The following is a 59,010-nucleotide window of genomic DNA, read 5'->3' as shown; positions in this document are numbered from 1 at the left end:
GGCATGCGCCACCACGCCTGGCATCGTTTTATTTTTTGAGGCGGGTCTTACAAAGTTTCTTAGGGTCTCACTAAGTTGCTAAAGCTGGTCTTGAACTTGTGATCTTCTCACTTCTCATATTGGCCTCCTGAGTCATTGAGATTGCAGGTGCCCACCTCCACCTTCCCCTCTTGCTAGTCCTCACATTTTCACTTTCTTGGACAGTCTGATAAGAGGGAACAGGGAGAGTTGGTAGTAGGAGTGCGGGTGCATCCATTATCTCCTTGCTCTCCGAATGCAATGACCCAAACTCTCTTCTATCTAGAGGGTCTTGAATTGAAATCCCCCAAAGAGAAAGAATGAGCTGGAAAGGTATAGGTTTAAGCCTCTCCTTCCATCCTTTAGTACAAAGGGAGCTCTGTCCAGAAACCTGAGTGCAGAAACAGAAGCAGGGCTCTGGATTTACAAAATAAAGTGTTTGTTTATTATGAAATTAGAGATGGAGGCCCCTCCCCTTCCTCCTTCTTTCCCCTTCCCCAGCTGCCTCCTCCTTTACTCCCCCTCTCCCTGGGGCCTGGAAAGCACACAAGACAATGCCCAGAGCTGGGATGCCCAGGGCAGGCTGACAGCTGGGCAGAGCTCCAGGGAGGCGGCCACGAGGGGGCTGGAGCTCTCCCCCTGGGAGGCAGGCTGGCTCCCTCCTTCTGCTGGAGGCCAGTGGAGCCAGGATGAGGCCATGAGTGATGGATGGAACCATGCGGGCAGGTCTGTTAGGACAGGAGCAGCAGTGAGAGGCAGAAATTAGGGAAGGGCTTCTATCCACCCCTGGCCAAGCTGTCTAGAGACACTGACCTGGGGCAGAGCATCCCCTGCAGGAGGGTGGGCAGCAGTGGCTGGAAGTTTCTCTTGCTTTTGGGATGGACGACAGAAAACCAAAACCAAAACCAAAAAAAGCCAGTCACAGGGACTCAGAGAGGGGGGAAGTGTGGGTGGGAGACAGACACAGAGCATATTTGTGGGCAAGAGAGACAGTATGTGAGAGCTTTAGAATCACAGAGACAAAACAGTCACAGAGAAAGCGGAATCACAGTGAGAGAACAGAGGTTCAGGGTCAGAGCCATAAAACCCAGACCAGGACAAAGGGAAAGTGGCACTGACAGAGATCCCTGGAGAGAGATCCTCCAAGTGGGAGGTAAGGGCAAGGGAGCCCCAGGGAAGGAAGGAGGGACACAGGGACGGGAGGAAGCCTGAGGCCTCTGGCTGCTGCGGCCTGCCTGGACCCTGTGGGGCTCACTCAGAGGACCTGTACTGGCTGCCCCACCGCGGCGGGCAGGGCCAGGGCCGGCGCTCAGGGGGCTGGGGGCTCTTTGGCCCCATATAGCTCCGCCAGGGTGCGGAAGAGCGGACCCCAGTCGTCCACGGGCTCCGCGGGGCCAGGGGTGCCACCGGCCTCGCTGCCAGAGCCCAGGGAGCTGAGGGAGCCGCAGGAGGAGCCCCGGCCCTCATAGCCATACACCTGCACCGAGTCGTAGGGGGGCACACTGGGGTCCTCGTCCGCCTCACGCAGCCGCAATGCAAGCAGTTGGGCCACGTCAGCAGGACCCGGTGGTCGGGGCTGGCGCGCAGCCCGGGCCCGGGGCAGCACGTCGCGACGCACTGGTGGCCCAGGAACTGGTGGGGCAGCCCCATCAGGGTTCTGCAGAGCCGTGATGTCAAAGGCTTCCGTGTCTTCCTCGCCGCCCCCCTCGTCATCATAGGTGATGATGTTCTCGCGGACATCCTCCTCCTCAAGTACCATTAGTGCTTCTTGCTTCTGCCGCCGCAGGGCCACGAAGAGCACCACTAGGGCTGCAGGAGAGTGCACACAGGCCTCTGAGCCAACAGCAGGAACAGAGCAGCGTTTCCATGCTAAACACAGATAGGTCAGGTGGAAGAGAAGGCACAGTGGCCTAGGGATCGCAAATCCTAGGTTTGACATCTGATGATCTTTGCTTTGAATCCTGACTTCACTTCTCACTTGCAGTGTGACCATGGGAAGTCACTTAACTCTTCTGAATCTCTTTGACCCTTGGTTTACTTATGTGGAAAACAGAAAACTGCCAGGTATGGTGGTGCATGTCTGTAATCCCAGCTACTCTGGAGGCTGAAGCAGAAGGATTTTAAGTTAGAAGTCTGCCTCAGCAACTTAGTGAGACCCTCAGGAATTTAGTGAGACCCTGTCTCAAAAATAAAAAAATAAAAGGACTGAGGATGTAGCTCAATGGAATACTACCCTGGGTTTAATCCCCAGCACCAAGAAATAAATGAACAAACAAAAACACCAGAAAATCTATTTACCTTTTAGGGTTATTGAAAAGATAAAAATTAAGTATCACTAGTGATGTGCCCAGCACCACACTTGGCACAGAGTAAGAGCTCAGTAAATAATTCTTATGGTTTGTTACTGTCATTATGGATTGGCAGATCAGGGACATGAAGATCGAACTTTTCTCTTGGATACATTAGGTAGTGGGAAAATCCTGGCATTAGGGGTCAATTAAAGCCCTATGTCCAGGGAGCTGTTTCTTCTCCATTCCCCTTCAGGCCAGGATCTATGGCCCACAGTGGCCTGACTCACCAAGCAGGGTGCCCACACAGGTGACGATGGCAAGCAGGGCGCCAGTGCTGAGCCCAGTAGGTGAGAGCTGAGCCTCAGGCCGGCAGGATGCCACGGAGCCATCAGGCCGGCAGCGGCACACACTGACAGTCACCGTGGCAGTGCTGCTCAGTGCTGGCTGCCCCCAATCCCGCAGTTCTATGGGAACCAGGTAGGGGGCCTGGCGGGGTGGAGCAGGGCGGGAGGGCAGCAGCAGGCTGGCGGAGCCATCTGTGGGAAAGGGAAGGTGTTGGGGCACCTTGTGGACATCTTCTTGGTAGGATTAGTCCAGCCCTTAAAGCCAGCTTCCCATGGGAAGGTTTGCAAAGAGCAAATGAGTATAAACCTACCTTCTGTTGGGTGGAAGGCCTGACAGGGGCAGGGGTCAGGCAGGCTGGGCTGGGTGGTAGAGGAGGAGAGGAGGGAGAGTCAGGCATGGGCATGATTATGGCTGCAGGAGGCCACCCACCTCGGTTGTCCTGGACAGTAAAGTTGGCATCAGGGCCCAGAGGACCTTGAAGGGAGACTCGGCTACTGTTGCCGACTTCATCTCTGTCCAGGGCCCGGATAACCTGAATCAACTGGGAGGAAGAAAAACGGCCTTGAATGGAGTGCTGCTTGAGAGACGCCTTGAGAGTCCAACCCACCTGCCTCAGCTGCTCACCTGGCCAGGGGCTGCAGAATCACAAACAAAGGTGTCATAGGGCTCAGCCAGCTGGGGAGCATTGTCATTCTCATCCAGGGTCTGGATGGCCACTTGTACACGGGAGGCCTGTGCGGAGCTATCTGAAGCCAGAACACCAACACATACACACCACATATGCACACATAACAAAGTTTACACATAAACATACATGGTGTGTGGTCATGGATGTCATGTGCAACACACAGCATGCACATTTAATACATGAAATAAGCATGTAATAACGAAGTAGCAGCAAACCACATTGTGAAGCAAGTGGAACAACATTGCCAAGTACATAGAATATTGATATAGTACCCGAGATAGTTGCAGTACATAAGATATATGTGGTAGAATATAGTACCCATGATATATGTACACAATAACCCACATGCAGGACACATAGAGCATATGAAAAGTAAGTAGAGGGTACATACAGGTTATATGCAGACAAGGGTCATGAAATACACAAACACATTCATAACACATATTCAAAATGAGTGTTAAAAAACAAATACAACATACATGAAGCAGATGTTTGATATACACAGTACATGCAGTGCCACCCCCGTTCACATACCTAGGGCCCAAAGAAAGCATTTTCACGTACAGTGATCACGCATAGCACCAGTGAATGGACACACACACACACACACACACATTCCATCAGAGATCTAGGAGGCTATAGTGTAGCAATAAGTATTACTTAGATTTGACCTTGGGGAAGAAGAAGCTTCATGGTCTACAAAGTGCAAAGCCAGGATGGCCTGGCCATTATGGCCAGACTCAGGCCCCCTATTCATCCATCCCCTTCATTTAGTGGCTCCCCGCCATTACTCTACCTTGTTTTCCACTGCTAATGCCATCCAGGAGAGAATGCAGAGGTGCACCTGTCATCTCTCCTAGGCTGAGTCTCCCAATTCCTTTAGTCTTTTCCCTAGGCAGGGGGAGAGCTGGCTGGCCCTGGCCAAAGGGGCTGAGGTCATAGCCTTGGCAGGGGAGGCTGAGTGGACTGCCTGGGATAGAGCCTGGAGACTGGATGGGGAACAGTCCACTCCTTCTCTGTAGGATGGGCCCAGGGATGCTAGCCAGTACTGGGTAGGGGTAGGAGCAGGAATGGCAGGAAAGTGAGAAGACAGCAAGGACACATACATACACAGCTACATATACAGGAAGGCAGGCACAGTCATATGATGTATGTCTACACACACACACACACACACACACACACACACACACATACACACAAGGCCATCCTTACAAGCACAGACATAGCACTGCCAGATAGCACACAGTTGTCTATACAGAAACACAAACTCAGACACATACACTTAAACACACATGAAAGCCAGTATGGTTGAAGAGATAACAGCTCAGACTATAGACCGACTGGGTCAGATGGCTCCACCACTTAATCTTTGAATGACCTTGGGAAGCTACTAAACTTCTCTGCCTGAGTTTCCTCATTTAAATATGGGGGAAAAAAATCATATCTCCCTTATAATGTGTGGTGATGATTAACTAAATTAATCCATTTTTGGTACTTAAAATAGTGCCTGATATACAATAAGTAACAAATCATTATTATCTCTCCACAAACACACGTACACAATACAGTATATACAAACAGCTACTTGCATATACAACTATATACATCCAATCACACATATGCAGAAATAATAGCAATAAAATTCTAGATACTCGATCACTAACACATTTCCAGTTATATATATATATATACTCACAAATTGTGTGTAGGTGTGTACATATATTTTTCACACATATGGATTTATAAACATATCTGAGTTCTACCCACATGTACACATACTTCACTGACATACACAAACATCTTCATATACAGTCCCAAACTTGATATAGAGTATGAAGACAGTAGAGGCACAAGAAGGAGGTAAGGGACTGTTCACAGAAGGGAGGGAGGATTCCCTGTCTCCCCAGGCCATACTGGGTACCTGAGGGAGAGGCACAAGAGCCTACTTATGATGCTGGCACTCCTCCCCTACCTTGAGGGCTTCCACCAGGCCTTCTCTGGGAGGCGCTGCTAGTACACTCCTCCTTAGCTGCCGAAGGAGGTGCCCAGCCCTTTTCTGGCCCCCAGCTCCAGCCTGAAGCCGAATGTACTGGGTAGACAGATGCATAGGGAAGGAAAGGTAGGGCTCACTGAAGCAAGACCCACTGGCTCTATGCTCTGAATTTGTGCAAGTCAGGTGAAAGGGAACATTTAGGGACAGAAGAATGCTCAGGGAGACCGACTGTGCCCAGCCCAGCCCAGCCCAGCCCAGCCCAGGAGACAGGAGGCCTGCTTGGAGGTGAGGATCCAGGCTAAGGACCCAGGAACTGGATACACTGGTGAAGGTGTGATGGCAGTCATTGCCCTTCCCCACCCACATGCTCAAGGTCAGCCCCTCTGCCAGCAGGATGCTGCCTCCTCAGGGGCCCAGGACTCCTCACCAAGCTCAGTGGCCAGCACAGTGAGGTTGTGCCAGACACGAGTCTCACGGTCCAGGGGTACTGCTGTTCGGATGGTACCATCTTCGGGCTCGATGGAGAAGCAATGCTCTGGATCCGAGTGGGGGAGGATGGAGTATCTGAGGAAGATGGGGCTATGTCGGTGGCTGTCCTCCCTCCCTTGATTTCCTCCCTCCTGGGCACCTTGTTGGACCTCCTGGCTCATCTGGGCAGAGGGCCCAAGATCCTTGACCAGAGCCTGCCCCCTGCACCCAGAGCCATAATTCATGTTGGAGTCTCCTTAAAAGGCAAATATTCCCAGGAGTTCACCTCCATTATACATCTGTCCTAAGTTTCAGGGGGACTCTATTTCGTGAAAGTGGAGAAAGAGATACAGAAAAAGATTAAAGTGGATTATACTACCCGTCTTTCAGATTTCTGGGCTCCATTGTGTGGACACAAAGACTTGTGTTTCAGCCCTGCTCTGCTTTGGACCAGGTGTGTGGCCTTGGGCAGACTGTCTCCTCCTTTTTTTTCTCTTCAGGTGCTGGAGATTGAACCCAGGGCCTTGTGCATGTGAGGCAAGCACTCTACCAACTGAGCTATATCCCCAGCAACTGAGCTATATTCCCCAGCTAGATTGTCTGACCTCTCTTTACTTAACTGCAAAATGGGAATAACACCAACATCTCCCTCCCAATGACAGAGATGCTGGCCATGCAGGTGTAAAGAATAGCTTGTTCTCAAGATAGATTAGAATCTTAGCCCTACCACTTATTGTTGGCAAATTGCTTAACCACTTACAGCTGGCCTCTAAAACAACTGGTGATGGTAACACCTACTTAATAGGGCTGATGTGAAAATTAAATGTTATCCAGTGGGTAAAATGTGAAGCACTTAGGGAGGGATCAATAGAAATCCACTTATCAAATGAGATTATACTTAGCAGGGTGTGGTAGTGCATACCATTTTCGGGCTTGATAGAGAAGCAATGCTCTGGATCCCAACTACTTGGGAGGCTGAGGCAGGAGGATTGCATGTTCCAGGCCAGCCTCAGCAACTTAGTGAAACACAGTCTCAAAATTAAAAAAAAAAAATTAAAAGGACTAGGAATGTGGCTCATTATAGACTACCCTTAGGGTCAATCCCTAGTACCACCAAAAAAAAAAAAAAAAAAAAAAGAAAAAGAAAATTACATTTGCCTGCACTACCACTGGGAGGTGCCACTATAACCTGCCCAGGGATGGGTAGTGGTTAGCCAGGCCCTTCAACCCTTCCCTGGGACTCAGGTCTGCAGATCAGCAAGGCAGGCCACAGGTGGGACAGTCTTGCTGGGAAGTATGACCTGTGGCAAGGTAAAAGGGGCATGTCCTTGGGTGGAAAGAACCCACCTCTGTGCTCCTCTCTGGAGGCGCTGTCCCTCCCCTAGCCCACATCCCAGCTCACCTGATTGGACTGGCTGGGGAGTCTAGGTCAGCTGCTGAGACCTGGCCCACCAGGATCCCTGGAGACTTGTTCTCCATCACTGTCAGGTGGTAGGCAGCCTGGGTGAAGGCAGGTGGCTCTGGAGCATCTTGCACAGTCACTCTCACTGAAGCCACATCCTTGAAGGGCCCTCGCCGCAGGTAGGCTGGGTCAATGAGTGTGTTGGTGGCCTCTACACGGAATGAGTAAGAGCGGCGGGTCTCAAAGTCTAGGGGCTATGGTGAGATAGAGAGTAAGTGAGGCACGTGGAAACCAGGGCAGGTCCAGTGTGAGCTGGAAGAAGGTGGAGTCCCTTCCCTATATGCACCAGGTGCTGACAGGGGGTGGTTCTAGGAGGGCTGTGGCCTAATGGTCAGCACATTACATAGTATTGTGACTCTAGGGCTTTCCCCAGATCCACTGAAGACTTATCAAACAATGTGAGTCAGTCATTTTCCCTTTCTAGGCCCCCGGGCCTCACCAGAAAGATGAGATGGCCATGATCTCTGTGCTCCAACATAAGGGTCCTGAGTATGTTCTTGGAGACCAGTTAGAAATGTGCCCAGTGGGTGAGGCAGGAGGAGATGTACTTGAGTCTGCAAGTGGTGCTGGGGATTGAACCCATGGCCTCACACAGGCTATGGTAAGTGCCCTAGCACTGAGCTACCCATCCAGCAGAGTCTGCATGTGTTAATAATCAGGAGGCTAACCTTGCGGACAGTGAGGAGCCCATCTCGACCCTGGGCATCTGTGCTGATGCTAAAGGCCTCTGACCCTTCCCCATCCAGGATGCTGTATGCCATGAGAGCATTATCCCCCAGATCTGGGTCCTGGGCCTGCAGCCGGCCCACCAAGGTGCCAGGCCCAGCTGTCTCCACCACGGAAAACTGGTACAGGCCTGGGGAGGATGGAGGGAGACACATTCTTAGAGTCAGCCCTCTTCCCTAACCCCAGCACTTCCTTCTCCCAGGGTGTGGGCTGGGGTCGGGGTGAGGATGGATGGTTTCTTTAGAGGCTGTAGGGGTGGGGTGGTCAAGGGTCAGCTCAAGCACAGTATTGCCCCCTTACTCTGAGGGAACTTGGGGGGGTTGTCGTTGACATCGCTGAGAGTGACCGTCACTGTAGTGCTGCCTGATAGCCCCCCCATGTGGCCGCCCATGTCCTTGGCCTGGATCACTACTAAGAACTCCTCCTGGGTCTCCCGGTCCATGTTGGGGATCGCTGTACGCACCACTCCTAGGGAGAGATACTAGGTCAGGGGGTGTCTATCCTGGGGACTGCCCACCAGGGTCCTGAGCTCCATCCTCACCAGTCTGGGGGTCCACAGAGAAGAAAGGCAGTCCATCTAGCACTGTGTATACCAGCTTGGCACTGTTCCCATAGCTGGGGTCATCAGCATCATGAGCAGTCACCTGGATCACTGATGTCCCTGTGGGGGATCCCAGTACCCCACTCAGCAGCAGTAGGGCCAGATGAGGGGTCCCAGATGTGAGGGAGGCTGAGTTAAAGGAGCTGAATTCTGGGGCAGACAGCAAAGGAGGAAGGAGAGGTGAATGGGCACCTATTGACTGCAAGTGGGGCATTCAGAGTGGGGGTGCTCACCAACATTGGACATCTCAGGTACTGTAGCATGGTAGGGCCCGAGAGGAAACACAGGTGGATTGTCATTGATGTCTTGCACTTTGATGATGAACTCTGATGGGGGCTCCAAGGGCCGATTGGAGGCTCGGTCCACAGCTTGAGCCAGTAGCACGTATTGTGCCTTCTCTTCCCGATCCAGGCTTTTGGTGACATGGATATTGCCTGTGGCCTCGTCAATCACAAATACAGTGCCTGCTCCCTCTCCAGTCAGCAGGTACTTGGTGCGGCCCTCACCCCTGTCAACATCTGAGTGCAGCTGTAGGAGTCAGGGAAAAATAGCAGAGGGCTCCCAGTGCAGGGAAAGAGGGTTAAGTCTAGGTTTGGGTGGAGGGCTGGGAATCCTGAAGGACCAAGGTCATTGCAGAAGTGATAAAGTTGCAGGGCGGGGCCTAAGGGCCTGACAGAGTAGTCAGAGTAGACATGGGAAGGGCTAATCCTTACCTTGCCAATAAGGACGGGCTCTGGACCGGCATATTCCTCAATGACAAAGAACTGGTTCCAGACCCAGCTCCTTCGGGTCCGCAGTAGTGCAGGCCCTGGGCGCCCCCGGGACCCTGCCCAGGCCCGAACTGGGGCTGCCAGACGCCCCATGCAGCCCCAGCCACCCAGCCAGGCCAGTAGGAGCCTCACCAGGCCCCACATTTTTGGATTCCAGCCAGGGCTCTGTTCACTGGCCGGGGGTGCTGAGGCTGGGCTGGGCCAGGTGGCCCATGAGCTGGCTGGGGTGGAGGGGCAGATGCAGTGGGGCTACCCCATGGATCCACACCTGTAGGACAGGTAGCTGCTCAGGGTCAAGGAAACCCTAAACCGTATTCCTCCCCAAAATTCTAAAGACCAGATCTCCAGAGAACCAAGACACCCCAATGCCCAGAACCCAGACTAAGGCAGAGAGCAGTTTGCTCCTTCCCTCCACCCAGGCTCTGCCTGTATTCACCTCAGCCTTGCAAACTGATAAATCTCTGACCAGTCAACTCTGAGTAGAAAAGCTGGGGAGGAAAACAGAAGAGGAGATGTTGGGATGGTTTGGAATCCCAAATCCTGCCCCATCCTCCCACCTCAGGCATGTAGCCAGGGGACTGGAGGAGGGGGGACTACCAGAGAAAGGGTTTAGAATTAAGGGGTTAGATTCAGAGGTGTGGCCTTAAAGTGTCTATAGGGTCAGGCAGAGAGATGACAAGGAGTGCAGTCTAAGACAGGTTGAGAGCCCATAAAAGTCCCTCCCCTATGGGAAGCCCCCACCTTTCCAGATCCCATCCCCAACCCACAATGCCAGCTGCAGTCCTTTGAAGGGGGATTGGTCTCATGAGGCAGAGTGGGGGCCAGAGCTAGAAGACAGGGGACAAGGTTTCAGGCCAAGCAAAGAGACAGGGGCCAGAGACAGTGTGATTGAGGGCTGGACCCAAGACTCAGGGGTTGTCCAGCAAAGACAGAGAGAAGATGAGAGAGACACAGAATGGCAGGTTGGTGGGGGAGAGGGAGAGATATGGAGAGATGATATCTGAAAAGCAGAGAGAAGTCATAGGTACCAGTCTTCTTGGGAGCTGGTTGGGGTGCAGAGGGGCTTTCAGCATGTGTGTATGGGGGGGAAAGCACTGGTGTTATATCAGGCCTTGGGAACTTCATTCCGGGAGAGGGAACAGACACGAACAGAAGAGGTAGGGAGAAGCTGCGGGAAGGGAGCTAGGGAGAGGACCCTTCCCACTGTTCTCTCTCTCCTCTCTCCTCCTGGGGGGCCTCCTCAGGTAGCTGTCGTTTCCGCCCTTCCTCCCCCAGAGCAGACACACACCTGACAGTCCGTTTGCTCCCGAGGGAAGACAGGCCAGAGGGAAGCTGGGGACCAGGGAAGGAGGCGGGACGAGAAAGAGAGAAGGAAGGGTATAGAGGAGTGGGAAATAGGATAGAGGGAAGGAAAGAGCGGAAAGGGAGTCAACAGGGGAGGGAAAGGAGAGCGGGAAAGGGAAAAGAGAAAGATAGGAAAGGGGAGAAAGGTGGAGGAAGGAAAAGGCAAAGAGATGGGAAAAGACAGGACAAGAGGGAGAGAAGATTGGGAGAGTGAACGGGAAGAGACGGCAAACAGGCAGAGAGAAGGAGGGTGAAGAGAAATAGAGAAAAGGAAAGAGGTGCGAGGGAAGCAAGGGAAGAGGCAGAGCGCGGGAGAAGGGAGCCGGCAGTGGGCTCGCAGCCACGGAGCGCACTGCTCTGAAGATACCCGCAGGCAGCTGGCCCCCTGCTGCTCCTCCAAGATTTCCGACCCCAGGCTCCCGGGCAGGCGCCCTTACCTGACACTACCGAGGGGCCCAGGACAGCGGGGAGCGCCCCCGCCCGTTCCCGTCGCCGGCTCCCGGGGGCGCAGCCCCAAGCAGATCCTAGCGGGCGCCGCGGCTCCGCTGCAGGTCTGAGCGGCCCCGGCGAGAACAAGGGAGCGAGACGGAGGGGGCGGGGGAAGGAGGCTCCGCCTGCGGAGGAGCGAGGCGGCTCCGCGCCGCGCGGGAGAGCCCAGCCTCCGACCCTCCCCGGCCAGCCGGGCCCGCGCGGCGGGGGCGGGGGCGGCGCCTCGCGCTCGCCCCCTCGGTGCTCCCAGGCGCATACAGATGCGGCGCCCCTCCGGGGCCTGGCCCGCAGCCTCCGGCAGGGCACTCGGGCAGGAGGACAACATCCAGGCCACAGCGCCAGGCCATTTCCGAAGATCCGTCAGGGAGGGTGAAACAGCGAGCGCCAGGCTGCACGTCGCCCGCAGCAGGGCAAAGAGCGAGCGCGCGGTGAGGCGGGGAATTAGGAGCCCACTGCGGAGACCAGGCTCCCCGCTCCCGGACCCGGCTTTTGGGACCGGTGTAGCTGCAGGACAGCATCTTGGGATGTTTGCACTTCAGAACATCGTAGCGCGTCGACTGGGGTGGCTCTGAAGGATGGCAGGAGGGTCCAGGAAGCCTACGAGCCGGGCCCAGGGAAGGGGTCAGGGATGCAGGCACGACATCGGCGGGAGGGCGGAGGTGGGCAGTGGAACCTTTTTGGGAAGCTCATTTGCAAGACCTACAGAGTGTGGGACTACCGCCCCCTGGTGGCAGTTGTAGAAAGCACCTCGAAGATGGTGAGCAGGTGACCAAATGCCCAATGCACAGGACTAGGAAGCGGGAAGCTGGCCATTCTAGGCCTGCTGCAATGGAAATGGGGTGTTTCATTCCCCTGGGGTTCCCCTTCCCCCAAAGTGAGCAAGACCCACAGCAAGAATGAAAAACTGTGGGAAGTTCCTGCTTCATGAAACAGGAGTTGGCTGGAGTGCATGTAGTCTCAGTCGTGACTGCTCCATGCAACAGCCATTCTCTTCAATTTGGCTTCTCACCCAATCCCTTTTCAACAAAAGCCACACACATACTTGTTAAAACTAAGTCAGATTTTTATTTTTTTCCATAGACCACATCATTTAATAATAAAAAAAATAAAAATAAAAATTGAACGAAAGGAAAAGGTGGATATAAAGTGGAACCAGTGGGCAAGAGGCAAAGGCTGCAGGACAGAAGAGACTGGGAACTGCAGGGGCCCGGGGACTCAGGAAGAGATGCTGATTCAGCTCATAGGTGACCCAGTCCTGGCCCCGGCTGTTCCCAAGAGGAGGCTGTGAGTACCCAAGGAAGGTGGTGAGTAGGACAGAGGGAAAAATCAAAGAGGTTTGGGGGACTTGGTTGTTTCCCACCTCTGGCCAACCACCTCCCTCCATAACCTGGCTCTTCCCTCTCACAGACTTAATGGAAAAATGAGAGGGAAGGGAGGGCTAAGCCCCAACAGAGAGGTTAAGGAGAGTGTATGAGGGGGAAAGATGGCCACTGCTCCATTTGGTTATGTGGGGACAGGTGGCAGTCATACTTCAGCACTGGGCAAATGGTGTGAAAAACCCTTGGTTACAGGGTGGTGGTGATTGTACCTATCCCTCTGTGGCCTTCAACCCCCTGGGGCAGAGTGGCTGGTACCTGCAGCTCTCTAGTGTTTTTCCAGCTAGCGACGCCCACCCCTGTCACGAACAGGTGTGCTGCGACTTCGGCTTCTGCTATGGCGCTTGGTGTCTCTGCGATCCCTCTCCCTGCCTCGTTCCCGGTCCCTTTCTCTATCTCGATCTCGGTCCCCCCTGTCCCTCTCCCTGTCCCTGTCTCTCTCCCTGTCCCTCTCCCGGCTATGCTCTCGACGTTTCTCCCTCTCCAGCTGTCGGTTCCGTTCCCGCTCAGCTTCCTTCTCACGCTCCTTCTGTTCTTCTTCTTCTTGTTCCTTTCGCCGCTTTTCCCGTTCCTTGGCCCGTTCAGCCCGCTCTGCCTCCTTCTGAACAATCTGTAGCCAGAAGGGTAGAGAAGAGGCATTGCAGCTCTGCTTGTCTTGGTCCTACTCTGTCCATGTTGCGTGGATCCCTCACTCTTATCTCAAGGTCACTGTAAGCTTTGCTAAGCAGGAAGGGGGGGGAAGGGACTTCACAATTGGACCAGTCTTTCTCAGGAGCCTCTTTTTCAACTTCTATATGCTGATAAGCATTGGTGATATCCATGCCCAACCTGTTATTTCCCTAGCTTCCATCACCCTAGATGTAAACAAATCTCTTTTCTCTTGAGTTTTAAGCCTGAAATTCTCAAAAGCATATTAAAAAGCATAATCACCTCCCTCCCAAAAAACAACAAAAAACCCCACAAAGAAATGGATGACTTTATAAAACAGATTTCTTAGCCAGGCCTGTAATCCCAGCTACAGTTCAAGGCCAGTTCTGGCAACTTGGTGAAGCCCTATCTCAAAATAAAAAGGGTTGGGAATATAGCTCAGTAGTACAATAATCCTGGGTTCAAGCCCCAGTTCTGCAAACAAATATAAGCCAGCTTCTCAGATGCCTACAAACCTCAGTTCCTGTTAGGAACAGGATCATCTTCACTCAGATTTGGTTTATGTATTTATCTGGCAGTGCTGGAGATGGAACCCAGGACTTCAAACAGTCTAAGCAAGCACTCTACCACTGTGCTGCATCTTCAGCCTTCAGGTTTGTTTCTTCTTTGGCATACTCATCCAATTGTTTCCTTTTTTTGTTTGCTTTGGGGAATAAGCCCAGGGGTGCTTTACTACTGAGCCACATCTCTAGTCCTTTTTATTTTTTGAGAAAGGGTCTTGCTAAGTTGATGAGGTTGGCTTTGAACTTGCAATCCTCCTGCCTCAGCCTCCTGAGTCACTGACTTCCCTTATTATCCTAAGCCAATATCTGGGCCTATTCACTTTCAGCCATGTGAATATCCTCTCCCACTGACCTCAAGTCTTGCAACTTTGAGCATGAAGCAGAGTACTCACCTGGCTGTCAGTAAGTGGGAGCCAATAGATGCAGGGAGCTGCCTTAGTCTTACGAAAAAGATCATCTAGCAGCTTGGCAGGTGGCTCCTCCTGGGCTTTCTCTGAGGTGTAAGAATATGAATCACATGATGCACATGACCCTGACCCATCTCCCCTTTGGGTCTCTGTCCCACCACCTAGGGGACACATATGCCCCCACAACTAAATACCTTTCTTCTCACTTTTCTTCTCTTTAGACTTTGCACGTTCCTTGCGGCGGCGATCACGGGAACGTGATCGGGAACGGGGACCTTCTCGAACTTTATCACGATCCCATTCCCGCTCTGATCGAGTTCGTTCTCGTCGCTCCATTTCCCGTTCCCGTTCTGCCCACTGTTCCCTCACTGCCCGTTCTTGCTCCCGCTGTTCTGCCCGTGGGTGCTGTGGTGGCTGGACTGGGGGTGGAGGCGGAGGGTGAAGAGGCCGGGGTACCCCCTGTTCCTCAGTCTTAGTTTCAGAGGGACGGTCCACCAAGAGGCCCCGGTGGTAGTCCAGCTGTGGGCAGAGGAGGAACAAGTACAGTCAGTTTGGAGACACTATCACTCCCATTACAGAGACCCAGGAGTACAGGCACTTTGAGGAGCTCTAGTTCAACTAAGGGAACTAAGTAGGCAGGGAGAAGAGAGATGAATAATCTCAGTGACTACAGATTTGGTCAGTGTCTCAGCTGGAATGTAGCAGAAAATGGTTTCCCCTGTCTCCCCTTCTTCCTCTCCTTAAGTTTCTTACCTCATCTTGTTCAGCGTAGTCAGCACAAAGGAATTTGGGATTGGACTGGGGCCATTTGACCCCATGCAGAGCTGTGCGGGTGGCAACTGCTTCCTCTACTGTTGAGTACTATAGAGGGAGAAGGCAGAGAGTCATGGTATAACTTCAATCTTCTCACTTGCCACAATGCCCTTAAGCCACACTGGTCACATAAGGAAATATACACCACAACCTATAGAATCATTTTCTTCCCCTCACCGTTACAAAGCAATGAGATTTGATCTTGTCAATCCAGAAGGCCTCTTCCACCAAGGTTCCTGTACGTCCCAACAATTCCTTCAGTTGGCCTAAAGTGAAGGGACGAACCTGCCAATGAAAATAGATTTTCAGGGCTGGGAATAAAGCTCAGTGGTTAAGCACTTGCCCCAAAATGCATGAGATCCTTGGATCAATCACCACTACTGCAAAAAAAAAAAAAAAAAAAAAAAAAAAAGAAAAGATTTTCAGGGTCTTGGAGAGGGCAAGAACATCCATATATCCAGTCTTAGAAAATGATTAAAAGTATTTATTCAAGGTCAGGAAATGAGTAACTGGCAAATCTTGGTGTTCAACCTCAGATGCACGAGCCCAAAGCTCAAACTCTTTTAACAACTAAAAGTCTGGAATGTGGGCCAGGTATGGTAGTACACATTTATAATCCTAACTTGGGAGGCTGAGGAAGACTGGAAGTTTGGAAGTTCAAGGCTAGCATTAGCAACTTGTCTCCAAAAAAATAAATAAAGAGAAGATTGGGGATTGTAGCTCAAAGGTTCAATCCCCATGTTCAATCCCAATGACTTACCAAATTGGAGATATGGACGATGTTACTGATTTTGCCCCGGGGTGGGGAGGGCACCTGGGCAGTTCGAACTGGGTCATCAATTGTAATGGAAACTCCAGACTTCTGCTGGCTAATGGACCGTCGAGTTAAAGTGTCTCCTAAAGTCACTATCAAAGAGAGCACAAGAATAGCTTTTAGTAGGGAACAATGTTGGCTTACCTCCTAAATATTGACTCAAACAGCCACTCTTCAATCTACATGTGCTGAGCATCCATAATGTACAAGGAACAATGCTAGGCTAAGATTCAAATATTAAACAGATTCTCGCCAAGCTCAAGTAGCTTTAATATCTAGAAGGAGATGACAAATATGGGGGGAAAAAAAAAAAAAAGGACTAAAAGGTAGAAAAAAACATCAAATGCCTATAGAGGTCCAAATGAAGTGCTTTGGGAATCAGTGAACTGCATTGTATTTCATTCACCTTTCTTTACTTCATGTTCCACAGGAGGTGGCAAGGCTACCTCTACTGACACTTGGGGAGGTACAGGGGGTTCTGCTTCAGGCTCCTTTTCTTCTTCCTCTTCTTCTCTCTGCCCATTTTCCTGGCCTTCTGCAGGTACTACCTATAAAGGTACAAGATAACAGAGGGTGTGTCTATCAAAACCATACTAGTACATTCTTTTCAGCCTCTAGTGCTCTGGTGAGACAGTAGTAGAACCAACCTAGAAGGTTCCTTCTGCTAAGGGGAGATTTTTATTTTCTCTTTTTTGCAGCACTGAGGATTGAACCTAGGAGCCCTCTACCACTGAGCTACATCCCTAGCCCTATAAGGTCTTGATAAGTTGACAAGGCTGGCCTTGAACTTGAGATTCTCCTACCTCAGCCTCCTTAGTAGTTGGGATTACAGGTCTGAGCAACCAAGCCCAGCTAAGGGGAGACTTTATTATTTAGTTAACTCCCACCAGATCCTGAGATTGTTACTACATCAACTTTGTCTTAAGAAAAACTAACACAGGTCAGGCATGGTGGCACATGCCTATAATCCCAGTGGCTTGGGAGGCTGAGGGAGGAGGATCATGAGCTCAAAGCCAGCCTCAGCAACTTAGCAAGACCCTGTCTCTAAAAGAAGAACTAATATAGAGGTAGGCAATTATTTATGGTTAAGGCAAGATAATAAAACATTTAGGCTTTGCAAGCCACATGGTATCTTGCAACTTCTTAACTCTGGTGAGGTTGTGTTCAATAAAAATTATTCACAGAAGGCAGCGGACTGGATTTGATACTCTGACCAATTAACCCAATACTTTAGAGTTCTTTTCCAAGATTTTACCTTAGCTCCTCACCTGCCTGTTCTGTGCCTACTACCCTTTCCCTGATGCTAGAGTGTAGAAGCCTTACCTGAGTGACTGTCCGGCATATTTTCAGCCCCTTGTCATGGGTCCCATCGTCACCATTACGCTCTGTCTCATCCTCAGAGATGCGGGAGTCATCAGCATGAAGATCCACAACAGCCTCCTGCCCCGCCAGGGGTTTGATGTCGGGGATGAGGCTCTGGGACACAGATACCCCCCTCCCCGTTACACTGGGCCCATGTCTACTCCCACCTTAACATGTCTTCTCCCACCTTAACATGTCTTGTCCTCCCTTTCCCTGGCTCTTCCCACCTCACCTTGAGTGATTCAGTGGTGATACTGATGGAGGGCTTCTTCTGTGTGGTGGCTGTGCTGGCTCCCCAACGACGTTTCCGACCAGGCTGGCCACCCTCTGTGTCACTGTTTCCAGCTGGTACCCCCTTGGTAGCTGCTGTCCCCAAGAAATAGGACCCAACAGTTAGATGGTCTCAGGCCCTCTGCTGGTTCACACCATAATACCCACAGGTTGCCTTCGACAGGAGTTTTAGTAAAAGGTTAACTTAAGAAATCATATTAAGGGGATGGGGAAACCACGGCTTCAGAGTGACCAATAAAAGGTCTGTCCCTTTCTGACAGACAAAAACTATAATCTATAAAAGCAAAAAGGGAGAGCTAACTAACTAGTTTGTTGAGCAGTTGTTATTTTGGCATTAGGGACTGAACCCACAGGTGCTCTACCACTAACCAACATCACCAATCCTTTTTATTTTAGGGCAGTGTCTAAGTTGCCCAGGCTGACCACAAACTTGTGATCCTCCTGCCTTAGCAGTTTAAGCTTTATTTATTTTTCATCAAATGACAGAGTTTCTCTTTTTTTTTTTTTTGTAATGGGGACTGAACCCAGGAACTCTACCACTGAGCCATACTGCCAGCTGTTTTTTTTTTTTTAATTTAGCTTTTAGTTGGACACAATATCTTTATTTTACATGTTTTTTTTTTTATTTGGTGCTAAGGATCAAACCCAGGGCCTCCTACGTGCTAGGCGAGCACTCTGCTGCTGAGCCACAACCCCACTCCCAGTCCCAGCCCCAGCTGTTTTTTATTTTATTTTTGGACTGGGTATTGAACCTGCAGTGAGCTACATCCCCAGTCCCTTTCATCTTTTGAGATAGGATCTTGCTAAATTGTTGAGGCTGCCTTGAACTCTAATTCTCCTTCCTTGACCTCCTGCCTTGGTGCAGTTTGAGCTTTTAAATGATAAGCAAAAACATCTGACGTGGCAGAGAAGACAGCCTAGGTATAGGAATGCATAAAAAACAAAGAGATGTTGAGCATGGTGGTGCATACCTGTAATCCCAGTGACTCAAGAGGCCGAGTCAAGAGGATTGCATGATTGAGACTAGCCTTAGCAACCTAGCAAGACCCTGTCTCAAAATAAAAAACAAAACAGGTTGGGAATGTAGCTTGGTGGTAGTGGTAAGGTTCCCCTGGGTTCAGTCCCTAAAACGGTGGTGGTGGCAGAGGGGGACCAAATGACCATGTCATGTTAAAAATCTAAGCAGAATTTAAAATTAAAATGTGATCTCATACTGTAATTCTCACACTACAGTTTGATATCTAAATTATAAACAAACAACTATTATACCTTTTTTTGAGGAGGGGGTTTAGCGAGGATTGAACCCAGAAGTACTCTACTACAGGGCTACATTCTCTGCCTTTTTAAAGATAGGGTTTTGCTAAATTATTCATACTGGCCTCAAACTTGCTATCCTTCTGCCTCAGCCTCTTGAGCAGCTGGTATTAGAGGGGTGCTCCATCACACCCAACTTATTATATAATATTTTTGTAATCTATAGAGTTCCACATTAGAAAACTGTTAAGAGCTGGGCATAAGGACAGGTGCCTATAATTCCAGCTACTTGGAAGGCTGAGATAGGAGTCCTGATTGTGAATCTGAGGACACACTAGGAAATATGGCAGACCTCATTACAAAAACAAAAAGGCCTCTAAAGCTAGGTGGGAAATGATCTGAGACACAGTGCATCTCATTAAAATATAACTGGAGAAACATGACAAGGACTATCTAAAATTTTAAATTTCAAAATGGAACCCCAAATATGTCAGGTACAGATTTGCTAGGTGAAGGGGCAGAGAAGGGATGACTAAGAATTTCACTGAGAGAGAATGGGACTCCATTTCTCTATGAACACTGATTTGACGGTATTCCTGGCTTTTATCAGGGATTCAGGGCTAGACTTACAGACAACGGAGATCTTCCTCTTGAATGATTTGGGCAGCGAGCTCTGTATAGAGAAGATAAAGGGGAGAAAGAGAAAGAGAGACACCCCACAGAGAGGGGGAAGGAGGTTAAATGGGGCAGTCTTAGCATAGGCTCCAAAGACACACAGAGACAGAGAAAGATAGAGACACAGAGACAGGGACAGAGACCAAAACAGAAGCGGCAAACGGCAAAAACGAAGCAGAATCAATGCAAGTTAGAGAAAAAAATAAAAACCAAACATCAGCAGGGAGAAGACATCTATTCCATACCAAACCTATGTATTAGCTTTACCAGAAATAAGCTGGAAGAGGAATCAGCAGCTTCCCATACCTTTATAGATGTTGGGCATGCCCTCTTCCACTATCTCTACAAGTTGAGGACACCAAGCCCAACAAACTGTGCCCAGAACTGGGTCATCTACTCTCCCAGGAACTTCCTTGCTAACCCAAGGAAACAAGGAAAATCAACTTTGGGATGGCAACTTCAGCAGGGCAGTCCTCCTTTTCTCAACCCCCAGCCTGACATCCACTAATAATGTCAGGCTTTGGAATGCTTGAGGGCAGGCGGTCAGGACTATCTAGGCCCCCACTACAGGAAAGGGGCCACATCAGACTCACTAGACATGAAAGGTGTCTCTAGTAAAAGGAAGTTTGTGCGAAGGACAGGCTGTCCCCCGATACATTATCATTCTTTCCAACCACAGCCTTGCAGAGCCTTACTGTTTTCTCTCCAATCAGGGCTCAAGCCTTAGGGGCTCTGCCAAGGACCAGAAGACAGTTTGGATGTTTCTCCCCTAAAACACTGAATGGAAGAAAGACTATGGACAGAACTAAGGGGGATGGGGAAGGGCAACAGAGATTTTAGGTGCTTATTTCTGGAAAAACTAAGACTACCCTACCACCCTTCTAAAGGGTAGGGCAGAACCCATTTGATGAAATCCCTTTTCCCTAACCACCCCCGGCCCCGTTTGTGTCGTCTAACCAAGTCTCCTTGGTCTCTGTTAAGGGCCAGCCTGACCCTTAGCCGGGCCGTTCTCGATGGGTAAGTTAGTGAGAAAAAAAAAGGTCTTAATTAAAACAGGAAAAACATGAACCAAATAAATAATCCAACAAAGAAATCAGAAAAATAAGGATAAAGAAAAAAATCAAAATAAAAAAGATTAAAAAAAAAAAAAGGAAAAGAAGAAGAAAATAAAGAAGAAAATAAACTAGGAATATGACAAATGTTCCAGGTACCATCTCACACCTGGGATCTTCAGTTCAGCCAATCGCACCTCACTGTGTACTGTATCTAGTCAACCGCCGGTCCAATCAGAATGAGCCCTCCCTGCTAGGCGCTGTGCAATTGGTGGGGGGTTGGGTTGGCAAAAAAGGTGGGCGCACGGCGTGGTAGTCAGCACGGCACTGCCAGAGTCCTCCCAGGGGCGCAGGGGGGGCGGGAGGGAAACGTGTGGGGGGACGCTGCCCAGTTTCCATGATGTCAAGACAGTTCACTGGCGGTGGCCAGGCTCAGCGAGGGGTAGAGGGGGGAAAGGGGCAGAGACATCAGTCCTGGCCCAGTAGGGGCATCATCTTGCAGTCCCTGATGAGATGGCCTGTGAGTAGCAGGAATGGTCCTTGCCTTTTATCATGAGAGCAAGCAGGACCCTATGTCCACCAGTGGCAAGCGGCAGCAATACCACCACCCAATACTTGGAATCCAGGTGATGACTCCAGAGTCCCTTTCTCCTCTGCCTGTAACTGGGGAAGGGGTCCTCTCATCGAGTGGGATCATGGAGCCTCTGATGAAGGTAGCCTGGGGTAGTAGGTGAATATCCCCAGGACCTGGTGCACATTCAGCAGCAAGGTCAGAATACTTTTCTTCTGAGTTGTGGGCAGCATCTCCTCAGGGACTCCAGCTGAGACAGTGGTTCCAGTCAGGTAGATGAATGAGCCCCTGCCTCCAGGGATGGAGGAGAAGTTGGAGCAATCAACATGCTGCCCTTCACCATGGACAACAGGGACCATAGGAAAGTCCATCTGATGAGCAAGTGGTGATACATGGGCTGGGCTGTCATCAGCATTAAATCCCTGGGGCACAAACCCTAGACTTCTCTGCAGGGTTCCTAGTCGTCACAGCTTAAGCCGAGGGCCCCACTCAGTGTTTTACAGCATGGCACTGTGATCACAAACATTGACTCTTTAGGTTGTCTTGGTGCCCTAGATGGGGATCCCAACAGTCTGTAGCAAACAAGGCAACCCACAATCCTTGATAGGGCAAGGGCATGTGGGCAGGCGCCCCAGCACTGGCACAAGCTCTTCTTGGGGTGTCCCAAGTAGGGAGATGATGCAAGTCCACCCCTTTCCAAATGCTTTTTCTCAATACAAGTCTCTCCAGAAACAGTGCTCTTCTTGGCCCCCTGATGTAAGCAAGACAGGGAGGCAAAAGGGGGCCCATCACAGGAGCCCACATACATGCCCCCCTCTGGCCAAGACACCTGGATAGCAGACTTGGCTCTGATTGGGCAGCTCAGTAGCAGCGGGTGGGTCCAGAGGAAGAGGCGGCATCAGCGATTGGCCAGTTGGGCAGGGTTATATTTTACGGGCGGATTACCGTACATGAGGTACTTGGACAAAGTTTTACGGGGAAGAAGGACCTTGTAATAAATAATATTCTGCACATCAAATCACTTTCACCGGCCCCCGCCCCCGCAACACACACCAGAGAAAGGCTACACACACAACAGTCCCTCCCACCCGTTATCCCACTCCCAAACCCAGCTAATTATATTATTGTAAGAGCCAAGAAGATTTCGCTGGCTCTGATGGGGGGAGCCCCCTGAATTGGGTGCAGGACACCAGAGAGTATATATGCCAAAAAGGGAGGCCAGGGGGTTATAGATACAAAGAAAGGGCCTTCTGGATCAGTCCAAGTGCTAGCTTCTAAGGAGCTACATATCTGTAATGAGACCACTGGGGGGCAGATGAAGAACAAAAATTCCTCAGCATGGCTCATCTGGTGAGAACCACCAAAGCCCACTAGATGGCGTTGACCTCCATCAGGCTTTTAAAAAGGAGGGAAAGCTCAAGGAGTTATCTAGAGCAGCTTGGGAAAATAGCAGGAAAAGCTGAGCCTGGGTCTTAGAAACTAAGATTCATTAACAGACTTCCAATTAGCTACAAACTTCCAGGAGTCTGGACTATACTACTTCCCCCACAGGGAAAGGATGAATAAACCCTGTTCCCATCACAAGGGTCTCCCTTGCTAAACCAGCGAATTCTCCCTTGGCCCTGTCTTGATCCAAGGACCTGCCTCATCCCCTCTTTAAATTATCCCATTTTGTAAGAGGGTTCACCAGAATGATCTACTCTTTCCCCTAGGATCACTTCAGCCCACCCACCCCAACAGGTGGCTTGGATATTTACCTCTTTCTTCTCCTCATCTTCAGCGCTGACTTCTGGGCGGTCATCGTTACTGATTTGGTCTGCAATAGGCATTGGAGGCTCTGGAACCTCATTTTCAGGTCTGTTTTCACTTGTGTCCATTGTCACTTCCTCCTTCTCCTCACTGATAGGATGGGGGGAGGTTTGGAGGGGAGAGCAGGAAAGAACCAAGGGGAAGAGAGAGCAAGATGTCAGATTTTGGATAATGAAACCCCCATGCCTCATCACTTGGGTAGAACTGGGATGGCCACTTTTCAGATCAGACTAGAAACCTTGCCACCATAGGAAAAGTGGGAAACTGGGGGGGGGGCATGGATTATAGCTACAGCACCACCCACTGCCTACATGGGTTATTGCTGTGGAGCTAGGACGCCACCTATTCTTAGATAATAACTCACCCAGAGCACTCTTACATGAAAGACTCTCTTGGCTGAAAATGGTCCCCCTAAAGTGACTGTGATTTGCCCACAACCCCGTGGCCTCCATATCCCCCTGACTACAGGCACCTTTACCTTGTATGAGAAAGTATGGGGACCTGATTCCTTAAAAACACAAGAAAGAATGGCCATGGCTGTGGCAAATGATCCTATCCTTGTGTTTAATCAATTGCTTAATAAGTAAAGGCCTGCTGACCCACTGGATCTGGAGGCACCAGAACAGTGAAAATGGTGGGGGTGGGGATTGCAGGGGGAATGTAGGGCTAGTTAAGGTTTGAGCTTCAACAAGATCTTTTCTCATTTAAAAGGAAAAACTAAAACTGCTGAAGAGTACAAAAGCTCAAAGAATCAGGCCACTTTTACCTGCTCAGAGGTGTAGGAACCTTTCTTATATTCATTTGACTTTTACCCAGTTTGTCCCCATTCCCTCATTCCAACTTCCTAGAGATAAAGAGAGCAGGCCTCCCAGTAAGGACACACCTCCCCCACAGCATGTAGCTCCCCCTACCAAACACTGAACCCATTCCCCCACTTTTAATCACACAAGTTGGCACCCACTTTAGGCAAAGAATCCCAGAGCTTCAGTTCAGATAAACTATCTTTCCATCTTTGTTTTTTGTCTTCATTTCTAACTTCTATCTTTAATTTTACTCCTTCTAGTACCCAAATATCAGGCCAAAAAAAATCCAATTTATATGATCAGGAGCCCAAGCGTCCCCAGGCCGATAACCACCACCAGAAAATTCAGCATTCCCAACAGACTGCTTGACACTCAGAGGTCAGTATAGCTTCCCAAGGGGAGTCAGAGAGGGATGCACAGATTAGGGGGAGGGGAAGTTGGGCCTGTGCCCCCAGCTAAGAGGCCCCCACAGAAACACGCGATTCAACTACTTGAATCTAGAAAAAGCTTATATATATATTAAAAAAAAAAAAAGGCCTATTTTCCACACAGTGAGGGCAAGTGGGGCCAATCACAATTCGGGCAGGAAGGACAAAGGGGGAAAGCAGAATGACTGAAAATAAACCAAAATGAAAGATGGAACGAAATCCATGAGGAAGAGAAGAAAGATGAGGTGAGCTAGAGAGGTGGGGAAAAGGGATACATGGAAATGTGAAGCTCTCACCCTTCTTTGCTTTCTGATAACATGATTTTTTTTCTCCCCCTGGAAGTGCTGTTTATCCCTTTCTGGAATGGAAGAAATAACAAAAACCAAACAAAAAATCCTAAAAAAAAAAAACCAAAAAACCACCTTCCTTGTTCCAAGATCCCACCACCTCCTCCCCAGCCACCCGATCCAGAGAGAGAAAATCAAGATGCAGCAACTGGGGATCCAAAAAATGGTAAATGGAAGGGGAGGTGGTGGTGGTGGTGGTGGTGTGGGGAGGCTAAAATAGATCTGGCTTTTAAGAGATAAGCGTTAAGTCCTCACGGCAAACCCCGAGTTCGGCTGGATTGGTCTCTCTGGAGGAGGAGGAGGAAGAGGGCCAGGCTGCTGGTAGTGGCTGGCTCTATTGTATTGGCGGAGCGGCAGCGATCAGCCGGAGACATGCAGGGGAGCCATCTTGCCACTTACCCAGCAGCCCGTGTGTGCGGATGGGGGAGGGCCCTGCTGCAGCAGGGGAGGGGAAAGAAAAGAGGGAGGGAGCTGAGTGAGCAAGGTTCTTATCCTCTGGCAGGCCACAGGGAGCCGACTGCTGGCTCAAGAGGCCTGGCCTTTTTCCTTCTTTTCTCAGATTACAACAGCTACTGAGGCCTAGACCCAAAGGGCCTGGGGGATAGGGGGAGGTGTGCTTTCCTAGTCTTCCCAGGGGCAAGGGAGGGGGCTGGGTGGAGAGGACATAAAGTTACAGCTCCTTGATTGGAAGAGAATAGAAGAAAGGGGAAACCAGCAGAGTTGGGAGTGAAAAAAAAAAACAAAACAAAACGATTAAAGAAGATAGATAACGAAAAAATGATTAAAGATAACCAAAGCCTCCATTCCTTCTACAAATGGAGGGACATGAGCAATATCTTTATGGGCCCACTACCCTCAACCCAGGAAGCAAGCATGGAAGACTAGTCATATGCTTAAGGTGGGGAGGTGGGAATAGAATTGTCACTATCCAATACTATAGTCACTATCCAATCACTGGCAGCTCACCCAGGCAATGACCACGTGTTACTATTCCATCCAGTCTGTTTCCTAGGATAAGGAGGGAGGGAGAGTTCCTTTTCAAAATACCAGTAGAAGGGAGGGTGGGTGTCTCTGAAGAGATGACAGACAACTTTGTTTCACAGAGTAATCTTTAATAAGGTCACTCTGCCCCAGGATTCCCTGGAGCCAGTTAGGAAAAGGATAACCGGGGCAATTGGACCTTGCATACCTGAAGCTTAAAGACTACTTTTTGGAGTAGACTAGACACTGGAAGTGAGAAAGCTGCTACTTGGGACAGGGGAAGGGAATATCAGCTGCGTAGAAAGTGATCAGAAACAAAACAAAAAATATTAATTGTGGGCATTTTCACCAGAGCACATGTTAAAGGGTAAAACAAACGATAAAGACTGAAAAAGCACTCAGCAGATACTCAAAATGCTTATTTGTTGATTGCAAAGGTGCTTTTTTTGTATTTTAAGGGCAGCAGAGGTTTAATACCAGGACAAGATTCTGTGAACTTAATCAAAAAGCTCAGGTTTTGTCTGTTTTTGTAGGTGTCCCCTACCACTGGGCATTTTTAACACCAGAGGTTTTAGCCAGGGGTGAAATTTCTTACTGCTGCTTAAAGTCCTAAACTACATGTTTTAAGTTAAGGATTTTTTTTTTCTTTTTTGGTGCCAGGGATAGAATCCACAGCCTTGTTCATGCTACATCCCCAGCACACCTCCCCCTATCCCCCAGGTCCTTTTGGTCTAGACCTCAGTCCTGTTTATAACTTTAGAAGTTCCCTTTCAGACAGGTTCAGTGCTGCATGCATGTTATCCCAGTTTACTCCTGAGGCTGAGGGTGGAGAATACCAAGTTCAAGGTCAGGCTTAGTGGCAGAGTACCCCAGGATTTAATCCCTAGTAGTGGGAAAAACAAATAAGCAAAAAGTATTCCCATTCACATATGGTCCTTGTCTGCTCAAAATATAAGAGAGAGAACTCTGGATTAGACTGGCTAGGACCTGGCACCATCTTCTTTCAAACTGTGATAATAGACAGTTTCTGATCCTGTGTATGTTTCTTAATCTGTATAGTGTGGTTAACAATACCTGTTTCATGGAACAGTGTAATAAATGTTAGCTCCAGTCTGGCCTGGACAACACCCCAAAGTGCAGAGGTGCACTACAACACATGTTTGCTATTATCTCATTTGATGCCCCTTCTGAAATTCTTTTTGACTCAGATTAGTCTCCTCTTTCTCTGAAGCCAAATTATTCAGTGATTAGCATGAAAGATTTTCAGCAATGCCCTTATTACTCTCTAAAGGAAGACTAGTTTACTTGCCCCTTACCTCCACCATTCAGACTCTCAAGGGGAGGGACTCCATCCCTTGGCTCCTAGCCCACAAAGAAATGCTCTTTAAATATTTCTGAATTAGTGTGCCACAGTGGGCACCAAGTAGATACTTATCAAATGCTTGCTGACCTAAAAATTTCTTTAAAAAAAAAAAAAAAGACTATTACCCATCAGAAAATGTTACCTTCAACATCGTAAACATTCCTTGTCATTCTAAAATACATTCAGCTGCTAAACTGCCTGTCCAGAAGTAGCTTACTTGGAGGAAGAACTTTTTGTTACTGAGAATTTTATCTCATTTTTTTTTAGAATATGAATTTTACAATTTTCTCCTTGGCCTTCTTAAGACACAGGAGATCTATTTCTTCTATTTCCCTTTGGTTGATTTTGTGGGATCCGAGAATTTCTGAGACCTTGTTTTCAGAAGATAATAAAGAATCCTTGAAACTGTCCCATCCTTTTTAAACAAAAGGCACCTCCCTTTCTTCCCTCCACTATTTAAGTTCTTGCACAAATATTCCCAAAATCTTTTAAAAATCTGTGAAATAGTATGGGGAAAGGGGGTGAGAGGTGGGGATAAGCTATCCATAATTAAACAGACAGCATTAGAGCCCAGAAGAAAAGGATGGAACCACTTGGAAGTTAAAAACATTTTGTAGTTCTATGTAAATGAGATTCAAAAGAATTAATGGAAAAAAATAAATTCCTATAGGCATATGTGTTTGAATTTTAGCTATTACAGAAAATTCAGGAGAAGCTTATGAACTAATATGGAAATTTAGTAACAAATACTGGGACTTGATACCCTCAGGAACTTACTAGTTCCAAGTTAACTAAGGACAGTATGATTTTGGAGGGTATGTCCTTAGATACAAAGTTCTCAATGAGCAAACTCATAATACTTATGACAAATTATGTTTTTTTTTTAAATTTATGCATCACTTGGGATACAGGCATTGTAGATCCCCTGGAAAATATCAATTACATTGTAATATTGGTTTACAGAAACACTCCCTTAGTATCAACAGCCTTAAGTTGCTAATGCCTGCTAAGTTTGTGTCAGAAGGTTGTATTTAATTAATTCAGGTTTGAATTAACTACTACTAAATGATATAGCTGCCTATACACTTATATTATCCTTTTTCCTTTTGCCCCTTATTGTTGGTTTGTTTGTTTTGTGGTATTAGGGATTGAACCCAAGGCCTCATGCATACTAGGTCAAATGTTCTACCACTGAGCTACATTCCCGACCTTTTCTTTAAGACAGGGTCTTGGGCTAGGGTTGTGACTCAGAGGTAGAGCACTCACTTAGCATGTGTGAGGCACTGGGTTTGATCCTCAGCACCACATAAAGTAAAATAAAGACATTATGTCCACCTATAACTAAAAAATAAATATTAAAAAAAAAGGACAGGGTCTCACTAAGTTGCCCAGGGTAGCCTTGAATTTGAGATCCTCCTGCCTCAGACTTCCTGGACACTGGGATTCCCTACTGCTTTATAATATTAAAAAAAAGAGTACTATAATTTCTGATGTATGAGGAAACTTCTGTTAAAGCCATAGGAGGGAGAAGACTAGATTTTGGAACAGGGATTGATTGAAATAGGATTGAGGGCTTACAAATCCCTGCTCCAAGTAATGAAAAAGACACCTGACCTTATAAATCTAGAATTCCTCAGGCACTCATAATGTGCACAGGTTTAACCAAGTACAGCAAATACATTAGCCAATCTCTTCCAAATAGTAAGAAGTCCTGAAGATAAAGTCTAATTTATTAACACTTTACTGCTGTTTTTTTTAAATCATTGTCACTTCTTGTTGAGAGAAGACAACAAAGGTTAAGCCACAAATGGTTTCTTCCATTTGGTACTATTGATCCTACTTTTAAAGTTGGCTAGGGCTCTAGAGGGCTCCCATACTAAACACTAGCACTGTGGAAGGTGAAAAAGACTAGGAGAAATGTTGTGAGTCAGAAAGAATGAAGGCAAACTTCTCAAGCATTCATTCACCAAATTTAATATTAAAAATAGCCTATGAGTTTAGTCCTGTGGGCATGTTTTTTTTGTTTTATTTTGTTAGGCTGTTGAACAGACTACCTGGCAGGCAGCAGAAGGAAAGAAGGTAAGAGGGATGTGTCTCAGCTATTCCAAATGTAGACTGCATCTCTAGTCTACAGGATGCTCAAATGAAGCTTGCCTAGGCAACAATGGACAATCTCAATATTTGCTGATGGTGTCATTTCCCTAATACTTTGTCAAAATCAATGTGACTAGATTATATCATAGAATGAAGGTCAAAGCCACCTTTACCCGGGAAGGAAAACTCATATGACTCCAAGCTTCATTTGCCTTGGACTTGAATTGGAAAGTTGAGAAATAAAGAATCTTCCAAACAACATAAAATGCTTTTCTGTTGCTAGGATCTTACAAACCCAGAACTTTAAGGCTAGCAAGGAGCTTTTAAGAAAATTACTGTTTCTTGAGGTGCATAGGAAGAAGTTCCTCAGGGCAAATTAGTAGTAGGTTGTCAATACCCACTTTGAAACTATCAACATTTTGAAAAAAGGGCATGCTGTAGCTTCATGGAATAGGGGAGGGAGAGGGAAAGCAGATGTTATGTCTGTATGAGTTATATGGAAGGAAAGATGTCACCCCATTTTCTCATTGATAATATAACTGAGGAATTCTAAACATCTTCCAGTATCCGCTGAGTTTTCTTTTATGGTCCTAGAAAAAAAACCCTTTTCCAAAGGATAATATACCCATCTCAAAAAGGAAAATCAAACCAAAAAATGTAATGGCCACAAGATGGCAGAAGAAGCAACAATATGAGAATGGAGAGTAGCAAGGCAGAATCTATGTTAAGGCATATGAAACGATCATTAATATCACAAGGATATGAGATAATAAATCATGTCCCCTGCCCACTAACCCCCAAAATTCAGAGTCAAAAGACAATCTGAAGGTCTCCTAAGTGTATAAATTATCAGATTATTATACACAGGAAAAATAATACTGATAGTAACAGTACTAAAATGACATAAAAACAATTATGGAACAACTTGAGGCTAATAGTCTGCATAAGACATTCTCTAAAGCAGTTCAAAATTCCTGATGTCTAAAAGCTAAGCGATTCTATTTCTATAATGCTTCCCCCCCCCCCCAATTTCCCATGAACCGTTGAAACCATGAATTTTGACTCAATGACTTTTCTTTTTTTGGTACTGGGAGGGAAGAACCCAGAAGTGCTTTACCACTGAGACCCATCCCTGGCCCCTTTTTCAGTTTGAGACTTTAGTGTCTTTCTTTAAATTAGTGTCTCAAACTGAAAAAAAGGGTCAGGGATAGGGCTCACCAAGTATCTCTAAGTATCTCACTAAATTGCTTAGGCCTTCGCTTAGTTGCTGAGGCTGGCCTGGAACTTGTGATCCTCCTGCCTCAATTTCCCAAGTCACTGTAATTCCAGGCATGAACTACCACACCTGGTTTCAATGACTTCTTTTTTTAAAATTTTTTATTTGTTGGGGCTGGGGATGTGGCTCAAGCGGTAGCGCGCTCGCCTGGCATGCGTGCGGCCCGGGTTCGATCCTCAGCACCACATACCAACCAAATGTTGTGTCCGCCGAGAACTAAAATAAATAAATAAATAAATAAATTCTCTCTCTCTCTCTCTCCTCTCTCTTTAAAAAAAAAAAAATTTTTTTTATTTGTTGCTTCAATAACTTCTTAACTTATAATTTCAAGAATAATGTATTTATTCAATTACAAATTTAACCTGATATAATTATAAGATCAATCGAAGAACCTTAGGGGCTCAGGAATCAATATCTAACTTCATAGGAACTTTATATACTGCTGCACTGTGTGCTGAAAGACTGTGCTTCTTTACAAACCCTCAATATCCTTTGTTTAACTGCGTGGCCACAGGTGTAGTTAATAAATATGAGTCAAAGACTGCATTAAGATTCCCTGAGTTGACTCCTTTATACATCTTGAGTGAGGAGATAGAAGCTTCAGTTGTTTGCTCCTTAAAGGAGCTACCCTCCCACCCTGCCTGCATGTTTTAAAAGGAAACTAGGGCTTCTCAAAGAATCCTAGGCAGCAAAGATTGGTCCCACATTCCTAGTTCCTTTTTATACCCCAGTCAAGATTTATCACTTACACAGTGGGATGAATCCTTTCTGATTCTGGTAGATAAGAGGTCTGAGTTTCTGGGGTTTGAGGCTGTGTGGCAGCTGGTGGCTCTGCCTCTTCAGCTTCACACTTCTTTGGGCTCACCTGTCAGGAGATAGCAAAAACAAAGATAACAAAGGATTTAATTCAGTTGGTTCCTTTTCTTTCATCTGGAGCTGGAAAAAGTCAGGGCAGGATGAAAAAGAGCCACGTCTCCAGTGGACTCTGAACACAACTCTTCTATGTCACAGAATATACCTAACTTTGCTTAAATGAAACTCTGTTGAGCATAATTATTAAGTGCTTTTAGATTCTGCCATTCCTGTATTGCTACCAGTCTAAAGAATAATTGGGCCTACCTTCCTTCAGAAGGACTTCCAGCATCAGAGTACTGGAACTGCACTGAGTGCGACACCCTGATTTGCTCAGTAAAATGAGGGCCTATGTAATTACTTGTCAGAGGACATTGATAAGCATGGACCACTGCAAGAACTTGGGGAGACAGCAACAAGGTGTGTTAAGTCCATTTTGTCAAAGGGAATGTTTGTCAAACAGTCTTCCTCTGGTTCCCTTTGACAAAACGGACTTAACACACCTTGTTGCTGTCTCCTTTCTGATTCTGGTAGATAAGAGGTCCGAGTTTCTAGGGTTTGAGGCTGTGTGGCAGCTGGTGGCTCTGCCTCTTCAGCTTCACACTTCTTTTTATGATGACTTCATTATTTTTTTAAGTTGTTGATGGAATTTTATTCATTTATTTATATGTGGTGCTAAGAATCAAACCCAGTGCCTCACACGTGCTAAGCAAGCACTCTACCACTGAGCCACAACCCCAGCCCCCAACTTCATAGATTTTGACATAACTGAAGAAGCTCTTATCTAAAGTCTTGGAGTGTCACTTTGTGAATGTGTGAATCACTAGAATACCACATAATTTTATAAAGAAGAATGGGAAGGGGACCATTCAATTACACCATTTAAGAAGCTAATTAAACAACTAGAAGGAAGTTGTCAATATCTAATGGAGAAAAATGTACAATCCAGTTTCATGTTTATCCATGCTTATTATTATATTTCACTCAAAAACTTGTTTTTCATTTTGATGGTTTAAATCTGTTCTGCATTCTTGAGTTTCTCAGACACTGAATAAGTAATTATCTCGATCAGACATTAATATATAGAAGAAACACAGGCTGAGTATGTAAGTGGATGACACCATTTGTAATGTTACATACTAATAACTACCATTATAGTTAGACCAGACAACTAATCTTTGTTCTATGTAAAAAGATGAAGGGTAGGGCTGGGGATGTAGCTCAAGTGGTAGCGCGCTCGCCTGGCATGTGTGCGGCCCGGGTTCAATCCTCAGCACCACATACAAACAAAGATGTTGTGTCCGCCAAAAACTGAAAAATAAATATTGAAATTCTCTCTCTCTAAAAAAAAAAAAGATGAATGGTAAGGATTGGGGCTGTAGCTAAGTGGTAAAGTGCTTGCCTCTCGGGTGAGGCACTGGGTTCGATCCTCAGCACCACATTAAAAATAAAGATACTGTGTGTTCATCTACAACTAAATAAATATTTTAAAAAAAGATGAAGGGTAGAATAAAGTGTGGACATTTAAGAAATATGAAATCTGTTCCAAAGCTATTTTTCTTTTTTGGTACTACAGTGTTTGGTACTAGGGTTTTTGGTATTAAGAGGTGTTTAACCATTGAACCACATCCCCAGTCCTTTCATTTTTTTATTTTGAGACAGAATCTCACTAAGTTGCTGAGGTTTGGTTTGAACTTAAAATCTCCCTGTCTCCGCCTCCAGAGTAGCTGGGATTATAGGCATGGATCACCACACCCAGCCCAGTACTCTTTTTCTAATCTCTAACAGAATAACATGATAAATCTTGTATGAGAGTAGGAAATAAAATTTTTGAAGTAAACAAAGCCTATTTAACAGAATTATATTGCATAACATTATAACAATAAATTTTGTGTAGAAATGTAAAAAAAAAGACAAGAAAGTCAGGCGAGTATATATACAGTACCAGCTCTACCACAAAGTCCTCTATATCTGCATTATTTCATCTTAGAATGTTGACTATAATGTAGCTTAAAGAGAGATAGCTTTTTTTTTTTTTTTTTTTTGGTGGTGCTGGGGATTGAACCCAGGACCGTGTACATGCTAGGCAAGTACTCTACCAACTGAACTTTATCTTCAGCTCTCAAGATAAATACTTTTTAAGACCTTATTTCTAAGTCAGCAATCATTTCATTAGGGTTTTTTTTTTTTGGTGGGGGTGGTGAGCGGTAGTGTTGGGGATTGAACTGAGTTTTATCCATGCTAAGCACATACTCTCCCACTGAGTTGACTTGGGATATATCCCAACCCTTAGAATTCTTTTTTGGAGAACCGATAAAAGTCTTCCTTTGGGGCAGATAAAGGAGAAGTTCTGAGCAAGAACTGATGCTGAGAGCCCTGGAGATGAGAACACTGCTTCTCAGCCTCATGGAGAACTTTTATAAACCAGGGAGTAGAAATGAGTTAAGTAGGATTAACAGGTGTCCCCTACGCCTACCCTCTACATTTCTCCTGAGGTTTGTCCAGACTGACTTCTCAATTTTACAGTTAAGACAAAAAGGAAAACTATGCCTAATTCTCCATCTCCCTCTAGGGAAGGGTCATGATAGCCTACCCGCTCAGGCTGTAACTTCTGGGTCATGAGCTTTTCGGCTGGATCAGGCTGGCTCAGACGCCTCACTTGGATGGATGAGGAGGTGGAAGTTCTCTCCTTTGGCTCAAGAACCTGCAGCTGTGGCATTGGTGGAACTGCAATCTCCTGACCAGAAGAGGGATCTTTGGTTTCAGTGTAGCTGGTGTTGCTGTCCCTGGAGGCTCCAGGGCTCAGAGACTGAAGAAATTAAATGAAACACAAAGAAAAGAAAATTACTTTATATGGTACATTGTGTGTGTGTGTGTAGATGGATGGTAAATAATCAGTAAATCATTGAGTTTTCCAACTTGTGTTAACCCAATTCATACCTGAGATTTTTTTTGGGGGGGGGGGTACATATTCATACAGAATAATCGGTTTCACTGTGGCATATTCATGTGAACATATATGTAAGCATAATCTGAACAATTTCACTTCTTACCCTCTATTCCTCCCTCCTGCTTCCCTTTCACTACCCTAATGGTCTTCGTTCTACTTTCATCACATTCTTTTCTCCCCCACTATTTTTTCTTCTATAGTTTCCACAGATGAGAAAAAACACTTGACACTTTCCTCTCTCATTTATTTTACTCAAAATTATGGTCTCTAGTTCCAACCATTTTCTGAAAATGACATAATTTCCTTCTTCTCATGGCTGAATAAAAGTCTTTGTGGGGACTGGGGTTCAATCAAATCTTAGCACCACATAAAAACATTAAATTATTTTAAGTATGGACCACTACAAGAACTTGGGGAGAAAAAAAAAGTCTTTGTACTTATTATTCCTGCTTGAATTACTGATCTCCCTTACTATTTATCAACAAATTTACTAGGTTCCAACTAGATGCTGAGTACTGGGATACCCACATTAAGGCATATCCATACCCTCAAGAAATTTATGTCCAGTACAGCATGAGAGTAACTTTCTTTGGAATCAAATGGACTCAGAATGGAAAACAACTCCAGTCAGGGGCCAATTAATTGAAAATTAGACTCTAGGATGAGGGTAAATGATTAGTGAACTGGGGACTAAGTGAAACTTTTCCTATTCCTGTTAGAAATTATGACAGGTTCTTCTGGGCATGAAAAACACTGGCTTACAGACAGAATTTCAACACACACAGGAATCTCTCATACTCACTTTTCTGCTGCTGCTTGATGCTGAATGGGAACGGGAACGAGATCGGGAACGTGACCTAGATTCTGATGTTGACCTAGAGCCTGTCTTGGGTCTACCATGAGGGTTGGCGTGAATTCGTGCCTGGGATATATCTCTCTGCTTGGATCTCGGAGGTGAGAGAGACTGAGAGCCAGAGCTATCAGGAGAACGAGACCTAGATCTAGAACTGGAGGAAGAAGAAGAGGAGGATCGGCTAGAGGATGAGTCAGCTGACTGTTTCAATCTGTGGCTTGGGAAAAGATTATGTGAAGCCCTTCTGCCTTCCTTCTGTTCTAAAGATGGTTGTTTCAGAGATTCCTCAGTAATGCCTTTGGGTGATGTTAATTCCTCCATTTTTAAAGGGACTGGCTGAGCAGATTTTTCTGGCTCAGTTTCAAGACCTTTCTGGGTTGAGTATTCAGCCAATGTGCTTTTCTGAAGTAGAGGCAGAACATTCTCTTCTGGCACTTTCTCTGCTGGAGATTCTGCTTTGGTGTCTGCAGGACTTGACAAAGATGACAGGCCACCTACCAACTGCACAGTATGCTGAGCTATTAAAAGCTGTCTGGTCTCAGCATCTGTATTAGGAGATAACTGGACGAGGACAGGGGGTGCTGGGCCTTCCATGGGTTCTATTTCTTCCTCACTCTGGAGTTGTGTATGAGGTGGTGGAGAAGATGCTTCCTTGGTAAGTAAAGGTGGGGGAGTCTCCTCCTCACTGGCAGTTTGCTCCAGTGGTAGCACAAGAGGGGCCTTCTCTAGATCTTCAGTCAATAGAGGAGGGGAAGGGGACTGTGATTTTTCTTCCAAGCCTTGTGAAAATTTTATTTCTTCTCCTTTCTCTTCAAGGGGGGAAACTGATTGCATCTCTTTTTCTTGTTGCTGTTTGGTGAGATGACGAGTTCTAGCTTCTTCCTGGGATCTTGTAACTCGTCCTCCTCTCTCTAGCCCCTCCTGTTCCTGAGCTCTTATGGTTTTGGGTCTCTCATCAATCACCTCCTCTGGTTTTGCTCTGGGCATCACATCTCCCTCTTCTTCCTGAAACTGTTTCAGGATTGGTGTCTCCTTAGATTTTTGTCCTTCCTCTTCTTCCTCTTCCTCTTCCTCATCTTCCTCCTCCTCCTCCTCTTCTTCTTCCTCTTCTGTTTTCAAATTTCGATCTGCTCTGACCCTCAGATTTCTAGAAGGTACTTCTTGATTCTCTTCCCCCTCAGCAGCTTGACTACACTCAGAGGATTTAGCTGCTCTTGCCTGAAAGAAAAGATATAAAACAGTTCCAAATATATTTGCTCACAATCAATGAAGAAAAAGCATCCCATTTGATACTCCCAAGAATAAGAAATTCAATGATATACAATTTTGTTAAAACAGAAACAGGTATGACAGTAGATAACTATGACTAATGTGGGTTCCTTATGGGAATCAAAATAACAGTAACCAAAAGGAATAATGAAGCTGCTTGTAGTTCATTTTTTAGCTTCAAGTTTTTAAATATCTAGAAACAAGGAGGAAAACAAAAATACTGTCACATAATCTGATTATTTTTATCATTTTTAAAAATATTTTTTAGTTGTCAGTGAACCTTTATTTTTTTATATGCAGTGCTGAGAATTGAACCCAGTGCCTCACACTGCTAGGCAAGCACTCTACCATTGATCTACCACCCCAGCTCCTATTTTTATCATTTTAGAATATTTCTTTTCATTCTTTTTTCCTGACCTTTCTTTGCATGGTCTTAATTATGATACACATATGCCTTTGTACTCTGCTCACTTAACATTATTCTAACAGTTTTAAAGTTTTAACCAAAAAATTAATTATGCTGTATCTTTTCTAATAATGTGCTTTAAAAATACGACCAAGGCTGGGATTGTGGCTCAGTAGTATAACATTCGCTTAGCACATGTGAGGCCCTGGGTTCGATCCTCAGCATCACTTAAAAATAAATAAATAAAATAAAAAGCTATTGTGTCCAACTACAACTAAAATATCAATATATATATATATAAAGAATGCAGACCAACCTAACTTTCATATATCTATATATATGCTTTGATTTCTTTTTTTTTTTTTTTTAAAGAGAGAGAATGAGAGAGGAGAGAGAAAGAGAGAGAATTTTTAATATTTATTTTTTAGTTCTCTGCGGACACAACATCTTTGTTGGTATGTGGTGCTCAGGATCGAACCCGGGCCGCATGCATGCCAGGCGAGTGCGCTACCGCTTGAGCCACATCCCCAGCCCCCATATGCTTTGATTTCTAAAGACTAAATCAGACCTAAACAAACATACAAAAAAACCAAAACAGCATAAAAAAGTGACAGAGAAGTGAGAAGATGACTATATAAAAATTTATAAAGACACTAACCTCTAAAACAGTTTGAGGAGGAAAAGGAGGAGGGGGAGATATTTCAAAGCACCACTCAAAGAGGTGACTGAATGCTTAGGAAGTATTTGATTACCTGTCTGACCCTAGATGATCGTCTTTCTCCTTTTCTTGGTTTCTCATCATCAGATTCACCTTTCTCTTCAGAAACAGAGGAGCCTTTTCCTATCAAATGAAAGAAAATCAAGTCAGATTTAATGTCATGAACACTCATTCATGACTTTCTAAAATCCAACAAACTGTAGCATACAAGCTATTTTGATATGTATCTTTTATCAATATGTATCCTTTATCAATATGTATGTTTGATATGTATCTTTTATCAATTTCTTTGGCTTCCATGTTCAAAAAAAGACTATACATAGCCCTGAAAGTCAGGGTCTTATTGACTATTCCTGGTGTGCATGTCTAGAATATTTTCAACATCACATACATAATACATGAATTATGAACCACAAATAAGATAAAACTAAAATAACTTTAGAGACTTCAAATTGTCTAGCAGGAATATACAAAGCACTTATTTCTACAAAGTGTTTTGTTATTCTAAACCAAAGCTCAAGACTTCACTCTATTCTAGGCCCATTTTTCAAATCACCCTATGGCTACTATTTGCTAATTTTGATCAAAATATTATGATTAAATAAACCAGTCAATTTGTACAATGATAAACTCAAGAAAAAAGGAATTAGATGAATGGTTTCCAGGGCCCCATTGTTCCTAGAAATCACTTGAGCTAACTGGATAGGGCTTCAGAACTGAGTCCTTTTGAGTATATATTATATGTTGGAGCTCAAGGAGAAAGTTTTTTTTTTTTTTGGGGGGGGTGGCTGTTAAAATAAAGTTTGTAAACCACCAATCTAGGTCATTCTGAATGATAATTCCATGTAAAACTGAAGGTTTCACTAATATTCTATGAAGGAAGACAACTGTAAGTAAATCACTTAAATAATGTGAGTTTCATGTCTTGTATAGGGTTGAACTTGAAGTTTCCTACCAGTATTAAAATATTACATAGAAGGACTACGAGTATAGTTCAGTGATAGAAGGAAGAGATAAGACCTTGATGCTAGTTGAGAAAAGAGAATAACTCAGTGGTAAAGCACTTGTCTAGAATGTGTGAAGACCTGGGTTGGAACTCCAGCATTGCAAAAATAACAAACAAAAAGCACAAAGGTAACTAACTGTGTTTCAGATTTAATCGACTAGATTGAGTTCAGTTTTGGCACAACACAAAAGATTTAAACGATCCAGAGAACCATGTTCTAAATTAATAGCATCTAAACTAGTGCAGATAAAGCAGATGATAAAAACTAATTCCAGATCTTCTTATTTCTATATCCCATTACTCTAACATGAACTAGGCTTTGCTACTGTAGTAACCAAAGCAAAAAAAAAAAAACTAATGAAATGACTATAAGACAATTTTGTAAAACTTTATTTCATAATCACTTGATTAACAGGCTCTCAGATTATGATTTATGTGCAGAATTATGATAATTATAATGATTATGATACTTATAATTATGATACTTATAATGATGGTTCAGATTCTGACCACCGAACTGTACCTCAAGTTCTTATTTTTTATTTTGTGACAGGACCTCACTAAATTGCTGAGGCTAGCCTCCAGCTTGCAATGCTCCTGCTTCAGTCTCCCAAGTAGCTGTGTTTACAGATGTGCAACACAATACTCAGTTCTCACTCTAATTGACAGGGCCTTGCTAAGTTGCTCATGCTGACTTCAAACTTGCAATCCTTCTGCTTCAGCCTCTGAAGTTGCTGGGATTTACAGGTGTGCACCACCACACCCAGCTATATTTTAAATATATATATTTTTAGTTGTAGTTGGACACAATACATTTATTTTATTTATTTATTTTTATGTAGTGCTGAGGATGAACCCAGCACCCCACATGTGCTAAGTGAGCGCCCTAACACTGAGCCACAACCTCAGCCCCTATGATATTATTTTTGATACTGTAAAAACTACATTTGATTCTGGATTTTTACTCCTCTGGAAACACTTAGGTCATCAAAAAGATTTGTAGAAACAAAGCAGAAAGTTTTGGTCATCATTGTTTTGTGAAAACCAGACGAACCCCTCAAATATGAAACATAAATAAGAAAACATAAATAAGAGGTGATGAATCTCTAACCACTTAGAAATGCTACAAACTCTAAGAAAAGGGCTGGTTAAGAAAACCCATGGGGCTGGGGATGTGGCTCAGCGATAGCGCGCTCGCCTGGCATGCGTGCGGCCCGGGTTCGATCCTCAGCACCACATACCAACAAAGATGTTGTGTCCGCCGAGAACTAAGAAGTAAAAATTAAAAATTCTCTAAAAAAAAAAAAAAAAAAAAAAAAAAAGAAAACCCATGGCTACAACTTTGTTAAATGAATCAGTATTCTGGGGCTGGGGTTGTAGCTAAGTGTTAGAGCACTTGCCTAGCACGTATGAGGCACTGGGTTCAATTTTCAGCACCACAGAAAAATAAATAAAATGAAAGTATTGTGTCTATCTACAACTAAAAATATTTTTAGAACATCAGTATTCTGAGAAAAATTTCATATTCTGAACATATATTTTAAAATATTTTTGTTTTTTCCCAGATTGAATTTCTTCTGGAAAAAAGATAACTAAGAAAAATACATTCAGGGATGACATAGAAGAAGATATATAGACAACTTCTGACTATGGAGAGTGGATACTAACTCAACACCTTAAAAAAATAAAACGAAGTCAGGCATGGTGCACATGCCTGTAATCCCAGAGTCTTGGGAGTCTGAGGCAGGAGGATTGCAAATTCAAAGCTAGCCTCAGATAAGCGAGGTGCTAAGCAACTCAGTGAGACCCTGTCTCTAAATAAAAAGCCACATCTGGGCATGTGGCTCAGTGGTCAAGTGCCCCCGAGTTCAATCCCCCGGCCCTCCCCGAAAATGTCTAAGTGGTGGAAATAAAAGAAGTCAAAAGGAAAGTCAAGGAGGATTTTATAAACTTCCTGTTTCGGATACTGCCTGCAATACAAAACAAGAGGTTACTGAAATGTAAGACAAAGATCCAAAATGTATTTTGGTACCAGGGACTGAACACAGGATCTCCAGGGGCTCTTAACCACTGAGCCACATCCCCAGCCCTTCTTATATGTATTTTTTTTTTAATATTTATTTTTCAGTTCTTGGCAGACACAACATCTTTGTTTGTATGTGGTGTGGAGGATCGAACCCGGGCCGCACGCATGCCAGTTGAGCGCGCTACCGCTTGAGCCACATCCCCAGCCCTTATATTAATTTTTTTTAAAATATTTTATTTATTTTTTAGTTTTTGGCGGACACAACATCTTTGTTTGTATGTGGTGCTGAGGATTGAACCCGGGCCGCACGCATGCCAGGCGAGCGCGCTACTGCTTGAGCCACATCCCCAGCCCTTATATGTATTTTTTTTGAGACAGGTTTCACTAAGTTACTTGGAACCTTGCCAAGTTTCTGAAGCTGTCTTTGAACTTGCAATCCTCTTGTCTCAGCCTCCCAAGCTGCTGGGATTACAGGCATGTGCCATCACACAAGGCTATATTCATGTTTTTTTTTTTTTTTTTTTAAAGAGGAGAGAGAGAGAGAGAGAGAGAGAGAGAGAGAGAGAAAGAGAAGAGGAGGGGAGGGGAGGGGGGAGAGAGAGAAAATGAATTTTTTTAACATTTATTTTTTAGTTTTCAGTGGACACAACATCTTTATTTTATTTTTATGTGGTGCTGAGGACTGAACCCAGCACCTCGCGCATGCCAGGCGAGCGCATGCCAGGCGAGCGCATGCCAGGCGAGCGCACTACCACTTGAGCCACATCCCCAGCCCAACACATTCATGTTTTCTAATGCATTTTTCATCTCTTAAAAAAAAAAAAATATATATATATATATACATATATATATATATATTTAGTTGTAGGTGGACACAATACCTTTATTTTTATGTGGTGCTGAGAATCGAACCCAGTGCCTCACACATGCTAGGCAAGTGCTCTACCACTGAGCCACAATCCCAGCCCTTATTTTCTTTTACTTCTGAATATTTTTTACCCCCATCAATTATAGCCACTAAAGAATCCTAATAATGACATAAAACAGGGAAGAGAGTGGCTAGCCTTACTCTAAATCTTTGCTTTTGAAATCTTATTTTTATTTCAATATCTATTTCTCACTTTCATTTTAAACTACACTTAGAATTGAGAAAACCTATCTTCTTTCTTTTTTTTGGTCCTATTCATAATTTTAAACAATTCCACCATTTCTTATAAAATAAAATTTAAAAAATGTTCATATTTATTGGTTTGGCACTTAAAGTCTTATGTGATATTATCCCAATCTATCTTTTAGATTGTTTCTACAACTAGTCTCAAATATGATATAACTTTATTCTGCCATACTACATACTACCTCTTCTTTAAAAATATCATAACCATTTCTATCTCTATGCCTTTGTCCTTTCTAATAATATCCCGTGGTTTCTCTTTTTTTTTTTAATCAGTACTGGGGATTGAACCCAGGAGTGCTTTACCATGCCTAGTCCTTCTTTTGAGACAGGTCTCGCTATATTGATGAGAATCTTGCTAACTTGCTGAGGCTGGCTTCAAACTTGCAATTCTCCTGCCCCAGCCACTTGAGTTGCTCACATTATAAGCATGTGCCACCACACCCAGGTCAATATATATTTTCTTGACTGGCTTTTGAGAAAAAAATACTGACAATTCATTTAAACAAGAGTGTCCCCCTCCCTGTTGGGCACAGTAATTCCAGTGTCCCAGAAGGCTGAGGCAGGATGATTGTGAGCTCAAAGACAGCCTCAGAAATTTAGTGAAACCCTAAGCAATTTAGTGAGACCCTGTCTGTAAATAAATATGGAAAAAAGGGTCTCAAATGTGGTTCAGTGGTTAAGCATTTCTGATTTCCCCAATACCAAAAAAATCAGAAAAGCTTTCCTCTTCCTCTTGGCATTACAATCAGGGAAAAAAGAGCACTCAGACTAAGGAGGACCATCTGAGGGTCTATTACTTTCATATTTGAGGAGAAAAGAAGTCCTTGAAGGAACTTATTAATAATTCCAACATGCTGCCAGTGTTAATTTATTGAAAAAATTTTCAACTCTCCATCCCTCTGGTGGTAAAGTCTCAGCTAGGAGGGCATCTTTCCAAGACCTATTTCTGAAGCCCAGATCTTGAGCTGTGTGGAGGTAGGACTAAACTGTGTTAGTGGCTTCTTCATGTTCTAAGATCCTGGTATGGAGAACACACCCAATCATATTTGATCTCTGCTACATGATATGTGGTTCAGAGATTGACAAAAGCTGCCTCACTTACATCATTTCAAGAGTTGCTGAAATTCAGAATCTCAGGCCTCATCCCTAACAATCTAATAACATGCATGTAAAAAAGTTTCCAAGCCAGGCACAGTGGCACATGCCTGTAATCCCAGAGGCTTGGGAGGCTGAGATAGGAGGATTCCAAGTTCAAAGTGAACCTCAGATAAACAAGGTGCTAAGCAACTCAGTGAGACCCTGTCTCTAAATAAAATACAAAACAGGGCTGGGGATGTGGCTCAGTGTTTGACTGTCTCCGAATTCAATCCTTGGTACCAAAAAAAAAAAAAAAAAAAAAGTTTCTAAGTATTATAATGCATATCATGGATAGATAAGCATTGGTTTACATGAAATGGCTTTCTCAATATTGTTCTGAAATTAATGAAGAAAATAAAAATTAAAAAAAATTTTTCCCCCTCAAAATTCCCTATGGGTCTAAGAATAGGATCAAGAAAAATAGGCACTGAGCAAATCAAGATCCTAAAATCAGACTCTAAGGTCCTTCACTTTTCTTCACCTTTCAGGAGACTTCTCTCTCATCATTACATACCTCCCCCAAATCTATTTTCTTTTTTTTTTTTAAATATTTATTTATTTTTTAAGAAATAGTGAGAGAGGAAAGAGAGAGAATTTTTAATATTTATTTTTTAGTTCTTGGCGGACACAACATCTTTGTTGGTATGTGGTGCTGAGGATCGAACCCGGGCCGCATGCATGCCAGGCGAGTGATCTACCGCTTGAGCCACATCCCCAGCCCCCCCCAAATCTATTTTCATTAATGAATCCTACATTAATCAAAAGTGCTGGAAACTTCCATAAATTCTTAAAGTGTTGAATAGGCGGCACCTCTACTACCACTGATGGCTAACAGCAGTGATAATATTCAAAATACTTGTTAAATTACATACTGATTTAATACATCTACCTACCATCCACATCTTATAAATATAAACATGCTCTCCTGAAAGTATAAAAAGTCTTAAGTGGTTGCCAAATAGCAAAGGCTATTATTTATAGACTTCTGCATGAGACACAATGCAAAATTGGTGCCTAGTATTTTTTACAATGTGAAAAAAATTAATCTTGCCTGAACCAATCTAACATACTAGGTTAGAGATCTTGATAATATGCTCACTTATTATTCTGCACTGCCTTTCAAACACTTAGCACTACTATAATTATGTAATTATTTGTTGAAAGTCCATCCCCTTACTACACTCTTAAGTTTTTTTCCAGCTGACTTGGCTTTTTCGCTAGCATTTTCCTGGGGCCTGGCACATGCCAGGTATACAATAGATACTCAAAAAAATTTTTTGTTGAATAAATTAATAACTGTAGCGGGTGCCTAATTGGAGGAATGACTGGATGTATAACACATACTATACACAATTGATAAAGAGATCAAAGTAAATTGTGACCTGCTAAATTCAGAAGTACAAGAGACTGAAGAGGTAGATGAGTAGAAAAATCATACTGCCTCAAAATGCTAAAAAGTTAACACAACACATAGGTGAAAGCAGACTTCAAAAAAGACATAATTTCCCTGAAAAACAGATGTCAAATATCAATGTAATGGAATTTCCCTGAGACTTTCATGAAGGTTTAGCATGAAAGGAGGTATAACTACCTCCCCCCACCAACTACGCAGGATTGACAAAAAAGCGCAGCGGGGAGGGAGATACGTACTGGGTGAATGTCTGCTGAGCTCCAGCTCTGGTCTCTCCAGGCTGCTCTGAAAGTCAGGAGGCAGCAGGGAAGCCACTCCCCCAGGATGGATCATCTCATCCTCCGACTCAGCTGAAGCTTCTGCAAAGTACAGATTGGGTCGGGGCAGGGAGGGAGTGAAGGGCTCAGCATTTGGGAATATGTAGAGGAGTGAAGGATGTCAGGCAAAGTCATAGATACAGAGATACACACCAAAAAGAGCACTGTACATAAAGGAAAAAAAAAAAACTCCCTAGGATTAAGCTCTACCTCATCTAAATGGTAGTTAAATTTACTTATAACTTTTCCTATTGGAAGGAAACCTAACAAGACAGTCAAATTAAGTGTCCTTTCCCTGACAAAGTAAACATAACTCACTTGTTTTCATAAACTACAAAGCAAATGAGCAGTAGTCTCAGCCTTATTCCTGAAATTGCCTAGTTAGATAGGCCTATCTACATTGTGACAGGGATAAGAATAAAAACCTTGTTATAAGTGACAATCTGGGCTTACCTTCAAGTTCTGCAGCTTCTCGAGCTTCACGTTCCAAACGCTGTCTAAGTAGCTCCTGCTGCTTTTCCAGATACTGCTTTATGAAACTGTTCTGGCTCATTTCCTCGCCAATCTGTGAAGCGGAAATGGAAAAAGATGATCTAGGAAAGCAAATCAGGAAAATGCAAGGAAGAAAATTTCACAGAGCAAAGGTCTACCCCATAAGCGGAGTCCAAGAAAGATAACAAAAGTGTTAGAAGGTTGTTCTCTGACTATTACTTTATTAAAATTCAGCCTTATGAGTAGCAGAAGATGGCAAAAAGAAGAAGACATTTTTTATTTTAAATATTTAGTTCCCAACCAAAGAGTGATGCTGGTGCACAACAACTTACAAAGAAAGAAGAATTCCTAGAAACTATGTCCTTTCTTTGGTGCTAAGGACCAAACCCAAGGCCTCATGCATGCTAAGCTCTCACTTTCCCAATTAGTTACATTCTCAACCCAAATTATGCCTTTTAATATAAATTCTTAGATAATCTAGAACATTCTGTAAAGATATTCCAAATTAAAACTGAAAGGATAAGAACACTACTATTTCCTTCAAAAGGTCAAGTTCCCGGTTGGGGTTGTGGCTAAGTGGTACAGCTCTTGCCTAGCACAGATGAGGCACTGAGTTTGATCCTCAGCACGACATAAAAATAAATAAGGAAAAAACGTTAAAAAAAAAAAAAAAAAAAGATCAAGTTCCACCAATATGGGTGCAGTGGTGCACACCTGTAATTCAGGGACTCTGGAGGCTGAGGCAGGAAGATGATCCAGCCTCAGCAACTTAGCAAGACTCTGTCTCAAAATATAAAGGGTTGATGATGTGGTAAACACAAGTGATAAAACATCCTTGGGTTCAATCCTCAGTACCGAAAAACAAAACAATAAAAAAGTTCAAGCCCTACCAATCCATCATGTTGTCAAACATCTCCAAAATTCAAGTATAGTATTTAAAATTATGAAATCAAGAGACTAAAAAAGGAGGGATCTCATTCAGCACATAGGCAGAACTCCATTTTCCCAGTACCACCAAAAACAAAAACAAAAACCCTCACTATATTTCTTCCTGGAGCAAAAAGAAATCCTTGGAAATAAAATTTAAAATCCAGGGACTTATTCCTTTTCCCTTTTTTTCTGTAACACAGATTTCCACACAACTCTTTTGTCCAGTTTTTTCTTTTCATGTCCTCTTCCCTAGAACCTTTCATTTTGTGAGCGGGCAGGCACTGGGGAATGAACTCAGGAGCACTCAACTACTGAGCCACATCCCCAGTCCTATTTTGTATTTTATTTAGAGACAGAGACAGGGTCTCACTGCTTAGTACCTCGTTGAGGCTGACTTTGAACTCACAATCCTCCTGCCTTAGTCTCCTGCCTCAGCCTCCCAAACCACTGGGATTACAGCACGTGCCACTGTACCCAAGCCCTAGAACATTTCTTGCTTATCATGTCCTATTAGAACATCAGAAATAGCAAAGAAACCCAAATAAATACTTCCTATGTTATTAGTCATATTTCTTAAGCATAATAATGTTTATTTTCATCTAAAGTAGAAATTAATCCCTTGGTATTCAATGGACAGTGATAAAATGTGGGCTGCATGTATTAGAGAATAAGCATGTTTGTTACAAAACTTCAAAGACCAAAATGCAACTAACAGAAGGAATACAATTGAAATTGATTAGTTTATGCAGTTTTTTTTATACTTGTTAAGATACCAACTAAACCTCTGAAAACCGGCTAGATCATGATACTTACAGCTTAATGAGATGGTAACAAGGGAGTAGGAAGGTTCTCTTATTTTCCACAGTATCCTGGGACTTCATCTAACATTAGCGTTGCTCAACACTTCATTAACAAAGACCTGAGTTTTCCTTTAAGTGTGTGACACATTATAATGAGGGGATTTTAAAAGCTGACAGGAACCCCAAGAAATTGTGCAGTCTAAGAATTTTTGTTTTTAACGATGGAATAATGTCTTTAGAGGAAATCTTATGCAGAAGCTCAATATAGAAAGTAAATAAAAATGGTAATTTGGTTTAAGAGAAAAATACAAACTTTGGTTTAAGAGAAAAATACAAACTAATTTGGTTTAAGAGAAAGACACAAACTTTGCTTACTTCTGAAGAAGGTATCTTCTTTGGTAATCCATAAAAGCAACTACACATAATTCCAGAAGATCAGTTATGAAACTACAGTTCTAGTCCAACCATTGCTCATATTACAGGTAGGGAAACTGAGGAAACCAAAGCCTCCCAAGTTTAAGTTTCTTCTCCTAAATAGCAAAGCTATTAGTGATGTTTAATAGCAACCACATATAGTTAGTAGGTACCAACAGAAAGGGTGGGTGATTTACAGAGATTGAATTTTTGGAAAAATTATGTCAACCAAAGTTCCTGATCAGCAGGTATTTTCCTACACTGTCCTACTGGTGACCTACTTTACATCCACTACTTTTCCCAAACCAATGGCAAATAAATGATGTCAGATGCTTATACTACATTAAGCCATACCTTTTGGCACACACTACTTCAAACTAACAGGTTAAAACTAACAGGTAGCTCCTGATTCTGTTTTTCACCCCAAGCCCTTGTGTAAAACTGGGCTTGTTTAGAATTCAATTACCCTACTATGAGAATACTTCCAACCAAAGGAATTTAGGAAAATACTGGTGAGAAATTAAGCTTCAAATATACAAAACCAAGTCATTCCATGTGTGTCTATCTCTGAACAGCCCATTCTATCTAACAAACTTTCTTTCTTACCTGGGAATTTGGCTGGAATGCAGCATGGGGTGTTGAATGTTTCTGTAAATTTTCTAGCATTAGAGCCTGGTACAGAGAAGGGCAAAAGTCAGAAACCAGGGGGAAAAAAAAAAGGAAGAAATCAAATCTCCACCCCTTCCACAACCTTTTCATTAAATTCAATAACTTAAATACACATTTAAACTGTACTTCTTTTATGAAGCCCTGAAAGCTCTTTATTAATACTGTTCTCATTCATATTCTGAAGACCCTTAAAGGTGGCCTTGGTTACCCCTCCTAATCTACAAATGTCAAGATACAGGCATACAGACAATCAGTGACCTGGTTATATCATAAATCAGTGACAGACTAGTATGACAATCTCAATATCTTTGCACTTTTAACTAGAGCCCCTTCTAAAACTCCCCATGCAGGTAAGAACATTTCAAATACTCAAACAAGCTTTGAATACATAAAACCAACATGGGGCTGCTGTTTGGGGCCTGAATGAATTACTTGGATCAGTTACCCAGGACTAGAACTACTTGAGTAAACTTGTATATTCCAGCAGAGTGACACCTAGACTTATCAAATTTACAAAAATTTCAAAAAGAAGACTATATTAGAAAATGACCACAAACCCTGTAAACTGTGGTCTGACCTAATCCACAACCACCCACACAAAACCGTCAGCTTCTGTATAAGCAAGCAACTGTCTGCCGAGTCAATCCTTGAGCTAACTTAGCCCTAATGGGTACTACCTGCCACGTATCCTAATGAACTGTAATTAAAGCCAAGACACTTCATCTTCCCTCCATTTTCACCAAACCTATACCCACCAATCCATCTACCTACCTCACGACAAGCCCACCCCCATGTACTCAAATCGATTCAAAATCTCCAACATATACTAACCTGACTCACTTTCTCTCAATATTCACCAAATCCTTGTCTACTCAAATTGCTTCTGGACTCCCTATAAACTAGACACCCCACTATCACCAAGTGCCTTCAAATCAGGGTCTCTTCATCTCACCTCCTAATCTAATCAAGCAGACATTTTTACCCTATCCCAATCGTATTCTTGCAGATACAGATACCAACCCCAGTTACCCCTCCGCCAACTGTACCCCTAACTCGGACCCAGACCAACTCGCCCCCCTCAGGCCAGCAACGCTGGTGGTTGTAGTGGGATTTAACTCCTTCTGCAGCGCATGCGCCGAAAACACAGACACAAACAAGGAGGGGGTGGGGGAAGGAGGAAGGAGCTTAAGACACTCCAGGAGAGTAGCGCACACCCTCCCATTTTGGGCTCGCGCTGCTGCCGTTAAGGCGGGAACCGGCGCGGTCTCTGTTCCAGCGCGAGCCTCACCAACTACCGTGCGCGCGGATCCGCAGGCTCGCGCTGGCGGCCTGAGAGAGCTCGCGCGGAGCCCGAACACTGCGCCTGCGCCGAGGCAGAGACTAGTCTCTACCGGGTCCGCTCCCCTCCGATATCCAGGCAACGCCGACTTCTCACCCCTTTGAGCCGCTTAACCAGGGCACTCTTCTGCCCGCTCTTGGCTAGGCCTCGCTGCTCTAGTGCGGCCTTCAGGTCGGTCACCCGCAGCGCCTGAAGAGGCTTCCCGTCCAGAGTCACCTCCTCCAGCTCCGCCATCTTGCGTGAGGTACTCGGGTCCGTCCCGACGGCTTCGGGCATCTTCGGTAATTTCCGCCAACGCCCTTCGAACGTACCGATCTGACCCCGCCCACTGCCATAGTCTGCCCCTCGATTACCTCTCAAAGCTCCCCGGATTTTTCCGGAACTGCTCGGGTATTTCCGTCTTCACTTCGGCACCAATCGGTTCTTTGCCTCCGCCCTGCGGCTTCTCCTCCCTCACCCTGCTTTGAGGCTCGGTTATATTCGCCTTGCCGAGGCTTTAAATCGAATCTATTCGGAAGCCCTCGACTTTGGCATGCCCGTAATCGGAGATATTCGGCCATCTCCGGTCTTGGAGCTGAAGCGCTGGGGCTCTTGGGTGTTTGGGGCTGATTCGAGACCGGAAGTGCGTGGGCTGCCGGGCTGGCCCTGTTTAGGGATTTCAGGAAATATGGAAGCAGCGGCGGTAGTTGGAGTCAAAGAACTCTTGTGACAGTCTCCGTGTTCTCTGAGACTCCAGGAGGTAAGAAAGGAAGAAGTCCTTACTTGGGTCACACTCGGTGTTTGCCGATTACCTTAGTAGGGCAAGCCTCGTGCTTCCTTATGGAAATAACTACCGTCCCCCATCTTCCGAATCCCCGCCACTCCATCTAAGGAATAAGTTACTCGTGGCTTCCAAAGCGGGCTAGAGGCAGCACTATGTCTTTAGACACAGATAGTGAACTGACTGATTCATAACACTGAACTTGAGTTTGCTGTGAAAGATATGGGACAAGATCCCGAAATTTTCCCTTTCTCGTTTGGCCACTTTGAAAATGGCAGTCACCTTGAACAGTGTTTCGATACTTGAACCGATGTTAATTGTTTAGGGGTTCCTTTATTTTTCACTGCAAATCTTCCAACTTAAGAGCAGAAGAAACACAAACAGCAATATAGGTCATGGACAAATAATTTAAGGTTTTCATTGCTAGAAATTCAGACTGTATGCTGGAAACAACTCAAATCAAATTGATCGTTCGATTGCATTCAGGTGTAAAATGAATAGGAGGTCACCTATAGGTATATATCTCGATTTAGAAGGCTGAGACAGGAGGATTACAAGCTCCAGGCCAGCCTCAACTTAGCGAGACCCTGCCTCAAAATAAAAAATCAAAATGACTGGGGATGTAGGTTAGTGGTAAAATTTCCCTGGATTTCATCCCCAGTACCACAAACACGTTAAGAAACACAAAAACACATTAAGGAAAATAGTTCAAAGACAAATTGTCACACATCAGTATAACACTTGTTAGACCCATATAAGTCAACAAACCAACTTGTTTTTCAGACCCTTGAAGACCTGGCTTCTCTTGGTTTTCTAATTTATCTAATTTGGGACAAGGTCCTCACTCTGCTGTTTAGTGTTCCCTTGTGCTTTATAGAAAATATTAAGGGGATCCTGGATTCATGGATAATATGAAGTTCTTACAAACTTCAGAGACTATATGCATATTGCAAAAAGGCCCTTTCACACTATTATGATGTTTTCAATGTTTTTGTTATTGATGTGACAGTTTTGCCGTGTTGGCAATAAGAGTGTATAACAGTGCTTTTATGTTTCAGGATGCCACTGGAATCATCTTCCTCTTCAATGCCACTATCCTTCCCTTCTTCATTACCCTCAGTACCAGACAATATTACCAACTCTTCCCCTCCCCCCATGTCTTACATCACTTCCCAGGAGATGAAGTGTATTCTTCACTGGTTTGCCAGTTGGTCAGGTCCCCAGCGTGAACGTTTTCTACAGGACCTGGTAGCAAAGGCAGTGCCAGGAAAATTACAGCCACTGCTGGATGGTCTGGAGCAACTTAGTGTATCTGGTGTAAACCGACCACCTTGTATCTTTGAATGTCAGCTACGTCTTTGGGATCAGTGGTTTCAAGGTTGGGCTGAGCAGGAACGCAATGAATTTGTCAGACAACTGGAGGTCAGTGACCCAGACTTCGTGGCAAAGTTTTACCAAGCAGTTGCTGCTACAGCTGGTAAGGATTGATAGACATTCAGATCAAAGAAAATAACACAGCTGGTGAAGTCAAGACCATCTCTCCACAGTGACTCAATTCAAATGTGTCACTTAAAGATTTGGGGATAGTATCTCAATGAGCTGACTGAACTTACATATGAGTATCGGCATGGTTACTTCAATGTTACCAGCATTTCCTCTGGATTCCTAGTGAAATTGTTGTCCATTTAAGCAGATCCAAATCAGTCTCCTAGTTTGCTTCCTTTCAAGAGATGTCAAAACCTCATAAATGTAAATGACTTTTGCAACTGTAACTGAAAGGAACTTTCATGTTACAACTGAAGTCTATTGCTGGCTCATGAAGGATATAAAGTAGAATCCTTCCAAAGAAACAGGCTAGAAGAACAAGAAAAAGTGTTATTTGGGGGAAGGGTACTGGGGATTAAACCCAGTGTTGCTCTACCACTGAGTTATACTCCCATCCCCCTCTCCCTTTTTTTGAGACAGAGTCTTACTAGGTTGCCGAGGCTGGCCCCAAACTTGGAATTTTCTTGCCTTAGCTTCCCAAGTTGCTCATTTATGGGCATATGCTACCATGACTAAGGAAAGATATTTTTATAGTTTGGTGGGATTCTGGTTTTACTACCCTTCCCATACTCTAGCATAATTATGCAACATCCCAACCACTGGGTCTCCCAGTGGAGATTTAGTAAAATTATGGAAAATCAGGAGAGGGAGATAATTAGTTACTCCCTCCTTCACACTGTTTGACCCCAATTAGCAATGAAAATTGATAAAATACCAAATTGTAATGAACTTTTTGTAAAGCACATATGATATTCTTGAAGTCTGTAGCAGATGTGTCTGTTGTTGCTCTACAATAGTATGTAAATAGCTGGATGTGGTGTTACACATCTGTAATCCCATCTACTAAGGAGGTTGAGGCAGGAGGATTGCAAGTTCCAGACCAACTTCAGCAACTTCTTGAGACCTTGTCCCAACAAGTAAAAAGGGCTCAGTAGTAAAGTGTCCCTGAGTTCAATCCTTAGTACCAAAATAACAAAAAAACAGTGTGAAAATAAGTGATACTTCACAGGTTAGTTTATTTTTTTGTACCAAAATAAATTTTTATAACCATTAGACTCCAGTTTTTCACCCCACCCCTCCATTGCCAGACTAGTATGAAGTTGATAACCTGGAAGGAGGCATTCCAGGGAAAGTAGGAAGGTGTACACAACAGATTTTTCCATCTAGTTGTGTCTTAAATAATCTATGCTATACCCTGTCATGTTCTGGGTAACATCATGCTTCTTTTGTTCTTCCAGTTGGGTCCCTTGTGTATCATGTATCAATGTTACGGGGCAGATGGTCCCACCTGAAGAGTTGCTTGTTTCTGATAGGTCACAATTCCTATTGCACCCACCAGAATTAGCAGCAGTAGGCAGAGTCCCACAGACAGAGTGATTTGGGTCGTGGAAGGATTGTGGTCCCAGGAAACCAGCAACCTAGGAGCACAGAATGTGGCCAAGAGTAATGCCTCAGTTTAGGAGGTGAAGGTTTACCATTATATTACAGAACTCATGAAACCCTGCTTCATTCAAGCAGTAAGTTAAACAGGAAATCTATAAGAAAGAGTATAAAATCTGAATGTAGGAATAAGACCAAGATCCATCAGCAACTTAAATTGTTGGAAGGAGATCTGTTAGGGAAGTGCTTAAGGAAAGAATCAGATTCTGGTATTTGGTTAACATCTCTGGGTAGATGTTATGTAAACATCTAAGGGATCTATGATTCTTCAAGATGGGGGAACTCTATTATTTGTTGTGAGGTGTCATAATGATGGGTCCAAGGTGATCATGTTAGAGATCCTTATTTTCTGAAATACGGAGCCCTGTCTAAAACAATATGCACTAACGTGCTTAATAACTGCAATTTTGAACATCTGGAGTCCAGGGATTCAAAAAATTGCTTGGAATATTGTCTTACTTGATATATTCTGTGGTAAAACTGGCTTCTCCATGATACACTTCTAAAGGCTTCTCCTGGAGAGTCAGGGTGAGGGCCTTGTGCAGCATAGCAACCGAAGGCCCTTGGCAGCCAGGGGATTTCCACATATGCACAGTGAACACCAAACTAGTGGTAATTGATGGGCTGTGGAAATAGCACCTAAATGGACATTTGAGTCTCTTAATGGAGGAATATTTCCTGGAAGAGTGTATGTCATAAAACAGGTGTAGACTTAGGAGTAAGAACAGAAGGTCTTCTGAGGAGAATAAAGAACTTGAACGTTCTCCATGGCCCACTGTATAAATGGCCTGAACTGTTCCCTTTACCTGCCAGTGCCACCTCTGTTCACCAGGGCCTGCAGAACTGCTTCAGCCAGCTCTTCTTTCTGTTCTTCCTGCAGTGTGTGGCCTGGGGGTCCAGCTAATCCTAAAGACAGCTTGAATAGCATGTCTTGGGTTGAAAGATTCACAGGTAGAGAAGTAACAGAGTTGTTACCTTCATTGGCCTGACATAGCCGACCTTGGGGACAGTAGAGAAGACCATGGTACCCAGGTATCTGCAAAGAAATTCATAAAAGGCTTAGTTATAGCCTCAATTACACGTTCAAACTTTCCTTCAAAGGAATACATTCTAGAGTCATGGGCTCAGTACTTGGTTAAAAAAAAAAAAAATGACTATCACAACAGGTTTTACAATCCTACCAACCATACCAGCATTTCGAACTTCTCTTTGCCAGTGTGCCACAACTCTTCCTTTTAAGGTACCCACCTGAATAGCCTTTCCTGGACGACACAAGGCCCAAGGTGATCCCTCTACTTGCACCTCATATGCTCCTCTTTGGGTACATTGATGTAAATAACAACGGCCAGTGAGCTTTGCTTCCTTGAGATTTGGGATCTGAGAGGGACGGCTGGTCTTATCCCCAGGGAGCCGTTGTAAGGTGAGGTTGGCAAGGAAGCAGCGACTCTGGGAATGGTAGATCTCCCCATGGGGATTCTCTGTCCCAGCTGGGAGCCCATTTTCCTTCTTCCAGCATTCACTCTGAAAAGGCAGAAAGTGGGAAAGTGTGTGCTTTGATTCCTTAGAAGTTGACTCCCTTCCAGGTATACTCCATTGTTAACCCAGCTCACTGGTCTACTCACTCTGTTGGCGAGGGGCTTGTACATGCGGCAGCCTTCCAGTGTGGGGTCTGAGGAACAGCTTCCCTTGTCCAAGTGCAGGTAGTGGCAGCCCATCCCACTATGTGAAAGGAAAGGTAGAGTGACACTCAAATTACAGACGGTTGTTCCATCCTCTACCACTCAGCACACATACCTGCCAGTACAGAAGAAGTCTGAGGAGCTGGTCCCACATGTGGTCACCAAGCCAAATTCTAGACCAGATCCTAGAGGAAAAGAGAAGAGAGCCTTCAACAAATGAAGCCCTACACATCCCTCAATACCAGCTATGCACAGCCTGAGTTTCACCTTAGCAGCAGATGATCCCTTCCAACCTATCCCACTTCCCTCAGAGCTAATGTGGGTCATGAGTATTACTCTGCAGATCTCCCTTATTTCTCACCCTTGCCCCACAACAGCTCCTCTGCAGCACTATGGTTGACCTGATACCAGCCTGAATCTTGGAAGGCAGCAAGAGTGACTGAGTCAAGTCGAGTGCGCTGGGCACCATTGAAGGTAGCAGCCATTATAGAACCCTGGAGCAGTCTGGCCTCCCAGTGTGAGGACGAAGGGCCCTGCTAGAGGAGGGAGCAGATAGCTGGTTGTGTCTCGCTACTCCCTCTTTCTTCATCATCCCACGGAGTTATCACTCTCACCTCTTCTTCCAGGGGAACGCCCAGAGAAACCCCTACTACTCCCAAGTGTTTGGCCAGGCTGTGGCTAACAGTTGGGGTGGTGAGAAGCAGCTGTCCCCACTTATCTCGCCTTGTCACTTGTTGCCTTGTAGAACAATTCTCTCTAACTGGGTACAGAAAGAGAAGATGGCAATATGAAGAGATGAAAACCTAGGAAGTGTGAAGTACAACTGAAAGGAAGGAGGTCATAAGATGGTTAATTCCCTCTGGTGTACACTGCATAATTCTCTCCCTCATTCTTCCCATTTACTGTTGAGTCCGGAGGGGCAATCCCGCCACTTCTTGAAGAGCTGTCCAGAGAAGCCCAGGATATGGAGCAATTCATGAAGTGTGACCTAAGGACAAATGACTTTAGTGAAGGGGACTGGATTTGCAGCAGAATTAACCAACAGATTCTATAGCCAAATCTACCCATTCAGCTGTTTGAAAATTTCGAGATGGTTGTCTCCAACTTGCAATCCTCCTGCCTCAGCCTCCTGAGTAGCTGACATTATAGGCACATGCCCCTGTGCCCAGAGCCATCAGCTCCATAGAGCATGAGGTACCTTCTGTCCCATCCTCAGTAGGTTCTTTACTTCATGGGAAGCTGTGATCTGTGTCCACGTCCCCTGCCCCTCCACCCATTTGCTTGTCCTTAATCATCATGCACCAATTACCGTTACAATGTCACCATGGCTGAGGTTGGGGCTGACAAGATGTTGGGCACAGTAGACAATGGTACCAGCAAGGGGCCTGTCTTCTGAGTCCAGCTGGCAGCAGGCAGAATAGGCTATAATAGAGGGCTGCAGATGGGCCAGGAGAAGGTAGGGGTGGAAAGGAAGAAAAGAGATAACAAGATGGAGGGAATCTCCCTGAAAATGAAGGACCTGGAGATGGTAGAACTCTGAAGGGTGTAACCAAGGCATGGTTTGGTGAGTTCTTAGCTCCTGTGCAAGAAGCACAATTTAATAAAAACTGCATCAATCTTCTCTACCTCTCCTCATGAGATTTAAGATTAAGGGAGGCACAGCAGGGTAGAGAGATTTGACTTGAACCTCACCTCTTGGTGGCACCTGGAAGTGTGGGCAATCCGCACATATAGGAGAAAATCAGTGTTCTGGACCCCAGGCCCATCTGGCTGGACCAGTTGTGGGGGACCCTGCTCTGGCCACAAGGTATAACCATGAAGATGGGCATCAGGTATCTGTAAAGGAGTCAGATGTGGCATCTTGCTCAGCAGAAGGATATGGACAGTGGGAGACTAGGTGCTAGGAGGAAAGGAGAAGAGTATCACTGTCTTAGTGCCTTCCACCCACCCATGAGAATCCAGATTTCTGCCTCCAGCCACCTGACTTGCTTTAATATTTTGGGGTTGTGGTAGAGAGGGACCAATTATTCCACATTGTTATCAAGGCAAAATTGAGTAATTCTGATGCTAGAGGTCCTGGGGAGGTCTAAGAGATCTTCAGATCCCTAAGATTGGAAAGTCTCTTACCTTTGCTCCCAGGCAAGTCTCTCCTTTGTACCCTGGGTTCAAGAGGCTGCACCTGCCAAGAATATCCATGTTGAGCTGGAGCCATTTCTGGTATGTTGAAGGCTTGTTGTATGTTCTGTTGGTAACATGAACTCACCTGTGGTAGTTTGGGGTATCTGGGTCTCCCCAGACAGCATGACAGTACTGTGTAGGATCTCGACTCAGAAGCAGGGGTCCTTGCACTGGAGGGACTTAATAAGATGAGGCCAATTCTGCTTCAACATCTCTGAGTTCAGTTTGGTGCTGGTCTTGGCCCTCCCTCCCTCTCTGGTCCCCTCACATCTCCTTACTCACCTGCTAGGACACCATGGATTCGCTGAGTGGCCTCTCTCACTGCAGTCAGGGCTCGGGGTCTCCCTCTCATTACATCCCCCTCAGGATCCCAAACTCCATCAGATGTAGGCTCTCCTATATAGTAAGTTTGGATTCGGAGGGGTTGAGGATCAAGGGAGTTGGGGAGGGTGAGGTAGGAGGAGCGGAAGTCTGGGGCCATTTGGGAGAAAGGGGGCCTGAGAAGGCTCACGGACTTCTGAGTCTCGTCATGTAGACATCTGCCTGTGGCTGCCCCAAGGAGGAATAGTAGCAGCATCTTCTATCAGTAACTTTCCGCAGTCTGCCCTGCACCTTGTCTTCTGTTCCCTTCTTCCCTGATTCACTTGTTTCTGCCTTTCCTGTCTTTACTCTGTCTCTACATCCCCTTCACCACTCTTGTTTTTCCAGGATTTTAGTGTTGTTGACTAAATCTACAGTTCCCTGCTAGCAGGTTGGATATGAACCACAAGGACCAAAGCCATCCTCTTCTGGGGGTGCCTGAGGTGCAGTGCTGGGGGAGGGGAGTGTTATCTTGAGGCCTCTTCTGATCTTTCCAGGGATAAGTCTTCCTTTTCCACTGTGGCACCCTTTCCTAACCCACTTTTATCTGACATCCTAATTCTCCTGCCTTTCTGAGTAGAAAATCTTGAGAGCTCTCCAGAACTAAAAAATTTGGTGTCAGCACAATGGTGGTGGTCGGGGCACTCTGCATTAATGCCTGCACACAGGTGGGCAAACAGGCCTCTGCACTTCACTAGCCTGTGTCAGAAATGGCAGGCTTCTAACTAAATTGCAAGACTTGTAGGTATCTCTTACATCTGTGTAGGTCTGTCAGTAGGTACATAACAAATATGTGTTAGTTGACTGATGCATTCTATGGGAGGCTGTTGTGCTAGGTCTGTGAGACTTCACAGAACCTTCTTAAAGGCCTGCAGGGTAAGGAAAATAAACTCTTAAAATGGACACTAATCGTTGTTCAAAGCTGTTTTTAAGAGAACTTTTGTTTTTCTCATTCTGTGCTTTCACCTCCTGTCCCTTGCCCCATTTGGATACCCTCTCCTCCCCTGCTTGGCTAATTCCTACCTTTCCTGCAATCATTCTGGGAAGCTTTTCTTAACACCTCCAACTCAAATTCCATACCTGCCAGAGATGGAGGGGGGCCACCTCTGCAGGAGGGGCCTCTCCTCCCACAACCAACTTGTCATTCTCTGTTTAAAGGGTTGGCCTAGTGTCTCTCCCTCCATGTTTTAAACTGCTTGGAGTACACCTGCTTCCTATCAGGCTCTGGCACAACCCACAAAGTGGAGCCTTCAGTGTGTGGATAAAGGGGCAAAACCTACTAATCCCATTAATAACTTTTGAGGAAGAGGGTCAGGTTTAGCATGGTGTTGCATACCTGTAATCCCAGTAAGCCTGGGACTGGAGGATTACAAATTCCAGGTAAACCTCAGCAAGACCTGACTCAAAATAAAAAATTTAGAAAAGGAACCAGTGTGATGGTACACGCCTGTAATCCCAGTGGCTTGGGAGGTGAGGCAGGAGGATCGAAAGTTCAATTTAGCAAGGCCCTAAGCAAGGCCCCAGCACCCCTGGGTTCAATCCCCGGTACCACATAATAAAATAAAAAATTAGCCAGGCATGGTGGCACATCCCAGCGGCTTGAGAGGCTGAGACAGGAGGATAACAAGTTCAAAGCCAGCCTCAGTAGTGGCAAGGTGCTAAGTAACTCAATGTGACCTGGTCTCAACAAAATACAAAATAGAGCTGGAAATGTGGTTCAGTGGTCAAGTGCCCCTGAGTTCAATCCCCAGTACCACCCCCCCCCCAAAAAAAAGGGCTGGGCATGTCTTCAGAGGTGAAGTGTTTCCCTAGTATGAAGGAGGCTGTGGGTTTCATCCCCAGTACCAGGAGGAAACAGAAACACACACACATACATGAAAGGGAGGAGGATGATTGTTTTCAGAGTTGTGACAATAAGTGAATATTTATAAAGTGCTGAGAACAGTGTTTAGCTCCTGGAAAATAGTCAAGTAAAGAATACATATTATATGTAGACTTTCAACTTTAAGAATTTTTTAAATTTAAACATTATCAACATGTGTACAAATCTTTAGGAGACTCTCATTCTTTCTCTAAGGCAAACCTAGTCTTCTCCAAGTGTTTGAGGCCTTTTTTCTCCTCCAGAGTTCTAGGGGAATATATTCCTGATTAGGATTCCTG

The 59,010-nt window shown here is 44.9% G+C and overlaps 4 protein-coding genes across 14 annotated transcripts; 1 reads left to right on the top strand and 3 right to left on the bottom strand.

Moving 5' to 3' along the window:
- Window positions 1-440: 440 nt before the first annotated feature.
- Window positions 441-11,362, bottom strand: Cdh24 (cadherin 24). 5 transcript variants are annotated; one of them, XR_013439083.1, is made up of 15 exons: window positions 11,147-11,357; window positions 9,802-9,853; window positions 9,309-9,633; window positions 8,829-9,123; window positions 8,536-8,655; window positions 8,295-8,462; window positions 7,937-8,124; window positions 7,209-7,462; window positions 5,766-5,902; window positions 5,318-5,434; window positions 3,279-3,400; window positions 3,084-3,195; window positions 2,597-2,845; window positions 832-1,827; window positions 441-746 (listed from the first exon to the last, which is right to left on the bottom strand). XR_013439083.1 is itself a non-coding variant. In XM_021735589.3 (14 exons), exons 3-14 carry the CDS (start codon window positions 9,507-9,509, stop codon window positions 1,328-1,330), a joined length of 2,463 nt encoding a protein of 820 aa, XP_021591264.2. In that variant the 5' UTR covers window positions 9,510-9,633; window positions 9,802-9,853; window positions 11,147-11,357; the 3' UTR covers window positions 441-1,327. The 5 variants fall into 5 exon arrangements, 1 of the variants encoding a protein (XP_021591264.2); XR_013439086.1 differs by lacking the exon at window positions 2,597-2,845 and having other exon boundaries at window positions 11,147-11,362; XR_013439084.1 differs by lacking the exon at window positions 9,802-9,853.
- Window positions 11,363-12,240: 878 nt separating this feature from the next.
- On the bottom strand, window positions 12,241-49,167 carry Acin1 (apoptotic chromatin condensation inducer 1). Of its 7 annotated transcripts, none has more exons than XM_040275319.2 (19): window positions 48,985-49,167; window positions 47,487-47,552; window positions 44,698-44,809; window positions 44,167-44,286; window positions 37,208-37,296; window positions 34,730-35,998; window positions 33,571-33,786; window positions 30,875-30,990; window positions 22,782-22,923; window positions 19,357-19,399; window positions 17,414-17,544; window positions 17,143-17,259; window positions 16,226-16,367; window positions 15,766-15,911; window positions 15,183-15,290; window positions 14,946-15,053; window positions 14,387-14,711; window positions 14,178-14,278; window positions 12,241-13,184 (listed from the first exon to the last, which is right to left on the bottom strand). In XM_040275319.2, the coding sequence occupies exons 1-19, from the start codon at window positions 49,162-49,164 to the stop codon at window positions 12,858-12,860; spliced, it is 3,858 nt and encodes a 1,285-aa protein (XP_040131253.2). In that variant the 5' UTR covers window positions 49,165-49,167; the 3' UTR covers window positions 12,241-12,857. The 7 variants fall into 7 exon arrangements, with proteins under 7 accessions (XP_040131253.2, XP_040131251.2, XP_040131255.2 ...); XM_040275317.2 differs by having other exon boundaries at window positions 17,143-17,295; window positions 17,414-17,547; window positions 48,985-49,166; XM_040275321.2 differs by having other exon boundaries at window positions 17,414-17,547; window positions 48,985-49,166.
- Window positions 49,168-49,223: 56 nt separating this feature from the next.
- C5H14orf119 (chromosome 5 C14orf119 homolog) lies at window positions 49,224-52,243 on the top strand. The gene is made up of 2 exons (XM_013364461.4): window positions 49,224-49,627; window positions 50,707-52,243. The coding sequence occupies exon 2, from the start codon at window positions 50,708-50,710 to the stop codon at window positions 51,134-51,136; it is 429 nt and encodes a 142-aa protein (XP_013219915.1). The 5' UTR covers window positions 49,224-49,627; window position 50,707; the 3' UTR covers window positions 51,137-52,243.
- Cirop (ciliated left-right organizer metallopeptidase) lies at window positions 51,933-57,122 on the bottom strand. The gene is made up of 14 exons (XM_040275350.2): window positions 56,773-57,122; window positions 56,576-56,669; window positions 56,440-56,491; window positions 56,005-56,148; window positions 55,622-55,747; window positions 55,216-55,300; window positions 54,927-55,072; window positions 54,674-54,845; window positions 54,428-54,497; window positions 54,256-54,352; window positions 53,882-54,154; window positions 53,440-53,669; window positions 53,093-53,272; window positions 51,933-52,611 (listed from the first exon to the last, which is right to left on the bottom strand). Exons 1-14 carry the CDS (start codon window positions 57,065-57,067, stop codon window positions 52,461-52,463), a joined length of 2,115 nt encoding a protein of 704 aa, XP_040131284.1. The 5' UTR covers window positions 57,068-57,122; the 3' UTR covers window positions 51,933-52,460.
- Between the last annotated feature and the right edge of the window lie 1,888 nt (window positions 57,123-59,010).

This window comes from Ictidomys tridecemlineatus, chromosome 5 (genome assembly GCF_052094955.1).
Source record: "Ictidomys tridecemlineatus isolate mIctTri1 chromosome 5, mIctTri1.hap1, whole genome shotgun sequence".
NCBI lineage: Eukaryota > Metazoa > Chordata > Mammalia > Rodentia > Sciuridae > Ictidomys > Ictidomys tridecemlineatus.
The sequence above is the reverse complement of the archived record's forward strand: the minus strand, read 5'-3'. Positions and strand labels throughout refer to the sequence as shown.

Coding starts and splice junctions, on each gene's coding strand:
- Cirop (XM_040275350.2), bottom strand. CDS start 57,067: ATGCTGCTACTATTCCTCCTTGGGGCAGCCACAGGCAGATGTCTACAT. Junction 55,073..55,215: donor TTGCCCCTCCGGACTCAACA/GTAAATGGGAAG, acceptor TTCTGTACCCAG/TTAGAGAGAATTGTTCTACA. Junction 54,155..54,255: donor ACAAGCCCCTCGCCAACAGA/GTGAGTAGACCA, acceptor CTGCCTTTTCAG/AGTGAATGCTGGAAGAAGGA.
- Acin1 (XM_040275317.2), bottom strand. CDS start 49,164: ATGCCCGAAGCCGTCGGGACGGACCCGAGTACCTCACGCAAGATGGCG. Junction 33,787..34,729: donor CATCAAGCAGCAGCAGAAAA/GTGAGTATGAGA, acceptor TAATTTCTTCAG/TCTCTGAGCCCTGGAGCCTC. Junction 17,296..17,413: donor TCACCACTGAATCACTCAAG/GTGAGGTGGGAA, acceptor TCTGTGTCCCAG/AGCCTCATCCCCGACATCAA.
- C5H14orf119 (XM_013364461.4), top strand. CDS start 50,708: ATGCCACTGGAATCATCTTCCTCTTCAATGCCACTATCCTTCCCTTCT.
- Cdh24 (XM_021735589.3), bottom strand. CDS start 9,509: ATGTGGGGCCTGGTGAGGCTCCTACTGGCCTGGCTGGGTGGCTGGGGC. Junction 9,124..9,308: donor AGCCCGTCCTTATTGGCAAG/GTAAGGATTAGC, acceptor TGACTCCTACAG/CTGCACTCAGATGTTGACAG. Junction 3,401..5,317: donor GCCTGGTGGAAGCCCTCAAG/GTAGGGGAGGAG, acceptor TTCTGGCTTCAG/ATAGCTCCGCACAGGCCTCC.